We start from the raw sequence: 68,404 nt of genomic DNA on the forward strand, positions 1-68,404 counted from the left end.
AGTGTTCTCCTATACCCATTTTCTAATTTTCACCAAAGGCGTTTCTCATTTGAAGGCCATGGCCTTGTGAGTATTGGAAAGGTGTTTGCCTGGTAGTGTTTAATGGAAGTGATATTCTGCATGTAGAGAAATGAAAGACTTTGTGGTTCCAGCACCTGTACATCCGTTTCTACCTTAAACACAAAACTGCCTAGGACATTGTTATTTGTATTTAAGTACAAGTCTGAACGCATTACAACAGCTCAAAAATCAAATCTGTGATTTTCCACTTCACTGTCAGTTCCTCATAAAATACCATGTTTTGTTCAGTCCTTTACATTGTATAAGCCAAGTGATTTTGTATGGAAGTTTATTGTCCTGCATTGTAAAGCCGCAGGCACATTTCTCCTGGGAACCTGCTGTCATGATTTGTGTGTTGAAAAGAAAGGGATTTTAGTGTCTCAGATGTACTGATTCATGATCTGACTACTAGGGATTCTTGTTTGCCCTGGTATTGCTCTAGTTTATGTGATGCTGAAATTGTGACGAAATGAGGAGCACTGTGAGAGCAGCCAGTAAAAGAGCATATGTCCAGTAAAAATCATGGACAGAGACGTACTCTAAGTGGGTTTGTATTCAAGGTACAGAGTCATAAGACCTAAAATCAGTATTACCTGACATGTGAACAGGAACAAAAATTCATGTTAAATATACCTGAAAGCTGAGGTACATAAACCTGCCTCCTAGCTGTCAGGTATTCAGGATGAAGAATAAGTGCTGGGAAGCATAAATATGGACTAAACCAGGAATTTTTAAATGCTTAGCTTTCAGAGTGATGCAGAGGTGTGAAGTTGGGCAGGCAGAAGAGGTAGGTTCCCTGGAGAGAGCACGGAGGAGAGAGAAGCAGCAGAATTCCCACTGGAGTCCCTTTGTTTCTGTTGCCAGTAGCTAACATCCACCTGCAGCAGGCATAGAAACTGTGCTGCCTCCCTTAATCCTAACATCTGGAAGTGAGGAAGATCGAGTTCAACTGCTATACAAACAAAACAGTAAGAAGGGCCCACCTGGGTCGGGCAATAAGATGGTCAGAATCCCTCCTCTCGTGTCTGTTCTTATCCTCTGGGCAGCCATGCAGCGTGGAAAGGGGAATGAAGTCACAGGTGAGTGATGCAAAGCTGCGCAGAGAACCACAGCCTTTATTAGGACAGCGTGTGTTAGGTGTGGGATATGTCTTTGTGTGAAATAAATAAAACTGTCTGGAGAATGGGGAAGGTCACAGTGAACAGTTAAGAAAATGCTGTTGACAATTAACCGAATGAAACCTCAGCAAGCCAAAATAGAGCTTTGTCTCCAGCTCCTGGTCCCCAGGCCTTGTGCTTCCTCTGTGCCATAGATGAAGGAGTAGGGTTGTTGCCTTATGTGCAGAAATGTGTGAATTTTTATGAAAATTGTCATTAAAGGAAATCTTTGTAGGAAATTATATATGGAAATGTCCCTGGCAAGCTCTGAGAGATGCCTAAAATGAGATGGTAGATGACATGCTTAACTTTCACATATGTTGTAGGCTGCAATTTGGAAGAACCAAGTCCAATTGCTAGGCTTTAAGTGCTAAATTAAATCCTAATGTGTTCTTAATTTCTAGTTTGATTTATTTCAATGAGAAATACTGTGATTTTTGGCTGGGTTTTGTTACATATTTTTTAATTAAGTGGTTTCGTAAGTCTCAGTTAAAATCTAAGCCATATTTTTAATTCCTTGCTGGCTTTTCTGCTATTCTGCCAAAGCCACTTTTAAAAAAGCTGTTGCAAGAGATCAGGGGTTAGCAAAACCCTGTTTGCTGCTGTTAAAAGTCAGTGGCACAGACTTAAAAAAACTACAGTTTGGAATACCCGGAAAAATTGAGTTCTCAACCCATTTTTTCCCTGTGTCTTGGAGCCTTTGCTTCTTAACAATGCTGCGTTTGGCTCTGCCCCCTGTGAACCTGTTCCAACAGATTACTTCTGAGGTTACGTCAAGGCAGGAGAGAGACTTGTCCCTGGCTCTTGCTGTCCTCCAGCTAGAGGTTTGGCAGATTCCAGGTCATGGTGGCATTTCTGGCCCTGGAGCAGCTCTTGTGAGGCTTCTAGAACTGTGACTAAGTCCGTGGCACAAATGTTATCAAACTTCATTTGTTTTGTTTTGTTTTGTTTTTTGCTGATTTTTTTTATCAGGCTTTCAGGTACTGACTCTGTTCTGGATTTGGCTTCCAGTTCTGAGCAGCCTGCTCCTAACGTTGACTTTCCTTTCAGCTTCTAAATGTTGGTTTCTAATAAAAAAGAAATTGCTTTAATGTTTTTTCCTCTTGTTTAACATAATAACATTAATACTTTCTCTGCCAGTGCAGAAAACTAGTGATTGCTAAAATAAAAACTTGAAACCCAAAGATGACGAGTCTAAGGTAGCATTGCCAATGCCAGCTGATTCCTTTCCGCTTTGCTGTTGACTTCGTCTCTGTACTGCTGGAAAAAAAACAGCCAGTGCTACTTGATTCTGCTTGATAGTGCTTTTATCCCATAGATGGGGGGTAATAACAACTGACAGCCAATTCGCTAAGGAGTACAAATTGATCTAAGTCACATTGCTCAGCTGGAAACCGCTGTCAGCAAATAACTGAACTCTATGAGTGCCAAAATTACTTTAAACTGGATCAAAATGATGGTAAGGTTAGTGGTGCTGCCTTCTAGTCTAGTCTGTACCACCATAGCCATGTCTCAGACCTTCTCTCTTGGCTTTAGCAGCCTCATTCCATACCTAGGATCAGTGTTTAAGTATGAAATATGATTTCATATCTGCACTGACAGCTGTAGCTTCTAATTATAGACTGTGTCTAATTCTATACCATTTTGTTCTCAGTTTCATACCTGTATTTATGTTGCACATTGCTGTGAAGCCTAAGCCAGCTCAGCTGACTCTGGAATTTCTAGCTTTCTAGTGCTATGTCCTTGCTGCAGCCTCAGCTCTGCTCTGAAAACACTGATCTCCAGCGTTCTCCTTACTTGATTGTTTGCTTTGTGTTCCTGCATTGCTCTAACCATGGTAATACATCCACAACCAGTATTTTTTTCTCTTTTCCCCTCACCCTGATTGATATCCTAATTTTAACCAAGTAGAGAGTCCATGGATGGACATGGGCTTTCATGATCTCTCCGTCCTCTTCCTGGAGGAAAACCTGCTAAGTCACTTGGTGGAGTAAGCCAGCTTGAGAGACATATTGTGACCTATGGTGTCTACCCCATGCATTATTCTAAACTGTTCTTGCATGACAAATGGATCATCTTCTTTTACCGTTGCTATTCAGATTGTACATGTATCATCTGTTTAGCTGGAAAGCTAGATGTGATAAAAGCAGAGGAGTCCTCTTTAGTTTCTTCTTTTTACATTTTTCATCTTCTCTGGAAAAAGGTAAGCTGTACAAATAAGATAATATTTTAATTTATACATATTTTAATTTTATGCTTATTCACACTGTGTTAACTTCAGTCTGTTGTCTGGCTCTGGTCCCCTAAGAGTTCTCAGAAACAATCCTACCATACTCTTCAGCTAAATCATGTTTATCCTTATTAAAGCTTCTTTTGCTTTGACTGAAGGATGATACAGGCCTTTTTAATTCTATCCGATCTCTTTCCCAAATGGGACACAGGGTGAGTCAGCCCTAAGTATAAGGCTTGTATAATATCTCATTAAAATACAGCCTGGTGTCTGTAATATGGCTGTAGGTTGCTCACTGCTAATTCAGCTCTGTTTTTTTTTTTTTCCTTTTACTGCTCCCGATCAAGTACTTGAGTTTTAAGCAGAACGCACCCTGGTTTCAGAACCTCAAAAATGGAGTTCCATTCTCAGACCTTTGTGACATTATGTAGCTAATGAACTTAGCACAATTTTCATTTATGCTGAAGTCAGTGAATCGCAACATCTCTCAAAGGACCTGATCTAATATTATTTACAACAAATGCAGAGAGGCAGCAAAGAAGCTCCAGGAATACCTTTTGTGCCAGATACCTGAAAGTTCTTCCCGCTGATGTATGAGTACCCAGTTTTAGCCTAGGGCAGTGTCTGAAGGATGTCTTTTCCAGACATCTCCTGTGACTCGTCTGCCAATGAGTTGCTCATGCTTCCTTCCATTAATAGTCAGCAGAGCTAGATGAACACTTGGGCAGCGTGAGCCTCAAGTGGACATCTGAAGTACTTGGATGACTCTGCTCTGGAATTGCCTATTCTGTTTCACAATTCATTTCTATTAATGGATATTAATTGACACTTATTTGAGTTAAATTGCCCTTTTTCTGTGTTGTTCCTGAAAGCACTGAGAACTCTTTGAATTCTTTGCCAATATGCATCCTTTTATGACTGAAGCGATTGCTGTGACAAGCAGTCACTACTAATTCTTTCTTCTGTCCATTTTCTGAGGTGACGTTCTTCCTAACATCAGCCTATCTGGAAATCATTCATCTATATTGATTCTTTTAATGTTTTCTCATAATTTTTGATATTTTAAACTTATTTTTAAGTATTTAACTAATTTTTAACCATTTTAAAATTTAATTGCAGAGAACACGTGCTGCTATGTGAAAAGTTAGGTCTGATCCCTCTCTTTCCTTTTTTGTTTTCCCCTAGAAAGAGGCCTCTCTTTGCTAGGCTATCATCTGTGCAACTATAGCCTGACCAGAAACATTTTTAAAATGGTTGCCTACCAAACATCCTTTGAGAAAAACACTTCCTGTGGTGGATGGATACCATGGATGGTGTGTCCCCGAATGTACTACAAAACACAGTATCGTACAGTTGAAGTCCCTGAGACCATCAACTTTACATACTGCTGTGAAGGATATGAGCAAGTTGGGTTCTACTGCTCTCTAGGTAAGTTTTACTCAGATTAATTGTTAAAATAAATGCTTTTTCCGAAAGAGAATTCACTTGAAACATGTAAATACTTAAGTCAGTTCTTGGAAATAAATTCACTAAAAGAAGTAAGTCTGCAAAAATTCACAGTAAACTTAGTCCAACATGATAAGGAGTAGAGCTGAAACACTAATGCTCATGGTTCTTCCTAAATGCCACACTTATTCACAAATTCACCAAAATTCCAGGTGGGCAAGAAGAAGGTACTTTCTTGTTATCATTCACAGGGCTCATTATTTGTCCTAGTTCAGGCCAGCCGAGTGGGGCAGCTCATATATGCTTGCAATGTGCTGTATCTGCTCTCAATGTGCTTGCATTTACTGTAGGAACTTTTTTTCTTAGAAGTAATTTAGGTTGCAATTAAGATAGCATTTCCTTTGATTTGGAGCACTATCAGTTTCCTGCCTGCTAACCCAATTTTGGTGTTAATTTAAAACAACCTGAGGCTTTGGACAAGATGTTACCACCTGCTTTCCTACCAGAAGCATATTAGGATCCATTCTCTCAGGTACTGCCTTGGTTACTTAGGACTGTTGTTGAAAACAGTGACCATTTTAGTAGCTCTGATCTAACTTCTGAGTTACAGTAAGACTCTACTCTAGTGGACTTAAACATCTTTGACCGAAGATGGAAGCTTTTCCCACTTCCCACATGAGTATTACCACATTTCAACAGGCAATTCTTTACTTTTAACAAGAATTGACTCAGAATTGGAAGGCATTTTTTGAGTAAAATGGGTTTCTAGAGAATCTCCAACGGGTTCCTCTAACAAAATCCCAGTATTTGTTGGTCTACTAAAGTAAGTTTGTGTAACATGATGCGTTTCCAATAGCATTAAAATGGAGCAAAATGTTTTGTTAATCCTTTTTGGTAAAGCAGGGATTTACTTTGATTTATATTAAGTTCTTTAAGAACTTCTCTTATGCAGCTGAAGTTATGCTTGTAAAAAATTTGTTCAGGTAGCATTTTGCACTGGATTGTAGGTATTTGTTTGAGAAGACTCAAATTACACTCATATATATATATATATATTTAATTAAATGCAGCTTTTTCTTAAAAGTTGTATTGTATGATTTTAACCTGGACAGGCATCTCAGATTAGATAGGATAGAACTAGACTGTTCCAGCACCCAGAAAACTTCTACAAAACTTAATGTTGTCCCTGATATTGCTTTTTCTTTGTTTCCTCTTTTCATGGGAATTTGCATAATGTCATCACTATGACAAAAGATCAAAAAGGAAAGGTCCTATTGCAGCCTTGGATCTCCTTTTGGGTCACAAATTTAAGTGATTGAGTTCTATGGGAATGCCCCTGAACTCGTCCCTGCATTGAATCATATAATGACACATGCGAGGCTATGAGCCGTATGTCTTGTCATGGGATGTGTCAAGAAGAACATGTTCATCCTACCTTAAAATTACTTCAGATCATTAGAAAATGAACCTCCGAACATTTTTTTTACAAGATTCTCTCAACAGTTGGTAGAAGAATATTGTATCTAGCAGGAAAATGCTTTCAACAGAAAGACCGGACCCTTCTGACCCAGAAGACAGAAGTGGTCATTGTGTTTTATTCTTTAAACAGTTTGCTAAAGAAGAAGAAAATCATAATAAGGCATACATCACCCCTCACTATTGTATCCTGCAGTTTTTTTTGTCTCAGTGACTGTGGTGGAGTGTCAGCCAGGGCAAAATGTGACCTGCGGGTTATGGTATTTCCAGGCAGTCTTGCTTGACAAGCGAAGGACTCACCCAAAATAACGCGTATTTTCCAAACAGCAGTTCCAGGATTGGGGAAGTCTCTAGTATGTCTAATTAGTATTGAATAATCACTTCAGTAAGGCCCTTTCTATATACAAACGTGCACGCGTGTGTGCACATGTGTAGAGTAAATAAATTAACCCAATGACAAGGTTGAGAAGCAATTGGAGAAAACTGCTTTCTAATTCCCAAGTGCAAGGAAATAACAGTGTCAGCCAGATGTTGGAGAGTGACTGGCTAGTTCTGGTTGTCTCTATTCACACAAGAAACCCCTTGAGGAACTGTGATTTTCAAAGTGTTTCAGAACCTCTGGAAATCTTCCTGGTTGGATAAAAAGTCATCTTGGTTAACACTTTAAATATTTTCCCCCCAATAATTTCATGCCTTTTAAAAGCATCTCCTCAGAAACTGTAGGCCTGAGAGGTGTCAGTGAGTTTATTTCCTGTAACTTTAACAAATCTGTAAATTTCCTGTAAAGTTTAGCTGCAAGATTTCCAATCTGCCACACTGTGGATAAACGCTGTGGGCAGGTTTGCCTGTGAAGCACTGTGGTCACCTTGACTCTTTTCCTGTCAAAGTTAATTTTGGAATATTTTAGAACATAAAAGGATTTGTCTGGCCTCTAGGTGATTTCTCTGTTCAAATTATTCCAGTATCTTTGCTTTACAGGGCATTAGTCATATATATATTCAGTGAATGGTAATGCACTGTCTAGACATAGTCTTAAATAAATGATGAAAAGAGAAACTATGACTGCTGAAATTACTGCACAGCATTCTGCTGAACTTCTGTCACTTTCTTCTTGATGTTATCCACACTGGCATGCTCCCCATCCTAGCAGGAGCTGAAGAGGCTGCACCACCTTTCACAGTCATCTGGTTCTGGCTGTCCCCAGCATTTTCTTTCCAGAAGGAAACATTTACTCCTGCCTCGGATATGGCAGGCTTTGCTTTCTTGTTTTTTTACTTTTGGGGCAAAAATAACTTAATCATTACTCAAGTCGGTCTGGTAATTCTCTTCAATTGCCCATCAGTCTGTTAGGATAGTATTAGACATTGGCATGCATACAAAGAAACTGCTTCATTTATTTCTAAAACCAAGTCTCTAAAAGCGAGGAAGTGCTAGAATTCTAAAATTAGAATTAGATGAAAACAGCCATTGTTTCCTCTCCTTTTGCCTGTGCATGCAGACAAATAACCCTCTTCGTTCCCTGACCTGCTGCCTTGCCCCGAGGACCATATTTCCAAGGGCAGCAGAATCCCCCTAAAGAGTATCCCAGCAGTGCTCTTGGTTCATTGTGTGGTTCAGTGCTTTGCTAAGCCTCTTTCTGAGCAGAGAATTATTTATCACCTCCTGAGGTGAATCCCAGGGTGATGCCCAGACAGCACTTTATTTTCACACTGCAGTAGGAAGGGAAGGATGTTATCTGCCTTTTGCAGATGCAGCAAGGCTTGGATCTCATCATTTTGTGCCCACTCTGAGACACTCAGTATGTGATTCCTCTTTTTCACTTAATTATTTTTATCCCCAGAGCACTTGGTGCTGCCTTCAGCACAGTATGGAGTGTGAAGCCTGCTGCCCTTGATGGTGACAGTGAGCTTCTTCTGGAACATCATATATCTGTCTCCCCCCTTTGATGCCTGAGAGGAATGCAGTGTTTTGGTGCCCAGCCCTCTGTGTGACACCTGTGTGGAAAGAGGACTAGATGGAGGCTATGGCTGAGCCAGCAGTGTCACTCAGCTCCCACACTGCCTGGGACATACTTGCAGCTCTCCTGGGCACAGACTGGTGATTTCAGTTGCTGAACCTTGGATGCTCTGTCTCTTTCTCTGCATGTTTATGGAGAAAATGAGGGAGGAAAGACTATCTGTTTTCTGACTGGTGGGCCATTGGCCAGCTTGCTCCCTAGCTTAGTGGATTGCATAGCTCTGGGTGACCAGCCCTGAGCTGATTGAAGGGAAAGTGTAAATCAAATTTGCAAAGTGAGTTAGTTGCAATTAGGTGGAAATGTGAAGTGAATCCGTCCTTGTTTTCACTGATGCGAAAATGATGGCCTTTAGATTTTAGATAAATGGCTTGAGTGGCACCCAGCCAGAACTCAGCAGTGATTTCTGAAATTGCATGTGACCCACTAGGTTGCTTGCACCATACATGTCCAACCTGTTAGTTTTATGTGTTTATTGCCTTTTTTTAAATGTTTTAAGAAATATATAGAATATATATATTTAAAAATAACTATTGTTACTATTTACATTAACTATATTATATATTTTACATGTGGCCCAAGATAATTCCCTTTCACTCAGTGTAGCCCAAGCAAGCCAAGCTGTTGGACACCCATGGTTTATACCGTGATTCAATATTGCAGAAGAGGACCTGGGTGGAAGAAGCTGCTTTGAACCTCAAACCTGTTCAAACTACAGCTGAAATCAAGAGGCTTTCTAGCAGTAGGATCCTCTTGGGGGAAAAGCATGTGAAATCAGTCCCAGAGTCAGCAGAAGGTCCTGGTCCATTCTGGGAAGTAGAATAGGACTACTAAACTTGCTGGACACAGAAGAATCTTGGGTCAGATTGCACAGGATAGGATTTCCTTAACTGCTACCTGATGATGTTGGGAGTCAAACACTAGCTCTACTTAAATGCTACTCACAGCCCCAGTAAATCTGTGTTCCCTGATGGTGTGCATGCAAAGTATACACATGCAATATAAAGGTGTGGAAAGGTGCTTTCCCATATATGCTGCATACAAATCTTTAAAATACACATTCACTTAGCCTCTGAACTTCCAAAGGATCTCTGCTCAGTGCCTACACTCTTCTCAGCTTGTGGGCTTTGGCGGGTTTTTCCTCAGAAGTGTGGATTCTTGTCATTAAATGATGTTTGTTTTTCTTAATTATCCTTGAGAAGCATATTATGGGACCCCCAAAAAGCACAGATTAAAATCATTGGTTATAATGGACTATTTATGCAAATACAACTAGAAGCCCTATTGCAGAAATGGCTGAAAATTATACATGCTGAATTTTGTTTGTGGTGTGTTTTGAGCTTTATCCCCTGACTGGAGATTGAACTGGGCATTTGGAGTGCTAAAAATGAGATGTGTTCTGGAGTGGACTACAAAGTCAAAGCTCTCCGTATGCAATAAGCTTTAGTCTACCACGGATTTGCTGAGAAGGGAACCTGGCATGTGCACATAGCAGCAAGTGTCAGAGATTTAGTCTAAAACTTGACTAATCAACATCATTTGCTTATTTAAGAAGCTTACTTTGCTGAGGCTGTAAGACATAGATTCAGTATTCCCTTCTACTTCTTGGAAACCTCAGATTTACCTTTATTCAGAGCCTTCAGATGACAAATTGAAAACCCACAGAAATGGCATCCATGATGGGTCTGTAATTTGCTATAGACCTTTCGTGTACTGTGGACTTTGCTATTTCAAAAATGGTTTTCCTGAACTGCAGCCTTCTCCTACAGTGAGAATAGTTCTCATTTTTCTCCAAGCTGACTTTAATTACCTGATAAATTAATCAAGAGTTTGTAGGATCACAAATTTGTTAGAGCCAAACGAACGGAAATGGTTAAATGAAAACTCCAGATTTCTAGCATAGACACTACCTGTTCACTTTGATCATTATGTATTATTTGGATTAGTCATAGCTGGCATTGAGTATGTTTCCTGTCATGTAGTGCTCCAATTTCTCCACAATTAGAATCTATCTTTCTGTCTGTCTGTCTATACATTATCATTAATGGAAAATTATCAGTTCAAAAATTCTGAATATTTTTACATCCTTTAAAGGAAATAATGGCATTTAGACTGCTGTTTTTTCCTCATGAAAATCTCTTAACAGACGGACACATTTCTAAAATGTGAAAGGACATTTGCTGTAATTTAAACAGCAGTTTTATGGAAATAATTTTCTATATTTTTGTCCTCAGAAGTGTTTTTGTTCCTCAGCACTCAACAGGTCCAGTGTATTTGCCTCAAGACCTGGTATTTGTCCAATGGAGAATATGGAAACATCTGATTATTCTTGCACGTTCGATGCTGAATGTCCAGGGCTGAAAAAATGCTGCAGCTCATCCAAGGGAGCAGTCTGTGTGAATCCAAAGCCAGAGGGTATGTTACTGATAAATTCAAGGCTGCTTCTAATAGAAATGTGCTTAATTTTTCCTTCTGAGGGTGGGAGTGGGCAGAACAACTGTTACCATAGTTCTTTATAAAGCAAACATGGGAATCTGCCTTGGGTCAACTCCAGGAAATTTGGTTTCTGTGCTTGTGCCTGTGGGGCTGAACAGGGTGTGCTATGAGTCCATTGGACCTTGCATGGCTTCTCCTCCTCAGCTGGCACTGTTGCCTGCAGCGTACTGGAGCAGAAGCCAATGGCTGCATGCGGACCCTTGGTAATCTCCAAGTTAAAGCTTGCTTTGGTTTCTCAGAGCCTTCCTACAGCTCTGTAGCTTTCTATGGCATCACACCTCGGATGACTTGGCTCTTTTGTTTTGTACACTTCAGAAAGGATGTTCTGGTACAACGTGACAGTCCTGGTGAAAATGGATTTTAATGAATTAATTAGAGTGGATTCCCACCTTCTGAATCATTCACGTCTTTTGCATTCCATGGTACGTATGAATACAAGCGATCTCATGTGTTGCTCATCATGTCCACACATTTGTTACTCACTGATTACCACTTACTTCAGTCTAGGAGGGAACCCATGGTCCCACGAGCTGGACACCGCCTGGCCAGCTGCTCCTCATGTAGTTTGGGCCAAATGTATTCCTAATTGGTGAATGTCAGCCTCATCCTCATGGAGCTTAAATAAAATTGATCTAGTAGCTCCTTAAGTAAATTTTTCTGGTCTTTGCCAAGGAGCAGAGAAAGCTTTCATGTTCTGAAACAGAGTTTTCTTCCTGTCTAAGCAGTGTGTGCTGCAGTTCCAGCTCAGCTTAGCTTTGGGCTTATGACAGACTGGTTCTGGATTTCATGATCTGCAGGGGCAAGATACTTTTGTAAAATGTGATAATAAGAAGAGCTCATGTTGCTCAAATACAGACCTAAATATTGCTGCTTTCCTGAATTTACTGAACTGGTGCTTTTTACACTCAGTTTCTGATGATGATCATTGCATAGGTTATGCCTTATTGGCATACATCTGTACTGATGAAGATTTGTTCACCTATTTTCCAGATTACTGGTGCATTACAGCCCTTGAATACCTCTGTGCACCATATCCAGAGTAACTATGCAGAAATGTATGCTGGGACAGTGGCCTCTCAAGTTCTGATTGGACTGCATCAACCAGCTCCACTAGCAGAGGTTTCTTCTTCCTTGAAGAACATGGTTAAGCGCGTATATGAAGTGATTGACACAGATGTGAAAGGTTATTTATTATAATCCTGGCCCTGGGGGAAGCCTTTTCAAGGAGTTCCATTTCACTTGGGATTTTATCTGTATGACTATCAGTTATAGAATCACAGAATTATTAAGGTTGGAAAAAATCACTAAGATCACCCAGTCCAACCATCAGCCCATCCTTACCGTGCCCACTGCTCATGTCCCTCAGTGCCACATCCACATGGCTCTTGAGCACATCCAGGGACAGTGATTCCACCAGCTCCCTGGGCAGCCTGTGCCACTGCATCACCACTCTTTCCGAGAAGACATTTTCCTAATACCCAACCTGAATCCATGGGTTTATAGTCATACTGAATCTTGTAAATTTTGCAAAGATTACTGAAACCACATATTATAGGGTGAAGATAGACTTGTAGTTAATTTTGGAGTGAATAGTTTGGAAGGCATGATCATGCTTCCTCAGTTGTTGTTTTTTTTCCCCTCTTACTAGGTATTCAAGTAGTCATGTTTGTAGCACAAACATTAGTTGTATTAAGCAGTCTCTTAAGTGTTTGCATTGTTCTTGGGAGGCAGATATACTCTATTAAATAAGGAGTATTTGTAGTCTGCTAATTACTGCTGTTTATTAATCTACTTCTTTGAGCATTATGTAAGTATTTAAATGTGTTTTATTATTGCATAATTATCTGAACATCTTCACCCCTGACACGCATCCATAAATACTGTTTGTCATTAGTTCTTATTCTGTATTTGCTGACTCAGTCAGCATTCAGTCTGATCTCCGGGCAGATTTTCTTCCTCCATCACTGACTTCACTCCGGTTTGAATGACACCCTGGAACTATGAGAAAGAACTGCTAACTGTCATCTTAATCCAAACATGCTGAGTAAAAAGTGGTGGGCTTATAAGTGAATGGGGGCTGGTTTCAGGAAAAGGCAGCATTCTGCTTTCATAGAATCATTAAGGTTGGAAAAGACCATGAAGATCATCTAATCCAATCATCAGCCCATCTCCAACATGCCCACTGACCATGTCCCTCAAATTCATATTTAATTGCAGATATAAATCAGAATTTGTATCAGCAGTTACTACAGATTTACACTGAATTTGTCCTAGTCAGAGCAGATCAGCCTTGATGCTGCTATCAGTATCTGTATGAGCTGTATTCTTCTTCCTAGATGTTGATGAATGTTCCTATGCAGAATTCAATGCTTGCCCTGAGCAAAATTCCTGTGTAAATATGGAGGGTTATTACAGCTGCAGCCCTGAGCACCAAGAAGCATATGTCAGCCCTCTCCAGCTGAGCACAAGAAAAGATGGTAAGAAAAGTAGGTCTCACCTTGGGAAATACTGAGAATGCTTCTGCAGGAACCACCTGCTTCTGGATCTCACAGGACCATTTCTTGTTGGCAGGAGGTGCTGCGTGAGCCATCTTGCTGGCTATGTCTGATGAAATGCAGTGTACTTATTTCCAAGATCCAGGCTGTTTGTCATGCCTCACCCTCAGCTGTCCTTTCTCACCTGACAAAGTGTCTGGCTTCAGGCCCTGACAATGTGTCATTCATTGTCAGTACACCTCCCCAGCGCCATGGGCAGCTATGATTAGTGACTTTACCTGCACTTGAAGTCTCCTTCCCATTCTATGTGACTGCAGCCTGGACTCTGGCATGGTACAACCCCATCTTCAGCTGCTGCTCTGTTGCTGAGTCCTTTGCTGGAAGCAGCTGGAGTTGGGCAACATGAGAAATAATTCTTTCCAGAAAAATACATAGGCATGCTCAGACACCAATAGGCCTGCTAACAGGCTTAAAGATAATGTAATAAGTAAGCATTTGCAGATTCAACGATTTTGTTAGAAAATAAATTTGCAATCCTTTCAAAAATTAAGATAATGTATTGATTTATCCTTATGTGATATGAAAATATGTTTATTTTAATTTCTATTTATAATACTTCTATTGCTGCTTTTCAGCTGCTGGAAGTGCAAATGATATTACTTTAGATTTGCTTTGTTAGGAATACATTAACCCTTTGATAATGCTGTTTCCCCCTTAGGCATGGCAGCATCCACTCCAAACTCAGAGTTGGATCCCATTAACATCAGCAGTAGCTCTCCATCCATAAGTAATTCAAGTCTCTTGTCCACAACTAACCAATCTACCGATGCTGGATGCTGTAAGTGACTTTGGATTTGAATGAACGTTGCCTTTCTTTAACTCAGGCACTCTGTGATCCCTTTTTTTCTGGAGCTGGTTGAGTTACAGGAGGGCGTTCACAAAAATGGTGGTAGTTTTGGAAGAGGAGGTGATCATGCTGAGCTCACTGAGCCACTGATGCTTGGCAAGCTGTCCAATGGCAGGACCCATCATGGGACTTGGTCTGGGTAATTCAAATCCTGCAGCGTGAGGAAGCATACCAGCAAAGGCAGTGGAAGGCTGGCACCACTTATCGCTGGGCCCTACTGAATGCATGTCCTGAGCTTATACTGTATAGAGGAGCATGATGGAGGCACTTGTCCTGCTACCAGTGCAGAAGTTCCTCCTGGCCAAAGACTCTGGGACACAGTCCATGGAGATGGGTCAGGGAAGCTCTTCACATCCACACTATGTTGGAATTAGCCTTTGTGAATACTCCCCGCCATGCATTACAGCTGTATGGGGGACTGTGATAGAAACAAAGCCTGAAAGATTTATCTTTATATCAGTGACATGGGTCCTTTCAAATGAGAGTGGTCACAATCTTTTTTTAACAACATCCTGTTCTTCTTGCGGGAGGAAATAGCTGTCAGTAGTTCTTTGCCTAGCTCACAGAGACAGGCCACGTTTTCTTGATCTTCATCTCTGCAGCTTCTGATCTGAGATGTAGCTAAAGAAGTTTGACTGAAGTCCCTCTAGAGGAGGGAGGCATCACCTTGTGGGTTTTTGGCAGCCCCCTTACTCAGGGACCTGACAACAGTGATGTCCCATTATAATAGCTGAGGAAAACAACCCATTTTCCTTAAGGCAACCATTAGCACAAAGGAACAGATGCTGTGGAAGCAGCGTACTGTGGTCTCCAGTTTAGCATGTGGGCTGATATTTGACCAACCTGACCCTGTCTGTTTATGGGAAATGTGTCCAGTCTAACACTGTCATCTCAGCTCTCCCTCTAGTTAGTGGAGGTAGAAGGGCTCTGCTAGAGGGCAGTTCACCCTGCCCCATTTAGATACCTCCTACTACTTCAAGGAGAGGAATCACCTCTGAAGGGCAGTCTTTTCCCCTTGACATGACGGTGATAGCATTGGACTAGCATGACATAAACAGGTAAAATACATGCCCCCACTTCACTCCCAGCTTGTAAAAGTTGCAGACAGTGGTGTTTTTCCAGGCATAAATCAAGAGAGCCTTTGCCTGAGGGGGTGCAATTTGATGATATAAGTAACAAGCAAAGCAGATGTAAACTCACGTAGAGTACACAGATTCACTCTTACAAACTTGTTTCTTCTGCCGGAACCTGCAGCAGTCTGCCTGATTATTAGTGTTACTATTGATTCAACAGATGTATGTATGGTGAAGGGAAATAAAAACAACAAACATCCAGCAATTATTCACTCTAGTGAGATGGCTCATGGATGAGCGAACTTTGTACTGTAAAAGGGACAAATCTGTCTTGACGTGATGTAAAGAGGAGCTTCCCCTATTGACTGTAAAAGTGCTTGTGTATAATGGATTTAGGATAGCGGTGTTTTAACGATTAAATGTCATTTTTGAATGTGTTGACTCTTCCTGAGATAGATCCCTCTGCAATTACAAACCATCGAATCTTCAGCGTTACCAGCAACAGCTTTGAAATGTCCTGGCATGTCACATCTACTCTAAACCATACTTTCCAAGTCCAAGTGTTCAGGGACAAGGAGATTGTAAAAAACATGAGAACAGATGAAGTGAAAATGAGTGTATCTGGACTGGAAGCAGGTGTGATGTATTCAATAGAGATCAGCTACAAACGTTGTGGAAAATCCATCCTCTCCCATCAAAATGTTAAAACAGGTAAATAGATCCTTAAATATATCTTTATGGGCCTGATGTAAGTGCATGGGAGGCTATAGCAGAATACTGGCTTTATTTTCTTGGTTCAATCCCAAACTCTCACTTGCCAACAAAGCAAACAAAATATAAGGAGGTGAATGAACTTCTTTTGAATACTGTTATTTTTCATCCAGCTATATTTCTCTTAATATATACCTGCACATTCAGGTATATATTTGGGACTAAAAAATGCCTGAAATTCACTTCCAGATTTAATCATTTTACCCAGTCCATGCCAGAATCAGGTGTGCTGACTGACACCATGTTCTTGTGGACTCTCTACATTTCGTATTTTGGTTTGGGTGCATCCATTTTGACTGAATCATCTTCTCTGATTTGTCGTTATGCGTTTTGATGTTGCGTACCACAGAGGCTAAGATATTTGTTGCTACTGTGAGGATTCTCAACTACAACATCACCGAAGATCTCCATGATCCCAGCAGCTCAGCATATGAAGAATTTTCAAGGCTGCTGCTTACAGAGGTAATGTTAAAATGTCTCTAGGTAAAATATTTTTCTTCAATTTAGAATTTATTTAAGGTAATGAAGGATTTTGTGCCCAGCTGAAATAACCCTTAGAAACCATAATATTGTTTCCTATGATCTTTCTTTGTAATTAACACAAAATCCAACTGACGAAAGAGATCAAATCCTTGGTCTTATTAGCAATGGAGACAAGAATTTTCCCTTACAGAAGAGTAAAGGAATTAAAAATCCAGGTGTGTCACAAGGACTCCTTTTCTTGGATCTTTAGCAGTAAACTCTCACTAAATTGACTTGAGGCATTCTAATGGATTATTGAAATGACAGCGCTGGCATTTGTTTCAGTGCTGTCTTCTCAGTAAGTGTTGGGCTGCTTGCAAAGTTTTCTTTAAGGAAAAGTGACCGAGTCAGGCTTTCTTCTCCAGCCCCATTCACTGTATGTGCTCATGCAGCCAATATCAACTCTCAGGTATAGTCAGCCACCAAGGAGGCCTCAGTCATCAGCTCTGTTTCCAGTGCTCAGCTTCCCAAGCCATAAACATATGTCAATATAAATCTGGGGGGAAAAAAAGAGCATCAACAGTGGAGCTGTATTTCCAAAGACAGTCCAGAAGAGGTGTTTACTCATTAGAAATTTCAAGTCTAATCTCTTGATGTAGTTTTATTTTCCATAGTGCTTGTTTTTGTTGCACAGGAGCATTTTTTTTTAGTGCATCTCTTCTGAGGCTGACTCAGACATAATCACATAATCAGAATTGCACAGTTGGGAAGGAAAGGCAATAATGTCTGTCTGTGTTGTTTTTCCTGCACTGGGAGCACGGTATCCCCTTCCCTCTTTCCTCTCTCCTCTTTTTTTTTTTTTTTTTTTTTCCTTCTTTTTTTTGTATCCTTGCCCAGATTTGAATGTGGACCACTTAAATAGCTTGTTTGTAGGATTTTTTTTGAGCAAACTGGCTGAATGAGACCGAAGCTGGTTTGATTTATAGTGCTACTTTGCACACTCAAAGTCATGCTTTCAGCTGGAGATGGGAATGAAAAGCTCAAACACACACTCAGCCTGCATCTTGCAGTTGGGTCTTCTAGTGGTGGTCACATTCAGATTGCCTACTGGGGACAGCCCCTGGCCTGCACTAAGTGCCAAAGTCTACCTGAATATTGCCTGAGGGACTGTAGCTGTCAGATGCCAAAATCACCGAATTCCAGCTCCTGGGAGCTCTCCCTCATTTCCTATGTAGCCGAATATAGGAGAGTCTTGGGACATGAGAGCTTGTGTGACCTGCAGAGCTAACTTGAAGGGTGTAATGAGTGCAAGCTTATCTTGTAAAGCATGATTAGTTGGGGCAGAAGGAATTGTGCTTATTTGAACCAGAAAAGAGTTTGGTTTGTAAGATAAGAGGTAAGATGTATATCATTTTCAAGAGTGCATCAAGGAGCTACACACTCCTATGTACCTAAATAATAACTGAAACACTTTGAAAATTTTTCTTTTTACCACATTTCCTACTAATGTTTAGGAATGTAAGTCTTTAGAAATGGTACCACCATAGCTCAGTTTTAAAAAGCAGCTATTGCTGCTGAGTTCCTAATTGCCAATGCTTCTCTAACTCAACTCAGATTGGGAATTCCTTTCCACCCAACATTTCTGCTTTATACGAATCTGGGAAACTGAAAGTGCAGATTGAATCCCTGCGAGCTGGGAGCGTCATTGTGAGACTCAGAATTGCAGTGCAGGATCCTGGGTTTCCAGTGAATGCCTCCTCCTTTGCTCCAATGCTTTCATACTTGTACAACGACTCCGTACTTTTGGTGGATCAGCAGAACTCTACAGTAGAAGGTAATTTTAAAATTATTATTATTTTAATAACAGAACAGTATTTGATATTTTCATTGTATGCAGCATCACCAGCATTCTACCTGAAAATAGGGAGACAAAGTGTGCAGAGCTAATCATGGTTTGTTGGAGGGGAAGACAAGAAGGAGCATCGGCTGTCCTCAGGTATCTGCAGGCAACACTACCCTCCACAATGCTCAAGGAGCAGAGGATTCCATTGTTTCCCCATTGATTTTCCTCTCTTCTCTCTGTCATCTGGGGGAATTTTGCTGTATTTTCCTTGCCCTGAAGTGAGGACAGTGTTACTTTGGAGTATTTGTAGCCTTTAGATACTCATGCCTCCTAGGCAGTTTCGTACTTCAAGGCTGCGGAGCTGAGCTTGGGCCAGGGTTTAGGAAATCTAGCTGAAGAAATTCCCAAATGTCCTCTCAGTGAATAGGACTGAAGAAACACGTATGGAATTTAGTTAAATTGGGCCTTTGTTTGATCTTCAGTAATCACCATTTTTATCTACAAAGGACTCGTTTCTGGCTTCAGGTTTCCCAGCTGGCAGAGCCAGCCAGAGCTTAGAGAGTTGCCAAAGTCAACAGAATGGGCTATTCTTCTCTCTTGGTGCACTGAGCACTTAAAAGCTTATTTGCTGTGATCAGGGAAAACTCCCTTTGGAGTTGCAGAGCATATGGATGACAGGAAAAAACAGAAGAGAAATTGCACCTGAAGCCTACAAATATCACAGCACCAGCAGGAACTGAATTGCAAGATGCAGATGTGAGCCAACATCCCTTACAAATATTGATATTCTCCTGGCTGCACATGAAGTCTGAGTGTGGAGTGTGCAGGAGTGGAGAAGAAGGCAATATTTTGGGGATGTTTTTTAATTGCAGAAAGCCAGATGGCTTCCAGTAGCAGCATTCTAATCCATGAGTGCAGCCAAATTCTTCAATCTCCTTTATCCTCCCTAGGGCTACAGTAAAGGTATCTATTTCCTAGCTATGCCCAAAGAAGCACTTGTTTGACATGAGTTTCTTAAAGTCAAATGTGGAAAATAAGACCAAGGAGTGCAGTGCTTGAGGAAAACATAGAATCACACAATGGCTGAGGTTGGAAAAGACCTCTGGGTCTACCTAGCCCATCCCCTGTTCCAACAGGGATACCCAGAGCACGGTGCCCTGGGCCATGTCCAAGCGGCTGCTGAAGATCTCCAAAGAGATATTGGAAGATCTCAAGGCTTTCTCATTTCCTTACTTCTGAGAATCCTGGAGTGTGCCCTCTAGTAGTAAGACCACACAGTGTTCCTCTTACATATGTAGAGCAATGCCACCTGGACCTCTGTGGAGCCTGGCCACCAGTAGGCTGGTGTGCTTGGCTTAGTGACAGTGGCAGAGCAGGGAGTTTGCTTTGGAACCGCAAAGATGAAAAGTCAGAAGGGACAGAACAACTTCAGGGAGTGGCGTAGTTTTGCATCCCTCTTTCTAGTCTCATACAATTATGAAACTTTCTGCCAAGATTAATTGAGACACTGAAGAGGCTGTCTGTTGTATGAGGCATGACAAGGAAAGAGAAGGGGACGTGTGGAGTCATGCCCAAGGTCAATATAGCAATATCATGTCCTGGGTAGCACCAGGAGCCAATTCCCGGAGAAGTGAAACAATATGGCAGGTGCAGGAAGTCTGTGTGTGTCTGTGCATGTGTGTGTGTGCACGTATACAAGTGCATGTGCTAGCACTATGGAGGACAGAGAAGACAATATCAGTGTTTGGCCTGATGTGTAGTTGAATGTGGTTTCAGAAGTGAAGTCTGCTTTAAAAGCCCTGCTAGGTAATGGGAAAGAAAACCCTCTGAGCCAATGGATCCAGTGAATGTAACTTACTTGGCATTAGCATTTGAGCATCTCTCTGATGGTGTCTGAAGCCATCAGGAGTCACATTTACCTCATGGCACAATAAGTCATGAGGGAGAGCACTTCCACTGCTGGTGTTGGAGTCAGTCCTGTGTGCTCTTGCATTCCCCTGCGTGGCTCAGGCTGTAAATTAATACCCAGATGCTGGCCACAGTCACATGGAATTACCTAATGGAAACAATCATGGATACACCAATTATCTAATGAGGAAGAAGGAGAAAAGAACTGAAATATGAACTGGGAGGAAAGGGGAAGCCTGTGTGCAAGCAAAGAGATGCACGCCTGTATGTGCATGCACACATGCTCTGTGCTTTCTCTTTCTAGACTGGGGCTTTCCTTTGTTTCTGAGAATTAATCTCTGTGACTAATCTCTGCATATTTGCAGAACAAGTACTTGCAACAACACATTGTTCAGAACAATTTTCGAGCCTCTGATCAAAATTATTTAACCCAAGAGATGGCACTCAGACTAGTTTTCTGCTCTCTGCTCAGAGGCAGTGAATGTATATGCTCAAGTGAGTGCACACAGGGAGTGGTCACATGGAATTCAGTGGGATTGTTCATATGCAAAGCGTTAACTCATCCTTTGCCTGTGTACTGGAACAGTGTGCAAGTGGTGGTATGAGACTCCAGAGCAAAATTCTTCAGGAGTGAAGGCACTCAGCCATAAAACTGATCTGTGACCCTATGGGACAAGCATCTCTAATGCATTCACAGTGGTGGAAATCAGACTTAAGAAACACCCTTATAGCATATTGATGCCTTGATGAGCTAGGGTGTTTTTTTATGAGACTGTCCCAGAGGGAATCATGCCTGTTTAGTGTTATCTGTGAAAATAAATTATTTATAAAAAGAGTTTTTTTTCCCCTAGCACTTCCTCTGTTAAGAGATGAAGAGTGCTTACTATTTGCATTTACCTTTTATTTGAAGCAGAAAATGATTTGGATTCAGTTCCTATTTACTATTCTAGCTCATGATAGCTAGTGGTAACAGAACTATCCATTACTAATGGAGGTATGCTATGCAGAACTGTGTATTTATGAGGTAGCCCTGGTACAGACACACAGAATTTTTCTCACTACAAGTAAGCGTTTAATTCTAGAACAACAAAAAAAGTCTGAAAAAAATCAGTACCTGGAGAAGATATTTTTAAGTGTACAAGGACAAAGGTTGATTTTTATGTGACAGGACAACAACGCCGTTAGCGTTCTGCATCACTTAGAGCTTGTCTGTCAGGCAAATGACTGATCACATTCTTAAATTCAAATACTGAATAAAGGACTTCTTGTGATGATTTCTAGCTCAACGCAGATAGGGGGCTGTCTCACTGATCTCCTCATTTTTATCTTACAGACTGGGATGAATGTGCTTCTCCCACCGACAATGACTGCTCCATGTTTGCACATTGTATCAATCTGATGGGCTCATATCTCTGCAGATGCAAGACAACCGTGGACACCAATCCATCCCGGCCTGGAAGAAACTGTGAGGGTGAGCAGAAGACTACCATGTCATTTCCCTTTGCCATCGAAAGTTGAAATAAGTTATAATTTTCTACCTGTGCTTTTATTGCAACTTTTTATATAGCTCACAAAATATGTAGAGATGCACCTTTGGAGTCTCTGGCCAAAGAAGAACCTCTCTATACGTGAAAGTAGGACTCACACATTGGTTGTTCTGAAAGTAATGCCTCCTATTTATTTCCAAGAAATTACAACATACACAAACAGTACAATAGCACTATTTGATAGAGCAAATTCTCAGCTACAGAACAGTATTTGTCAACACAGTCATTGACATTAGCTCTCATTTTTGCCAGCAATTAACAAGAGCCCACATGTTGCACTCAGTATGAACCAGCAGAGATGACACACTGTCACTGTCACTACTGCTGAAACTCGCCACCGACACTCACTGTGCTCACATTCACTGTTTGGTCAGCAAGCATCAATGAATGTCAGTGGGTGCCATTTTTTCTGCATAGAGGAATTCAGTGACACACCTTTGCTTCATATGGCCTTCCATGTCAGACCCTTACTGCCATCTGTCACATGGCAACAACATGTAATGGGATATTGGCAGGAAGATTCAGCCTCTACTGCCTTTTCCACAACATCCTCCTCTGAAGTCATGGGCCACCATAATAAAATATGAGACATTTGTTTTGGAGCTGCCTTTGTATCTTTGCATGTAGTCTCTCTGAACTTCTCCTTGATTAGCCTAAAGACCGACTGCAGATAAATATTATTTTTGTCTCTTTGTGGCTAATTTCTTCCCCTGCATTTACCCATGGCCTGCTAACCAGAAGAGATTCAGGACTCAAATCTGCTTTTTTGTGTATGCAGGTAAACAGGTTCAATGCCACAAAAATCACATGGGCTACAATGCATTTATGAAATATTGAATGTTTCTGTAAAGCTATTGCATGCGGCTGTGTGGTTTCAGCCCAATTTCCAGGTCAGACACAGCATGCTCTGATGCCTCCTTGTCTGGTTTGAGGTTCCAATGCTACATCTATTGTGTTGCAGGTGAGATCGTGAGCCCTCTGACTGAAAGAACAGCCCTTGAAGTAGCAAGCAGCACACAGCTTGCTCCTGAAGCAAGCTCTGCAGCCTCTGCCTTCCCCACCATCACTGCAGGCTCTGAGATGAGCACCATCACACACCACCTTGCTGTACTGCCGCTGAGTGAGGGGCAAACACACCCCCACCACTCCACCACCAGCACTCCTCCAGCCACTTGGAATAAAAGCCTGACTCCACACATGGCCAGAGACAATAGCCCCACAGCTGTGACTGCAGAGCAGCAGACCACCACTAATCCATCACAGCAGAGCTCATTGGCTGAGTCTTCTCCTTGTACATTGCAGCAAGTGGCCACTCTCACAAATGCATCCACTGGCATAGACAAGCAAGAGCAACATAGTTCTCCATTGCCAAGGTTATCAAACCAGACAGTCTTCGATATCTCTGGAAGTCATGCAGCTTTTGAAGAGCCACAAGTCCACTCTCAAGATGGCCCCGTCACAGCTCTGTCAGCCACAGGAGATGCAGGAGCTTCCATTCTCGGTGCCACTCTCAACACACACACACAGACACGAAGAGAGAGCAGCTCTTGGGCTGCGAATCACACCACAGCCCTGGGGTCACCAGCTCTGCCAGGCTTCTCCTTGCCTCCCAGATCAATTCCAAGCCCAGCCATGGACCACAGTGAGTATGCATTCAGCTGGGCATGCATGCATGGCAGTATGACTGCATGAGAAGGAAAACTTCACCAGAGTCCAGAAAGATGCACAATTTTCTCAGTGATCTGGGTTGAAGGTGGCTGAAATTAGCCTGTCTATGTCAGAATTATTTCCCTGCAGGAACTGGTACTCTTTTCTAAATTGATATGTCATAATAATTTCACTTTCAGGTGATAGCTTTATCAATGTTACATTTCCTCTTCCCAAAGCAGATGAAGCAAATCATACAGTGTTCTAAGTGTTCTAAGTGTGGCTCATGGAAATATATACTACTTGCTCTGCCACTACTTGCTCTATAGCAGCAGCCCACAGTTATCTCTTTTTTTTTTTTTTTTTCTTTTTTTTTTTTTTTTTTGCTATAGGAATGCTACCATGTCTGCTCATCACTGAAAATATTTTTTCTTTAGTGCATTAGCTACTGGTATCTATTTATGTTTTGTTTCAGCTTATCCTTGCTCTTTCCATCATGCCTTCCACATCTCCCTGACCCCAAACCATACTCCTCTGTTCTTTTCCCTTCCCTACAATCTCCTGTTCCTGAAGGCCTCCATTGCCCCAGCCCCACTTCTGATTTCTGTGTTCTTTTCTCCTTGGAAACTCTGTTTTTTGGCCATGCGGATCCAGATCTGTTACTTCTCCAACTTCTCTTATGCCACCAGCACATCACCAGGCCTGATCACTGGTGCCACAGAGTCCACATATCCCATCCTGCTGTCCTGGACAGCAGCTATGCCAGTTTCTCTTTTCTTCTCTTGCCTTCTCTCTTGTTGCATCCTTTGTTGCCCAGCATTGGCAAGACCGAGGAACAGAGGCAGGCATGTAACCTGTTTGGGAGCTTGCTGACCAAATGGGAGAAAGAATAATTTTGAATTCAACATATTGAATTGAAAAGCTCCATTTACTGCTTAAGTTTTTTAGCTTTTCTTTTTTTCTTGTTCCTGAGGATCAAGAGGAGCACCACAGGAGTGTCTCACCAGCTGGAGGCAGGAAATTGAGAGGGCAAAGCCCCACATTTGGTGAAATTTAACATAGAGCTCCTCCTTGTGGCAACATCTCTGACCTGGAAGATTAACAGCCAACCCTTCGTAGTCTGTTCATGTCTTTTAAACACCTATATATATATATGTATTTATATACGTATATATCTGTATATAGCCATTTGAAAATTGTTCAGAACATTTTCCCTTCTCTCTATCAGATAAAAGTGGTTTATATCCTAAATACCTATGAAATACCTATGCTTACAGTGCAGCACAATCCACAGCACAAAGCAAACCCCAAGTCTTTGATCTTTCTTGTGGTGATGGTGGTGGTTGTTGTTAGGGTTCCTTTGGGGTTAAGAAGTATACTGGGACAAAGGAAGCCTTTTTTTGTGGCTTCTTTAAGGAGGCATGACTTTCCTCTCCTCTGCAATGCTTCTCTTGATGCTTCACTTGCTTCTTCCAGCACTTGTCCCAGCTCAAAAGATTGTATCCAGTATGACTAGGACAGACTTTGATGCAGTGTGATCTATACAGTCTATGCAGAGCCCTGCTTTTCCATTATTGTTCCATCAGAAAACGCAGTTAATATGGAGAGTAAAGCTCAGTGTAGGAGTCTGACAGTATCAGGGCTGGAAATTAATGTCTTATGCACTCTTGAAATCAGGACAGAAATATATAGGGAGGAAAGTAAGATGGTACAAAAGAAAGCAAAACTGGTAACTTGATTCAGAAATAATTTTAAGGTGAAACCTTAGGTGGTTGCATTCTTGGAGTCTTTGGTAAAAACTATCCCATATTCATAAATGACATTATTGTGTTAGAATTTGCTAAATCTAAGAGTGATTTGTTAGCAGATGTGAAGGTAATTGGGTGACGATGGTTATGGGATTGGGTGATATCAGTCAGCTTGTCTGGTCAGCCAATAAAAAGATGCTAGAGGTATGAATCATGTCTTCAGAAATGCTTTCTGTTCTGCCTGTGATCACCTTCAGTGCCTGTGGTAATAATGCCAAAAACAGTGATATCAAAAAATGACCTAAAATATTTGAGATCATGTTAATGTGATTCAGCACACACAGCTTCAGAGAGTAGATGTTTACTCTCTTGGATTAATCTTATTTTACACTGTCTAAAATGTTGAAGTGTAATCCCAGGCAGCTGGCAAGCCTTCCTGTGAGGCTGGAGGGAAGGACTTGGAAAGGTTTGCCCTCCAGAGGGGCTGGTGTGTTCCCAATACAAATAGAGTTGAGATAGGAGCTGAGGTTGGAAGAGAAGTTCAGTGCCCTAGCACTGCCATAGAGAAACATTCCAGAAGTCCCAGAGCATGTGAGGTAGAGCTGACAGCTCCAAGTCATATGGGAAGTCTGTCCTTCTTGAGAGGCATCCAGAAGCCAGAAAAAGTAGACTCTGCTACTGGACACCTGTGCTGAAGCTATGTTTTAGATAGCTAGTCTTTGGCAGTTGTGTGTACTCATGTGGCCAGGCATGCTTGGGACTGTCAACAAACCATGGAATATGTAATACAATTGACTTCTTTTTTACTCTGCAGCTTTCCAGAAACTTAATGGAATGGTGCGGATAACAAATGTGAAATACTCACCAGGCTTTAGCAATGCAAGCAGTGAGGAATATCAAAACTTTGCACAGCTCTTTATTGATGAGGTAAGTGGCTAAAAAGGATGTGACCACGTGCGTAATCTTTTTTCCATGAAGGGTATATGCCACATAAGCATCCCTCAATGCACCTATGAGATCTGACTCCCATTGAGTGAGCCTGCAGCAGTGTTTTAGGCTGAGACAAGGATCTGGGATTCTCTGGAGCCTCTGTTTCCTCTGCTTCCTGTGTCTAGTTATACAGGTTTATTTATTTCCTCCAGGGATACACTGAAATGTTAATGAATATTTGCACAGTGCTGCATTAACCTTGCCCTGTGCATCACTGTATTAATGAACGTTGTGATCATTATTACCCTTTGTCACAGGCTGACATTGCTTCCAATCATCCTTTGTTGTAACCCTGTATCTGCAAAGGGTGTGGTTTCTTGTGAAGTCACCTCTGCCCTCGCCTCTAATTAGAGCACAGGACATCAAAGCACACAGCCATGTCAGTTCCTCCTTCAGCACACTCTTAATGCCCAGATATTGCCTCTGACAGCATTGCTCTTATCATTTCTTGGTTAATTTTATCAGAAGTGTGTTCCTGCTGATGTTTGCTCAAACACATCTGTGCTTGGAAAACCTCTGGTTATGCTGGGCTGCTTTATTGCTTTCTTGGATGATAGATCCAATACTGACCATTGTTTGCCTCTTCAAACACTGCAGAGGTCTCCTCAGCCTCTCACTGTGGTCAGACCTACAGTCTGACAGCAAACACACCTTCTGCAGGACACTTACTGGCAACTCTTGGTAGTCAGGCAGAGGTCAGGCCAACACGAAATTGGAGAACACCCTAAGAAGGAAACTGTGTGCTCTGTTTAGCTGTGCATGGTGTTTTCTCAGATGTCATATAGGTTTCCCACTGGTTGTTACTGGTTTGCATCTTTCTAGATGTGTTAGCACACCACAGCTTTCTCTGTGTTGTTTCAGTCCCAAGCTGTCACATCAGAAAAGCAGCCACAGAGTGAAAGGGATGTGATTAGCAAAGTGAAGAGGGAGCAGCTCTCCTCTGACCTCACTTCCATTTAGCATCACTTGCTGCCTGAGGCTATTTTGCAATAGCACGTTATTAAAAAGGGCTAAAATGAATGTATTTTCTTTGTGAGCTGCTCATTGGGATGCCTTAATTCAGCAAGTCATGGATCCAAGTTGGTATGGAGAATCTGTAACATGATTATATAAAAGAACCAGATTAGGTTTTGTGTGGGTTTTACCCAGTTCTCAAAGTTTCAGTTGGAAAAAGAATACTTGTGATTATAAGGCACACTCTCCTTTTTCTAGCACTCCAATTCTGTGGACCAACTACAGGTGAGCTGTGTTAATGATTCCATCTACCCCTGTGCCACTGCCTATAGCTCTAACAATCTCAGAGGAGATTCAGGTTGGATATTAGGAAGGATTTCTTCTCAGAAGGAGTGGTAAGATACTGGAAAGGCTGCCCAGGGAACTGTGTGGATGTGGCACTGAGGGACAAGGTTAGTGGGCATAGTGGAGATGGGCTGATGATTGAACTAGGTGATTTTAGTGGTCTTTTCCAACCTTAGTGATGCTATGATTCTATAAACTTCATCAAAATGTGCCATGAGTGTTTTATTACAAATGTTGTTTGACACCAAAGTAAGGGAAGTTCAGGAAAAAAAAGGTCAGCATATTCCTTGTCCAGATTGCAAGGGCCAGAAATTGATTCTTTTAAAGTATGAAGGGAAAGTTTCAGAGATTTTAAAAGCATTCTCAAATTCCAGTTAAATAAATTTTGCTGAAGATTTTGCTTAAACTTCTTTGGAGTTACCATCTACAATTGAGAGGATTTATAAGCCTTAATGTGTATAATGGTCTTCTGTGTAGAGCTGCCCTAGCACTTAAATGCCACGTGGTGAAACTGGCAGCGCAGCAAAAAGAAATGCTGTCCCTTAAATAATGTGTAGATGAAAGCAAGGTAATAACTTGATGTGACAATTTGCACTGTCATTGTCCAGACTAGCTCCATCATCCTACTTGTACTGCACCTGAAGAACAATGTAGCTAAGGGTAAGAAAGTCTTTTAGTCTTCTTTGCTACAGCCAAGAAGAAAATCATGACAGCTAGGGCTTGCCCTCAAGAAAATGAGTGAGGAATACGAAAAGTGTGAATTGAGAATGTGCTCACTGATATGTATTAAATTCCAGAATGCAAAAGGTTGGTTTGAATTCTAGTGTCTTAAATACTGTCTGACACACAGTGGGAAACTAATAACTGGCAATGCCTTGTCAAGGTGACCTCTCATTTGAAACTGACACAGCCTTCATTTTATATAGCTTAATGTACTTAAAATAATTGCATTCAAAGCTATCTGAGTGTGCAGTGAAATTTGATACAGGGATTAAGGCATCTACACAATTAGAGTGTAGTTGTCTTATTTTATTAGGGTCATTCCCTTCGCTTGGTACTGGCATTTGTTCTACTGGTGTTGCCTTGCTCTCCTGGGGTTCTCTTCTGGCACACCTATTTCTCCTGGTTTGGTTCTGCTGTGTTTTGTGTGTGCTGCAGAAATAGTAGCAACAACAGATACAAGATATTTCATTTTTCTAGTGAGAAAAATGGAAGTTTCTTTTAAAAATTTCTCTTCTCAGTCTTTTTAAGCCCTGCTTCATCAACAATTATGTTGGTAGCCCAGGGTGTGGTGCATATAGTGAAGTCCGGCAGTCTTCTGAATAAAGGGTTTTGCAGTGTCACCTAGTGGCTAAATACAAGTACAGATGAATATCACAGTGATGCTTTTTGAGCTCTGAGTCCTCTGTAACGAAAAATGTGTATAAGGGCAGAAACAAACAAACAAAAAGCAAGCGACCAACCAAGCATCCCAAAACTAAGTCACAGGGAAGCACCAATAAAACAAAACAAAAAAACTTCAGGAGAAAGCTGAGAAGGAAATAGAGTTGAGATTGGGAATGAACTGAGCTCTCTCTGAAATCAGTGAGTGTCCAGAAGTTCAGGAAAAAAAAAAAAAAAAAAAAGAAAAAAGATTAAAATACAAAATCTTAGAGCCTACCACTAACAATTCAGTATGGATATTGGCAGAAATTTCTTCTCAGGAAAAGGTGAGGCAGTAGCACAGGCTGCCCAAGGAGGTGGTGGAGTCACCGTCTCTGTGGAGGTGCTCAAGAAACGTGTGGATGTGGCACTGAGGGACGTGGGCAGTGGGCATGGTGGGAGTAAGCTGGTAGTTGGGTTGGGAGATCGTAGAGGTCTTTCCAACCTTAATGATTCTATGAAATTGTTGTGAAAGGGCAGAAAGGGAGAAGGGACTGTGTCCTGAAGCCCTGTGGCTTAGGGGAACAGGGATTTTGGGGCTGCCCAGGCTTTCCCAGTGAGGTTGCCTGTTGCATTCTCCCAGCTCTGCCTGCACACCCGCATGGGGCACTGCAAGCTTTGTTGCATAGGGCTTATTGGTATGTGGGAGCCCTTTTGTGGGTGCAAGCAGAAGGTTTGCTCCATACAATGCAGTTAATTCCAGCAACTCAAAAAAGGGCTACAGCATGCCTGCAGAGCTTGTTCTGCTTGGCTGGATAATACACAGTGGACAGATGCATCTGCTTTGACACATAGAGTTGTAGTCACCTGAGACAATCCAGGAAAAACGAACAAACAAACAAAAAACCCCCAAAACCTGCACATGGGCTATGTGCACAGGTGTGAGAGAAATGAGGATTCTGACAGTTGTCTTGTCAGCTCCCACAGCTGCCCTATTGACTCTTCCTAGGCTTTCTCTGGCAGCAGCCACGGCCTATGCCCTGAGCATTGCTCCACTGACACCAGCTCTGTCTGACCTCGTGGCTGAGCTCCAGCCCTTCTGCTGCAGATATTTCCTGCAGGAGATGTATAGAGGAAGAAGGGGTTGGAGGTGATCACAGCACAGTCCCCACCCACCCCCTTAATGCTCTAGGAAGCTGAGCAAGGGAAGGAAGTGCCTGTTGTATCCTGAAGAGATGGTCTTAGAGTAGAGCAGGGATGTGAGCTGCCAATTTACTGTTGCATTTCTGTTGGCAGTTTCTAAGCATGATTATAAAACTGACAGCTCAGGACCACCTGATTCAGGCTTGGAAGTGATGATCCACTCTTTCTTTTGCTGCACCTTTTAGTTGTAAGTGTGAAAGAATGCAGTAAGACCTCCCCGACGTGTGGGGAAAAGATGTTATGAAACAGAGGGGATCTGTGAGCATCCCCAAGACCTAGTGGAAAAAGTCACAGTGTTGATGGGTGGTATCACACAGTCTGTGCCTACACTGGCACCTGGCCTTCGGATGTGCACTGCACTCCGTGTGCAATGTGGTTGGATGCTGGTGCCAGACAGGTGTACAAGCCTGTGTGTGTGTGTGTTCTCTGTGTCCCCTTGGGGGACCTCTGCAGGTAGGAAGGGAATCCTGTTCAGTCCTGTGTGGGCAATTAGATTAAAACAATTAAGGGAAGACTTGTGGATGTTTTCCAGTTTCTCTGAGACAAGTCTGTCCTTCTGTGTAAAATGATTTCTCAACATACTCTTTACAGCTGTACTCTAATTATCAGCCTTCTGTCTCATCTTAGGTTGGTCCTGCTAGACAATGCCATCTGGCCTGTGTCTGTTCTTCCTCTGACTGGTGCTGAGCCTGGAGATGGAGGGCAATGGTACTGCAAATGCCAAAATTGATGTTTGTCCCTGGGCTCTTATGTGTGCCTGACAGACTTGTCCCATTGCCACTCTAATACAGGAGAAGTTCCTATGGATGGCTGCCCTGCATAGGTACCGAAAGGGGCAGTTCAGGTTGGATATTAGGAAGAATTTCTTTTCAGAAAAATGATGAGGCACTGAAATGCGTTGCCCAGGGAGGTGGTGGAAGTATTCAAGGATCACGTGGATCTGTCACTGAGGGACATGAGTGGGCACGGTGGAGACATTGGTAGGTGGATGAGATGATTTAGAAGCTTTTTCCAACCTCAATGATTCTGTGATTCTGTGAAAACTGGAAGAGAAGGTCAAATCTACATCTCCAGTCTCTTCAGCTCTCTAATTTCTATTCTCTGAATGAGAGATGAAGAAGCTGAGTAGCCCAACAGATGCAAAACCTCAAGCAGAGCTATGTGGTACTGTCCTGTATAAAGCTGACTGTCCTGCTCTCTAGTGTACTGTCAAGGCTGTTTCTAGGCTGCCCAAAGCTAAGGCCCAGTGTGTTTTGGCACAGGTGATGTTTTCTCTCTTTGGCTGCTAGTGAGTTGCAAGGTGACTGTATACAACACCGTAAACTTTACTGACTTCTCCAGGATGCCCTCAGCTCAGTCAAGGCTTAACACTGCATTGCTTTGAGGGAGACTGTCCCCATTCAAAGTGTTGTGGAGCCATTCCTTAGCCTGGCTCTTGGATGCTCAGGGAGGATTTGTGATCCACCTTGTATGGTGTTCAAGAAGGCTAAATGTTGTGTGCTACACTTGGGTCATGACAACTCTTTGAAGCGTGGCTTTGGGGAAGAGTGGCTGGGAAGCTGTCTGACAGAAAAGGTCCCAGGGTCACTGGTCAACATGAGTCAGCAGTGAGCCTAGGTGGCCAAGAAAGCCAATGGCATCCTGGCCTGCATCAGAAATCACATGGCCAGCAGGACTAGGGAAATGATTGTCCTCTTGTGCAGCACCACTGACACTGTATCTCAAGCAGTGTGCTAAGTTTTGGACCCATCACTACAAGAAGGCCACTTGACTTATTGGAACATGTTCAGAGAAGAGCAGTGAATCTGGTAAAGGGATGAGAAAATGACATATGAGAAATGGCTGAGGGAACTGTGGCTTTTCAGTCTGGAGGATTTTGAGCGCAGACCTCATCACTCTCTACAATCATCTGCAAGGAGATGGTAGCGAGCTGGCTGCCAGTTTCTATTCTTGCATCCTATCACCTGTCACCTGAGTAAATGGCCTCAAATTGTATCGGGAGAGGCTTAAATTGGATGTCAGGAAGAATGTCTTCACAGAAGGACTGGTGAGGCATTGGGAAGGGCTGCCCAGTGAAGTGATGGTGTTCCCATTCCTGAAGGTACTTAAGATATATGTAGATATGTTGCTTAGGGATGTGGTTTAGTGGTGGGGTAGATATAGTGTTATGTGATGATTGGACTTGATCTTACAGGTTTTTCCAACCTAAGTGATTTTACGATTCTGCATTCCTGCAATTTTTTCTCTCCCCTGCTGTTATCAGAGGCCTTTGCAAGGAGTTGTGCCAAATGACAGATGAAGTACCTTAATCACTTCTTTAATGCTCACAGTTAAATATATGCCCTATCCTTCAGCTACTATAGAGTGAAAATATTATAAAGCAAAGAGTAATTTTTAATGTTGTTTCCCTCCAGAGTATGAAGCACAATCGTAATGTGTAATATTCTTTTCTGGGCAATGTACAATGCCTGAAGTATAATTGCTTCTATCTACTCATTAAAATTCTATCTACACATTAAAATTGTGTACTTTGTTTTCATTCCAGGTACATAAATCTCTGCCCCTTGACGTCCTTCAGCAGATGGATGCTGGTCTGATTAAAGTGTTGATAACTGATATTACTAATGGGAGCACTGTGGTAAGTTTCCATTTACTGATTGCAGAAGATGTGGATATCTACTACATCATCACCACTTTTCGTGATGCAATTGAACACAGCTCCTATTTCACAGTTGACAAGAACAGTCTCTCCATAAATGGTAAGGAGCTGCTTACAGCCCAATTGTTCTTCAGAGCTAGAAAGATCATAAAGCCTATTATTATTGTGGTTTCTTTTTACGTGAAAATATCTGTGAAACAAATGGATGAGAAACCATTCTCTGTTTTATATTGCTTCTAATTATCCATCCAATAAGCTTTTTCAGAAAACATCAAAAGATAAGAAGAGAGGTTTCACCTGATCAGAACAAACTCATCTCTTTGTCTCTAGCTAGCAATAATTTTATAGAGAAGGAAGATATGGAGTTATTAGAAACTGTAACAAACTGATGGTTTTATTAGCCACGAGTGGAAACGTGTCATTGTACACAGACATAGTTAACTTCATTTAAAATTATTCTGAGACACATTACTCTCTGCATTGCACTGATAATTTTGAATAAGATAGAAATGCAAGGCTCAAATAAATGAAAATTCCTGCACTGGGAGTATGCGTTTCCTTTGCTCACCTCCGGGCCAGGAGTTCGGATGAAAGTAAACAGTTTGTCAAGATGAGCACAATGGCTTATTGTTGAATCTCTTTTTCCTTATGAGATCTAAGTCAGTAACAATAAACAGTAGTCTCCTGACTAACTACTGTTGAATCCTGTTCCACAAACTGATGTGTCATCTCTGAAAGCAATATCAAGTTATATATCCTGAATGTGATAAGTTTGCCCAAATGTTATTGTTACAAGCTGCCAATTAAAATCTCAGGCAAAATGACATCAAAAGCAAGTACGTGGCCTGCTCTGTACATTCCTGTTGCCTGTTATCCTTGCAACGGTGAATCTGGGAAGTTGCACCTCAGGTTAATTTCTAAGATCGTGGCTAACTCATGGTAGTGCTTTGTGGGGTGCCTACCCCTTGAACCTGCTTCAGAAATACCATGTTTCCATTTATACACTCTTCATCTTTGCCTTTTGCTTAAATATACCCAACAGATTATGATGAGTGCAAGAACAAAGAAGATGATTGCTCCCCAGATGCATCATGTTATAACACACTTGGATTTTACCACTGTAGTTGCAATGATGGATTTGCCGATGTGCATCCAGAAAGACCTGGAAGAAACTGTGCAGGCAATTTTTTCTTACTATCTAATAGCTAAATGAACTCTGAGCACTGTTGGATCAAGGTCATTCTTGCCACAGGCCCTGAAATTTTGCCAAGGTTGAATTTGATTTGTTGTATGCATGCTAACGGAGAAAGACTTGCAGTGGAGTTTATGTATTTCTGACTGCAATAATCTCTTGTTTGATTATATTAATGTTTAATGCTATCTTTGTAAGAGTCTTCCATTAGTTCTGTTTTCTCATTTTTGCCATTAGAAGTATGTTATTTTCATTGGCAGTAAGGTAGTAGAAAGCAGTTGCATGGTATGATCTCTGTATTGCCTGAGGGATGAAAAGTTAGTACAGTATGATAAATGACTGTTTTGAATTAGTTGATTCATCTAGCTTCTTCTGTCTTTCCTTGAATCATTTGTAAGCTGACATATAATCAGTTTTTGAGCTTCTAAATCCTTTTAGGCTTCTTCCATAATTTGTGCTTGTTTTTGCAGCCATAGTGATAAGCTACTCATTGGCTGAAGAAATCACAAGGATCTGTGAGCTGATACCAACTTTTGCTCTGTTTTGTTGAACTATCACATTTATTATGATAATGAGCTTTTGGGAAATTCTGTTTGGAAAGAGCACAAACTTCAAATTCTGCTTACATTCAAATCCACAACTTTTCAATTTGGGGCACTCCTGAAAACTGGAAAGCTCCAGAGGATGTGTGCATATATATACATCTACGTTGCTTGGGAAAAAAAAATGTCATTTGCATTTGCAGTCAATTAAAAACTGCTTAAGAGAATTTTTGTGCCATGAGAGACATCCTGTTCCACTGCAAACTAAGTTTATTATATAGGTGCTCTCTAAGTCTTTTGGTGAAGTACTGGCACAGGTTGACCTGAGAGGTGGTGGATGCCTCATCCCTGAAGACATCCAAGGACAGGCTGGACAGGGCTCTGAGCAACTTGATGTACTGTAGGTGTCCCTGTTCACTGCAGGGGAGTTGGACCAGATAGTCTATTAGGGTCCCTTCCAACTCATACCATTCTCTGATTCTGAGTCAGACACAAAGGTTATTTCTAGTACCAAAGTGCCATGGGGTAACCCTAGAGTCTGTGCTGAAAGCAGTGTGTTTGACATACATGCTGATCTCAATCTCTGCTTTTCCTTTTCCCCTGCTTGCCTTCTTCCTAGAATCATAACAGATTCCAACCAGTGTCTTCGTTAACTGCCAACTGTATCTCTCCAGGCAAATGTGTGCAAGATGGACCTGCTGCATAAAGTTTGTCCTGCATGTCCCTCATAAGTGGTGTTTCCAAAGCACTCAGTATAATATTTTCTGGATAAAATTGCCCAAAAGGGGACCAGAATTTTAAACAAATTCTGCTCCTGTTTATATCCCACAGCCAGAGGTGTGCCATGGAACTAGGCAAAAAGTTTTGAACACTTGCTCAGACGCTTGCAATTGAGGATCTCCTGCAAGTCCTGATCATCCAAAAGCTGTGTATATGTGCTTTGCTCAAGCATACTAGTTATTGCAGCTCTCATGAGATAAAACACTTTGGCCTTTCTCACAAGTGCTTTATGGGTTATTTCTTAAAAAACATAAAAAATTAAAAAAAAAGCCAAAAATAAAAAAAAAAAAAGAAAGCTGTGGCAGTACGTATAGCTGGTTAAAAAGGCTACTTCTGTATTTCCTATCTTTCTGCCAGTAACTGTGAGTTTCCTCAGATAGGTTTGCTTTTATGTTATCAAATCAATCTGAATCTGTAAATTACTTGAGTACCTTTATTTTTGTTACTCTTCAGCATTTCCTACGAGCCAGGAGGGAACTGTGGTGGACAGGAAGCCTGTACCCAGCCCAGTTTTACCTGTGGCATCTTTGGAGACTTCAACTTATATTTCCTCCATTGCTTCATTGAACTTATCTGCTACTCAAAACAAAGCTCTGGAAGACACCCCATTCTCCAGTGTGACACTACCTGTTCTTACCATGGGTTCTGAGTCAGCCTACAATGTTCCTCCTCAAGCATCTCCTGCCCCCCTCATTAAGTCTGCCCAGGAGGTTTCCATCAAAGATGCAGTGACAGTGTTCTGTGAAATTGAGAAGACCATTCTTGCCATCCAAAAGGGATTTTTACTTCAGGAATCCATCCCTGAATCCTCTCTGTACCTGGGGGAGCCTCTTTGCAACGTGAGCATCAGCAATGGCACTCATGCTGTGCTGCAGGCTGGCTGGAGCGAGTGTGGCACGGAAGTTGAGACTGTAAGTACCCTGAGCTAGGGAAAGCCAAGAAGACCCAGAGCACTCACTTTCCCTCTCTGAAAGGGGCAATGGCAGTTGCCCATCTAGGGGTACAGTCTGTTCATTGCTGAAGTGTTGGGCAAATAAATGTCTTTGGAAAAAGAAAACCCTTTAATGTGAGTAGAAAGTTGCCCATGTGTTTGGGGCAGAGGGCAAGCAAGAAAGAGCATCTCTGGTGTTCAGCAGGAAAGCTCAAGAGCCTCTCCAAGCCAAAATCCCCTTTTTCTACCTCTCTGGGCTTTCTCTGCAGCTGCCAGAATCTTCTTTTTTCTTAAGAGAAATTTCAGTATCATACTTAGAAAACACCTCAGTTCCTCCCAATAATTAGAAGCTGTAGATGCCTCTATGGATCCCAAAACAAATTTTTCACTCAGACCACGCCAAATTGCATGTACAGAAATTGCCTTGTGGAGCAGTGATCAAGTTATGCTTTCTCTTTTTCTGTGTTCCAGAATGTGACTAACACCATAGTGAAAACCGTGCTACGGAATGATGATTCTGCTTTCCACCACTTAAAAGTTGCCAGTCCTATTCATTGTGTGTTTCAAAACAATCTCTTGACTTCCTCTGGATACACTGCAGAAGGGTAAGGAGTATCTGTGCTTTGAAATGCTGGCGTACTGCATGACCATTATCTGGACAAGCCATAGCTGAAAATAAAATTTTGGGAGCTACTGGTGCATCTCTGGGAGACAGGATTCCTGCCCTTTGCCTTCCTGGGCAATCACATGTAGCCATAAGTAGTAGCAGCATACTAACACGGAATCAAATCTACTGTTTATGCTCTCAGAAAAGGCAGAAGTTCAAGCTTTGCTCTGCTGGTCAATGTTCTCCGTCTGTACAAATCCTTCTCCAGTCCCTTCTCTCTAAGCTGTCTAATTTTCTAATGTCTTTCACACACTGTTCAAATGTGTTTCTTTTCCTCTCTTACCTTCTGTGCTATGCTTTTATTGACCTTATTTGGGCCTTTAAGACAGATCATAGTCTTGTAGCCCTTCAAGACTACTCAAATATCTATCTGCTCTATTTGTATTGCCATGACATTCTACACTTGAGTTCTTCCTCTTGCATTTCCATGCTTCCTAACACTCCAGCAGAAAACTTGATGCATCTTCCCCCTTTTCTCTTAAACATTTCCCTACTATCCTAGATTGCAGATAACTTTTCACTACTTAAATGCACAAGAGTTTGAGGCACCATTTTATGACTTACTGAAGCAGTTGAACCTGTGGTCTTTAAAAAAAAAAAAAAATCAAATTGTTGTTTCAGAATTTACACTATTTTTGAGGATTTACATGGATCTGGACGCTTCAGAACAGAAATGCAGTTATTTATTGGAAACTCCCCAATACCAAAAAATTTCAGTATCTCTGCCAGTGATGATGTCCTGATTGAAGTGGGGATTCAGAGAGATGACAGCAAGCTGAAAGTGGTCCTCACTGACTGCTGGGCAACTCCGACCAACAATTCAGTGGATCCCCTCTCGTTTGCTTTTATCAAGAACAGGTAAAGCAAATGTCACTTGGAAATAATATGTGCCCTATCTTGAATCTTCCAATGGCATGAACTGTAAATGTGTTTTATTTAAAATATCTTTTCTGTGTGTTTTCTGCATTTATATACACTATCCCTTAATGTTCAACTGGTCAAACATTAGAACAAAGTATGAAGAGAAGTTTTTTTTAAAGTGCAAAGTGGTCATTTTTAGAGTTTGGTTATCTTCCCCATTGTTTCGTAAAGGCATTGTACCTATGACTGGAAGGAATAGATGATTTTCACGGACACCAGTGAAGGAATATTTGAAATGTGTGCTTTACCCATATCTCTATGATTGAGATATTAACAAGATCTTATGTAACTCTCATCACGAAAGGTGTAGGTTGATTGACACAGACAATATCAATGCAGCCTCTGGTAAAGGAGAATGCTTGTTCCTGTCTGGATCCCCAAATTCACCTTGACATCATGTTCCCTATGTTCACTTTCCATCTGAAAACTCAGGATGGTCATTTTTCTTAGCAACAAAAAGTATTCCCACTAATAAGTTGTTGGTTTCACTTTGTGTTTGGTGAAGCCAACTTAAGTGCTCTCTGGCACTCTTTCTCTTCTTTTCCATCCCCACAACTACCTCTTGTATCTCCTATTCTATTTGCTGTCTGTGATAGTAAAGCAGCAATAGTTCCTTATCCTTCCTATGCTATATCCACAACATGACTCAAGTTCTTTACAGAGAGAGTGGTGAGGTGCTGGCACAGGCTGCCCAGAGAGGTTGTGGATGTCCCATCTCTGGAGATGTTCAAGGCCAGGTTGGATGGGGCCCTGGGCAGCCTGGTCTAGTATTAAATGTGAAGGTTGGTAGCCCTTGCATGTGGCAGGGGGGTTGGAGATTCATGATCCTTGAGGTCCCTTCCAACCCTGGCCATTCTGTGACTTCTATAGCTGCTATGTGTAATTTTCTCCTCCTTTTCAGCTGTCCTATTCCAAATGCATACACCACGCTTCTAGAGAATGGAAATTCAAGCAAAGCACAGTTTAAGATGAAGATTTTTTCCTTTGTCAACAACTCTGTAGTTTATCTACACTGCAAAATTCGTATCTGCATGGAGACACGGGGAAGCACCTGCAGGACAGTAAGGGTTTTGCTGTGTGCTGTTAGTCTCTGATGTGCCTTGTGCGGTCCTTCTGTGTAACTGAAGGAATCGTGTTTCCAAACTGGGTTTAAAATATCTCCTTCATCCTCTACTGAGAGCAGGGGGGAATGGGGAAGAACTACAGCCATATGGAAGTGTCTCCCCTTTCTTCCTATTTCAAATCCTTGTAGGTAGAAGCGTGGATTGTGCACAGCAATGGGTGCTAAAAGGCTGTGGGACTTGGAGACTGAACCTTTCACCTCATCCTAGGGGTGGCTGGAAGGCAATGTGTCAGATCACATAGGCATGTCACAAACAGTTACCACCCATATTGGCAGTTTCAGTGTGAATGTCTAAGCAAATGGATTTGGAATGCCTTTCTGTCCTTTCTTCTTCCCCTTGAGATTTGTTCCTCCAGGTCAGGGTTCAGGTGCTAGGAGAGGAAGCACCACGACATTAAGTTTCTAGGGCTGTGAATCTAATAGATTTTAACAGGGCTTTTAAAAACTCTGCTGCTTTTATGAGTAGTAAATCAAACAATGTTTTCATAAAAAGTTCACTTCCTAACTGTCTTCCTCCAGTGCTTCAAAGCATCATTTCCTTTTAATTCTGCATGAAGATTACACACTGCTTAATCTAAAAATGTGTTGCTACCATGGAAATGAAATAATAATAATAATAATCAGGCTTTGCTGATAACTTTTTTTCCTCTTTTTTTATTTTTTCTTCCCCTTTATGCCCTTTATACAGGAGTTCTCCCTCCTGTCTGCCAACTTTCCTGCTTCTTTTTTTTTTATTTTTCTCCCACTGAGGATGTTTTCATTAAGAGTTTGGTACTCCTCCATTGTTTAACACCTTCCTCTATTCTAAATAACTCAGCTTAAGCTCATTATAAAGTAAATGATCTCTTCCTAAAAGATTAAAAACAGCAAGCTGAAGATACTAGTTTCCTTCCTCAAGCTATAAAGCTTCCCCCAGATTTAAAAAAAAAAAAAAAAAAGATAAAAATAAAATAAGTAGGGTTGAGAAATTTGACAGATGGAAAGATGGTTTCACAGCTGATTTAGAGCATCAGGTATCAGTGTATGAGCAACCCCCAGGCTATGCCCCACTGGGGGGGCTGGATCCTTCCCCAGGTTCGTGGAACGGTTGCACAAGCAGCGTCCTGCAGAGCTGAGAAAGGATGTGGAAGGAGGTGAGAGGCAAGGGAAGAAGAGGGATGGGCAGGACAGGATCTGAACGGGCTGGTATTGCTTCTGTGAGGAATCAAACAGTTGCATTTCTGGTAGGTTTGCTGATAGAGCAGTTTAGCTGCTTGGGATTGAGTTGAGTAACAGACTTACTTGCTCTGTGTTATCTTCTTATTCACTCTTTATTCCTTGTTTTCTTGGAGAAGAGAGTAAGATGCTCTAAAAAATTAGGGAGTATGGTGGTAAGAAATGAGTAGGAAACATGACTTTGGATGGGAAGAAGAAAGCTGTGCTGCCACCACCCATGCACTTGGTGGAACAAGGCTGCTTCACCACCAGCAGGAGCCACGGAACCACTGACCAGGGAACAGCTGTGTGAGCGTATTGTCTAGCTGTGGATCTGTCTGAATGGGAAAGCTGTTCAAGAATAGACCAAAGTTACACCTACAGGGGTATTTTTTGGTGGGCTGGCCTGCCTATGGACACTTACTGGCAGTGGATTATAGAGGTGCCTCAGTGTAACTAGGCTGGTAACACTGGTGAGACATTCTTGTGCAGTCAAGCTTGGTGAGACACCCTTGCACTTCCTTGTTTTCTTATGTTTCTCCGTATTTATATGCATTTCTGGGAAAGCCACAGTATCTTCTGAATAACCTCAGCAGTCTGCTGTTCCCAGTACAGACCTTTAGATTGTGCCTTACAGGACAGCAAACAAACTGAAGGGCACTGCCAAGGAGATGTGCAGAAGAGGAATGTGCTGTGTGTTGCACACATAGACAGAGTGAGAAGCTTTATTCCCCTGTAAGGTTTCTCCAAAACAGAGAGTTAACAGAAAGAAAGAGACTGTCTATGAGCAATCTGTTCACAGCCATGTCTTCCAATCTATCTAACTGCAGATTTTAAACCAGTATTTCCCTAATGCCATTTCCTTTGAACTTTGATTTACTGGCTTCAGTGAAACAAAGCGTAACACTAAGAAACACAAAATTCTGTGGGTCAGAATAGCACTGAGCTTTCACAGACTCTCCAAAAGGTTTTGTGTTATCCGTTAGTCACGACTTGCTGAATTGATTGTTGCAGAGATGCCATGCAGCTCGATCCCTGAAAATCGGTGAAATCGTCGCTACCCACAGAACATCCTGGGGTCCTCTGTGTAAATCTGCCGGTGAGTTACGAATAGATGTTTGCAGAAGGGAGTACAGAGAGTAACCACCATCTTAAGACTCTTTTTCATTGCAAAGGAACCTGAAAACCTATGAAACAAAATCCTCGACATATTTTTCTGAGGAACAGTTCTCGCTGAAGCCGTGTGGCAGCATGAAAAAGTGTGTGCCTTCTGGCAAAGAGACTATCAAATTGTCAAGGGAATGAAAAGGAGAGGAAAAACGTGTAGCTATTTCACAGGGCAGCAAGTACAACAGCCATGAAATCAAGCAGCAATTAAACTAGCAGAGTGCGAAAGTGGTTTGTGACTTAGATTGCAATCAGTTTTTCTAGTGTTTACATTGTACTTAGGTCACAATTATACTGAGCTCTGAATTTCTAAATCAAAGGATGTCAGAGATTGCGTTGCTGTGTTTCCTTAAACTTCCTGATGTTGACTTCGTTATTACTGCGAGGGAAGGTGGAGAGCCTTGCCGACGCATGGCACTTTAGTCAACCTGGAAGAGTGGTGCAGCATAGGTTAACAGACGGTCAACGCCAGTTCTGCATACAAGCAATCTGTTATGCTTTTTCTGCATTTATCCTGAGTTGTGTTAAAGGGCAACCGCTGCTGTTAACATTTGCAATTATTTGGCCTCCTCCAGCCATTTGTATTCATAATGTATTGGCACAAAGCACTCACTGAGAATATTTGTACACACCAACACCATAGTTTTAACACATGGCTACTGGGAATAGACAGAGGTCATCCTCCTTTCTCACTGATTGCCTGTTTTGCAATTGCTTCATGCTCTTCTGACTGTGGGCTGGTAATGGATTTGGGGTATTTTTTTCTCCTATACTGTGATGGTCACAATATTTGTTTGGAATTTGAAACAGACTCTGATTCAGCACATTTAATTTTTCTTCCTCTATGTATAGGTAGGAGTCTGTTAGAGTAGACCTTCAGTGTTCATTTCTCAATAGTTCTTTTTTAAAAACTTATCAATGAATACAGCTTTCTTTGTACAGCATTTGCATCATGTAAGGCTCACTCCCGTTTGCACTGGAGACACTGAAACACTTCTAATACAGCAAAGCAGCCATTGCACAAAAGGACCTGTGGAGATGGGAGCTTTGTTTGGCTTGCATGTTATCAGTTCCTAGACAAAGCTGTTGCAGCCTGGTGCTACAAGATATTGTCTTATATTTCCATACTGGATATTCACATTGCATTTTAAATATGAGGCCAGACATACAGGCTGAAAGAGCTGGGGCTGTTCAGCCTGGAGAAGGCTCTGAAGTGACCTCATAGCGGCCTTTCAGCATCTAAAGGGGAGCTAAAGGAAAGAAGAGGACAGAGTCTTTAGCATGGTCTGTTGTGATGGATCAAGGGAAAATGTTTTCAAGCTCGAAGAGGGTAGATTTAGGTTAGATATTAGCAAAAGTATTTTACAATGAGGTATGATGAGGCACTGGAACAGAATGCCCAGAGATACAGTGGATGCCTTGACCCCTTGGGACTTTCAAGGCAAGGCTGTATCAAGTCCCTGAGCAACCTGATTTAGCTGTGGATGTCCCTGTTCACTGCAGAGGAGTTGGACTAGATGGCCTTTAAAGGTTCCTTCCAACTCTAGAGATTCCATGATTCTACAGACAATGATTTCCTGCTCTGTGTTGAAGTGGAATATGAGCTATTGTGGCAGGTAATCCGCTGCAGTGAAACATGAAATAATTTATCTGTACATCTACCTATATTACTTCCACATAGAAAAGGCCACTGATGCAGGAAGTCCTGTTTTGTCTGTGTTGGGCTACAAGGTACCATTTCCACTGCCCTTTTTTTTTTTTTTACGTACCAACATTCTAACTAAAAATAAATGTATTGTGCAATACTGCCTTGGTCTGTCTTAGAATGATGTCCTGGATGTTGTGTCACTTGGACTGTTATCCTCTGCCTTAGATCCTATTTCTAATTACTGACACGTATGTATCACTCCTTGTTTTCTGCACACCCTGTGTACTATGCAGGAGCATGGGTAGATGAGAATTATCCTGGAAGCATATGAAAACAGAAATGTTTTTGTACATACATCAAACACTTACAAGAATGAATCAGAAGTTTAAAAGAGCATAGACACAAACATAAATATAGTGTTATAGGAGAGGGGAATCTGCTTGCAAATTTGAACAATGATGAGGAAGTGCCTATATGTGAATCAGGTAAATGTGTGCAGATATTGTAGAGACCCTTGGGCTTTTCAGGTGTCACTAAATGTCTAGGCTACAGAGTTGGGTGACTCCTTCAGTGTGGCTCCATTGACTGCAGTGGCCAGATCTCTGCTGCCTAGAAACCATGCACACATGGATAATCTTTCCTTAAACGTTTTGTGTTTAAAGAAGGATTACATAGGTAGGTAAAAGCAAATCAACATTTTTAATAACTACAGATGGACAGAGGCAGGATTAAGATGGAAGAAGACTTCATCTCTGGGGGCATTACAAAAGTAAGATAGCATTTCAAAGTCACCAATCCTCATCCTTTAACTCTTATTTTTTCATAATATTGTAGAGTCAAATTCCCAAGGTATACCATACTAATAATGTCTGTAGGGACACTGCACTTTACATAAAAAAGAGAACTTGGACTTCTCCATGAGAATCACCTTCTTTAAAATGTTGTATCAATGTGATATCACAGTTCTATTGGCTAATCTGTAGGCAAGGTTATACTGCTTGACAAGCTTTGTACCCAAGAAAAAGATTTAGGAATTTCAAAGCTTTTGTCTTTCACCTCTTTTTTTTTTTTTTTTCTTTTAGCATCTGATTCAAAGAGAGAGAAGGAGCCTGGTGTGGGAGTTGGATATATCATCCTCATTGTTATTGCTGTATTTGGCTTTGTGGTGGCAGTTGTGAGCCTTGTCATTTTCCAGTGCAAGCGAAAGATGGGAAGATACAACTTCAGAATCAAGTCTGACAACTTCAGCTACCAAGTGTTCTATGATTAATGACTTCCACATTACCAGATGTAAGTACTGAATCGTGGTAAGTTATTTTCTTTAACTATTCAGCTCTTCATGAAATGGTTAAATAATTGCAGATGAACATCCTCTATGTAAGGGTATTAAACCTCCTAGCCTGTTTGCTGTTGGTGAAGATAATAGAAATATGAAATTCTTATGATTCTTGCCTTTTTTCAGATGCTGCAGAATGTGGAGGAGGATGATAGCCTCCTTTTCCTCATCTTCCTTCATCTCTTTAGTCTCAGTCACCTTTAAAGTGCACCAATGACCACTTCCACAGAAAGTATACCTTTTTCAGTTCTAGACCACAGATTAGTAAAATAAAAGAGGGAAACTGCCCCTCTAACTCATAGAATCACAGAACCATAGAATGGCTTGGGTTGGAAGGGACCTCAAGGATCATCAAGTTCCAACCCCCCTGCCACAGGCAGGGCTACTGCACAAGTTAGTTTGATTCAGAAGTTGTCCCTTTTTGAATATGCTTGGGTTTCACTTTATTTCTCAGCGGGGGCTATTTAAAAAAAAAAATAAAAATGGTGGAATATTAGACATAAAAAACTGAAATGTTGATAATGCTAAAGTAGTTCTTGCAAGAGTCCTCAGAGAGTCCGTATAGACTGCTGTGAAGAGTGTTCATCACTGTAACAAGTGCAGCTTCTGCAATTTTGAAATTTAATGCTTTTCCAGATTCAGGAACAGATTCAGTATAGGATTCAGCACTTTTTTATCTGTAAAATCTAGATGCTCACACCCCTTTTTATGTTTGTGCCTTTAAGAACAGAAAAGAGAGGTGTTGTGAAATAATGCCCGACATTGCTTCATAATTCATGGCTGTTTACTGTGGATCTGATTGCATTTTGTTCTTGGGCAGGGGCTTATCTGTCATTGTTACCACAGTTAAGAACTCCTTCCTGATGGAGGCTTCATACACAAGAATGCAGCTGCTATGACCACAGCAAATTTGCTAGATTCATCATGATGGTATTTGCAGATAATGTAATTTGCTTCACTGAGTGCAGAGTTTCTCACCTAGAAGACAAAGAAAGAAAAGGGAACACTGTACCCAAGCTATCTGCTTATAGAACCTTGAACATTCACTATAAGCTCAATTTCCCCTAAACTTATGTTACAAAGTCCACCTTCCATAGTCAGACACGGCAGCATCTGTGAGGCCTCTGTAGGTGATGGCAATATTCTGATTGCTTCCCAAAGTCTGGGTAGTCTGTCCAGTCTGGAGCTCACTGGGAAGGTAATTTTTCTTCCAGCAGCTGCACAGTTCCATCAAAGACACATGTCCCATAACCCAGCATAAAAACATATCTAGGCCTGTTAAATTAAAAGGTGCATTTAAAGACTCTGAGCCTTTACTCGTTCTGCTCTCTTGAATGGTTGTGAATGATTGCAACACTTGATACACTTGGCACTTGGCAGTTACAGAGTTGTACAATGACATTGTAGCATGAAGGATATTTTCAGGACCACAAATTTATATATAATAAGCATGTTGGAATTTCAGGCAGTGCCTCCTTTTAGATGCTGAAACAACTCATCTCTTCTTCCCTTTACATTTCCCTTTCATTGCATTTCTTATGATTTTTTCTTTTTCTTTTCTAGTTGGACTGTGCCTCATCACAGAGTACTACAGGCTTTCATTACGCTTCATGATGGTGTCCACCAATGATTCCAACACTGGTTCTTAACATCACAAGTAAAGGACTTCTATATCCCTTGTTTTGTTTTGGTAGCAATTTGGCTTTTTCCTAATGTTCAAAGAGCAATTTGTGTCTGCAGCTCCAAGTTAAAGTCAACTTCTTCAGCAGTTTTACATGGCAAAAAGTACAAGAGAAAAAGGAAAGACTTCATGGTTCATGGTTCTCTGTTCAGGTTTCGAGACTGGGTTGTCCCACTGTGCCACACTGCAGTTTTCCCCTCTTAGCATAATTTGTACCATTACACAAGTTACATGTTTCTCTACATATTTCAGGAAGTAAATCGGGAAAACATTAGAGCATTAGAGATTTCATTTTCATTTTGTTATTCACTGTATACTTAAGGTGAGGTTGAAACCTTGAGATGCAGCAACACTGAAGACCTAACTGTGCTACGCCTTAAGTATACAGAAGCTGGAGAACAAGTACTTGATTTATCACCAAATAAAGAAAATGCACAATGAGTCTGTGACTCAACCTGCATGGCGTATTCTTTGACGTGAGTCTTGAGGTTCAACTGTAAATTCTTTAATTGAGAAGGGCTTGGTGAAAAAATAAAAGAAGTAAGTTTTGCTACTAATCCATAAATTTCCATACAGTTCCATTGCTACCTACCTGCTCTGTTTAATTAGACCAGAGTGATTTTGCAGTTGAGGTACAGTGTGCTGCCCAACAAAGTGAGTGCTCCAACTGCGCACAGTAGGTATAAATTTGACCCATATTTTGGCTGCGCTGCAAGACCCTACCATTACTACAGCAGCAGAGGTTTAGTTTTAGTGCTTCAGTGAATACCACAACAATCTGTTCAGCTGGATAAACTGGAACAAAAACATTTTTGACACATGAAGTAGCCCTTGCAGGACTTTTCAGTGAGTGTTTTGGAAGATGGAGAGTATGGTAACTCATCTCTACCACTGCCAGGTTCCAATTGCTGCACACCTCCTGGCCAGTGGTGGAGACTGTTGGGTTGACATCGCAGTAATGCAGACATTTGCACTGAACAAGATAATTCCTTATTAAGTGAAATGAACACTATTATACACAGCTCTCTAGTGGAAATTGGCCATTAGTTTGAACTCACAACTACTCACAACTGCTCATACCAGCCATAGCATTTAGGTGCTGGTACAGAATAGCATTGAAAATCTGCTTTTCTAGTCCCTCTATCCAAATACTGTTAGGTACTAAGACTGCCGGGTAAAAGATTTGGCTTGTGTTTTGTGAAAGGTCAGACTGGTTGATCTTAGAGGTTACACACAGCTTAAAGATCCATAAAGTAATTTTAGGTATATCTTATATATATTCTGTTTTAATTCAAGTGGATCTGTAAGAAGTAAAAATCTTGGACTTGTCTTTTTGTTGCTGAAATATCAGTTCTCAGATCCTGATTAAAAAAAAATCAATTTGATTACAATTCATTAATGAAACTGCAACTTACCTTTGTAATTTTAAAGTCTGATAAACACAGTTGTTAACTTTTTATGATGTAGGTGTCTCCTCACTTTTGCTGTTTGCTGTCAAATATAGGTTTGTTTTCTGTACACAGTGAAAGTTCAATCTATTTTATTAAAAATATTTTTACAGTTTGTGGTGTGTACAATCCTAAACCTCTTCTTGTGGCAGGGCTAGAGATTTGCCTATTGATTTCAGCAGAGCTATACCTTTGATGGAAGCTGAGCAGTTGCTTCTGTTTGATACCATGCAGGCCCAGCAGAAACTGATATTGTGACTATCTGAATAACTGTGTTGTAGTGTCTTAATAAAAGCACTCTCATACCTTATTGTTGGGTTTTGTACTGTTATTTTTTCCTCTAATGCACTAGTTGCAGGTATTAAGGTACATACTGTGTGGATGCAGCATCTTCTGAAGAGCTACTCAAGTGTCAGTACAATATTGAGACCACTCAAAACACAACACGTGTCCTTATCCATTGGTCTGCAACTACCAAGAAGAACCAAATGCATACACCTTGCATATGCTTATTAAGGGTCTATTTCTTGAAGGTTGCAAAGAAGAAACATATTTTCAGTTCCATGCTTTGCAATGAAGATGACCAGGAGTATTCATCACTCACAGCCCTATGACAGAAATCTAGTAATGTGCTGATCCAGTTTGAATCTACTTCTCTGAGGGTTCTAGAAAAGCAGGGAAGAGCACAGCACTTCCTCTCTCATCTGTGCATAGGTGTTGTACAGCTGCTGCTTTTCTTTATTCATCATTTTTTTCTGTCTGCTTTCTTCCAGCAGTCATTATTTTCTTGTTGCTGTGTCCCCTTGTGTCTCCTTCTCATTCTGAGGCACAGAACAGGTTGTTTGATGGAGGTAGTACATACAAGGTGCAGTGTGGTCCCTCCGTACCTACTTATTTCATGTTGTCTGCTGCTTAGAAAAGGCCTGAGTGCTTTGGAAGGATCATTTTAGACACTGTGGTCAGTCCTTCATAGCAGTGATCGGGTGGTTTTACCATTTAAGCAGCTCTGCAACCAAAAAGAACTCTTGTGGTAGAGTAGCACTGACTCCCCCCTTTCCAGTCTCCTGCTGCCCACCTTTTCTGTTAATATCTCTCTAGATAATTATTTGAGACAGAGGTTAAAAAAATGTATGAAAGTAAAATCTGAAGATTTAACTTTGACCTCTAACATTGTTTCCTAAGAGCCACTTTAGATCAGTGGTATGTGTGTTTGTTGTCCCCATTATTCCCTGAGAACACCATAATGCTGACACCTGGTGCAAAACACGTATCATTATTCTTTTCTCTGATATTATGAAGTTGCCAAACTTTGGTCCCTCTGGGTTTGGGAAATAGCTGAGGTAACTGGAAAATTTCCTTGTCCATTAAAACATAAAAGAGAGGACTTTTTAATGCTTGTTCGGAAAGTTTTCTTGTAGGCTGAGGAAGGAAACAAGTTAGAGGAGCTGACAATCTTTAATTGCAATTGAACTAAAAATACAATGTTGCTACAGTCTAATGGAAAAGCCTAGAGCACAGAGCCTCCTAATGGCTGCTTTGGTTTGCTCTGCACTGTCTTGGGGCCTGAACTGCGGGGCTTGTAGCAAATATACAGCTGAGTAGCATCCTCATTATAGAGGTGCTACCTTTCAAAGCTGCTCAGTTTTTTGGCAGACTCTTCCTCTCTTTGCTCTCTCCCAGTGCCGGCAGATGACTTCAGCCTAGGGCTTTCAGGGCTTTTTTTTTTTAATTTGTTTTTTCCCCAATAAAAGGGATTTTTTTCCTCTGAAACTCACAGAAAGAAAAGTTTTAGAGACTTAATACAAATGGAGTCACAGTGATATGTATGCTGTAAGCAATCACAAATGCAAGTATAAAAGGCGAAATGAGAAAAAACTTGAACATTTGGAGATGGCATGGAGAAAAGCAGTAATGGGCCAAAACGATGAAATTCCAATATAGTTCCTGTAACAAAGTGTCAGTAATAAATCACTGGTGTAGTGCTTGTAGTGGATCCAGAAATACCCACTCATACTTTAAAACCTCTGGTGCTCAGCCCTTCCTGTAACCAAAGCTATAAAAGCATTGGGACAGTTAGGGTAAATGTGCACTGCTGCCTAGTAACTGGTTTTGTTAACTACAAGGAATGAAAACAGGTAGTAAACGTACCAACCCAGCTTTATTCTTGTTTGGGTTTGTGACGGACTGGATTTTGACTGTTCAGGAATAGTGCGATTGCACAGAGAATATACATTCAAAGTACCAAAAAATCTTGCTCCTTTCACAATTCTGATGGTGCCCTCTACATGCCAAGAAAAAAAAAATGCCTTTCTAACAGAGACAGGTAAAAATTTTCCCTTGGGTCGAACTTTTCCAGTATCACCATATCCTTGGGAATGTGCTGGCAGCTCACAGCAATACTGGCAGTGTGAGTTCTTCACAGCTTATGCTCACTAGAGTTTAAACTCTTCTAATCCACTCAGGGAGTGTCTGGCTTTGCCCTTCACGCTGCCTAGAGTTTTGATATGAAATGCTCACATCAATGGGAGGCCAAATGGTGCTTGCATTTATTAGTTGCTTTAGCATCTGGCAATTTGAAAGGATGAAGGAGGTGCTTCACCACAGTGAATTTCAGTGTATTTCACAGTGAATTCCACAGTGTATTTCAACAAATACAGCTATTACCAGCACATATAGATAGAAGGGTCTTGTGTTTGTTCTAGTGCCAACCCTGAGAGGCTCTCTCACTACTGAGTGCTACATATGAACAGCCTTGTCCAACTTTTACAATTTTTACAGAACAGCTTTTGCACAGCACAAAGCCAAACCAAACCCCACAGCTCTCATCTTTTTCAATAAGGCAAAAGTCAGGAGTAACAGTTGAGCAAGACGTGATTGCCTTCTTAAGCTGTTTCGCTTATGTCCTAAAAGATGCTCAGCTAATATAGTTCAAGGCTGCACAACACAGCCCATTTAAAAATCACTTTTTCTCATGAGATTATAGATAGCACTGCCTGTTTCATGAGTTTGCCAGCATCTATTTGACTCCGCTCTCCGCTGTGACATCTTATTCCTAAACGGAAGAAACATTTGTTGTCTTACAACAACAGGTGTATGGGAAGAACCACATTGTAAAGTTCTGTCTTTTCCCTGAAAATAACATCTAACTCTCTTTTGACTTCTATGGAAGCCAAAGCCGGTGTGACAACTTGTCCAGGTTGTGATCATGGTCCAATATTCTGCTTGAGCAGGGGGCTGGACTTGATAATCCCCAAAGGTCCCTTCTAACCCCTATGATTCTGTGATTCTATGATTCTTTGATTTCTTTTATGAGACAGTACTACTGAAGATAATATAATATACCTCTTTTACAATTCCTTAATACTGACCACTGGAGGCTACATGGCCTCTTTGGGAGGATTTCTATTTAGTAATTTCTAGGTTTTTTTTTTTTAGTATCTGTTCCAAAATTTGTTTCTTCAACTGCTGTTAGCATTTTGATGGAGTAAAGCCAGATATGGTATCAGGAGCTGGTTTCCCTGCTGAGTCCTAACCTTGGGCAGTTTATGCACAGCCAGCCTGCTCCACCATGGAGCCTGCTGCAGGGGAGTGAAGGGCAAGGATGGGAAGATGCCCAGGCCTGTAGGCATGGTGGGGGCTGTTTCAGAGCTCAGTAGTGATCCTGCTTGACAGAAGGGTTTCTTCTTTTAATCCTCTGCTCCACCACGAGCCCCGCAGGCTGTTAGGGCTGTGCCTGCCCATATGAGAGAGTTATAATGTGGGATAAGTCCCTTCCTACCACTCTGATGGGTCTTAAGCCCCTCTGTAGCCCTTCTGGAGGAGACTGAAAGAAGCTGATCTGGTGAGTGGGGCCTTCAGCCCACAAACAGTTTGAGGAAACTGATGTGAATGCTACAGCTTGACTGGGTTACTGCTTTGTATGAGGATCCTCTGTCCATGCAGCATGCAGACTCCGGAGTCTTTATGTGAGGTTAGCACCTCATCTGGCCATTTTGTTTTTAGCAGAAAGTAGCCAAAAGAAGAGGAGATAGTGATGATGGTTCTCATCACCGTGTCTTATCCCACTTGCAAGGTACTCTACTGAAGGACTTTAAGGCCATACTGAGCTGTAGATGTCCTTGTTTGCTGCAGGGGAATTGGACTAGATGGCCTTCAAGGATCCCTTCCAACTCAAGCGATTCTATGATTGGCCCAAATCTGCAGTTAAAGCTTGGTGGGGCTGTTAGAGCATTAGCAGGATAAATGCTTTCAGATGAGATAGGTGGGTATGGAAGACATCTAAACTTCTGCTTCATATCACCATGAACAAGCTCTAAACTTTGTTTGTTACACCTAATTCCTATCTGACTATGTAATACTTCTATTTTCTGGGTTCTGTAATTATGAAGCCACGTGCAATAAGATAAGCCAGCTATGTGTTATGTGTGGGGAAAGGGCTGTTACGCTATTGCCCTTCCATGTAATTTTGTCCTGTTTTTTTTTTCCCCCCAGCAGGAGCTGAAAATTGCTCAGAATCAAAAATAAATGTATTGTGTTCTGATGTGAGAGTTTTCTACTGGCTTGGCACATTATTCCTGTTATCTGCTACACTGAAAATGCCAAACCATTAATAATCTAAAGTACTTTGAAACTTTGATATTTACTACTGAAAACCAAACCTTTGTAGGAAGAGTTAATCTTTGCATTTCTAACACTGTCTAAGCATCACACTGGAGCTGAGTACGGAAGAATCCTCATACTGCTAAGTATGGGGCTGTTGTGTCTTTGTATGGCTTGGAAAAATGGGCCCACTCCTAATGAGAAATTTGCTAATCAGTCCTAAAGGATACAGAAGAAGGTTGTCAATACTAGCATCAATTGCCTTCAACACTGTTGCTGACAAGGATGTTGTGAGCATTCTCAAAAGCTTTGTATTAACTCAGACCCCAGGAAATGCTCAGCCCCTGAATACAAATTCCTGTATAGCTCATATGAGCTTTGTACAGCACTCAATGGATGCTAGATATAGATACTAAGAAATGGGTTATCATCACATTCTTTACCAGTGAACAAAAATTGTTTTTTGTACTGTGAACATATTAAATATTTCTAATATAAACTACTCCAAGGAGTATCTTTTTTGCAGATAAAGCTTAATGACTTGAAATATCTTGGCAGCATGTGTTTATTGCTGCAATGCATATGCCATATTCTCTTGTGTCATGGATATATGTGTATTCTAGATATATGTGCCGTTAGCTGTCAAAGGGATTTATGGAACCATGCACAGAAACCATATCACCAATAGACTATCCACGTGCAATACAGGAGTTGCACACAAATCAAATAAAGAGCTTCCTCCCCAGCTGCCTCTTCTTCCTCATCTTTAAGGTCTGTGGTTTAGACCTCAGAAAGGAATTCATTCCTTCCCAGCTTTCCATACTTCTTCATGTAGCAACAGATATCATAGTTTAGTTGTTTGCTATTTGTTGCTCTTGTGTGCTTTTTGTCTTATAAATACCCAATGCCTATTTTATCTTTCTATCTATCTGTCTATCTATCTATTTATTTATTTTGCCTTTGGCCAGCAGCAGGTTCTATATAATACCATACAGATCCAAGCCTTCTTTACAGAGCTGGGTACTGAGTCATTTCTATGCTGCTTCTTACATAAATAGTTTCTGTAAAACAGACCCTGTTCTACATCTTTAAGCCACCCAAATAACTCTTCCCTTTCTGCAGCCAGTAGCACAATTTGAGCATCTGTGGTCATATGGGATGGTGTTGGAGAGGGAATGCATTACTGTTGCACACAGTATGACCTCCAGTGGAAACAAAGGGCCACATTTTGGTGGGCATGGGCAGTGTGGGACTTCCTTCAGATAGGTTTGCATCTGCTGCGCTGTCAGGTGTATCTCCTGCTCATCTGCCTGTGCTCTCTCTGTGCCCTGTGTTAAAGAGGGTTTGAGGTCTGATGCATCTGATATTTTATTTCTCTGGATTTTGGTATCCACATATGTATATGAGCATGTATTATAATTTATACACAATAAAACATTTATTTGTCACTGACCTTTAGACATGACGGAACGAGTCAATTTTATAGTTCCACTTATCCACTGATAAATAAATAAGCAGCAAAGCTGTTAACTGTCTCTGTTTTCACAAGAAATTGCTCTGGTTAAGAGAACAAGTGAAGCAGAAGTATTAGTCAGCCAGCATCAAGATTAGCTGAGCTGTTAGCTCTGTCCTACACCTGCTGTTTTTGTCCAGTTTTGTTCAGCTAGAAGGTAAGGGGGAAACTATCACTCGATTAAAACTTGCATTTCTCTCTCTCAGGTATCCTGCAGGGTGGTTGCATCATTACTGATTTTTTTTTTTTTTAATTCCTGGTTCAAAGATCTTCCAACAACAGTTTGGCTGAAAATATCTTGGAAAAACTACACTAGTGAACTTACGGCAGGACTGGAGTTTTTGAGGTAAATTTGCTGCACCTGCCAAATGGACCCACCCATGGTGGCAAATGACCACAGTCTGGGTGGTAAATTCCACAAGAAATGCCCAGTGGTATTGTTCTTTCACAGAAAGAAGTTTGGAGAAGTAAAGGCTTTCCTTACTTGGAGGAAGGAGCAGCAACTTTGGGGACTTTAAGATGTTTGGGCAGCCAACCAAAATGAGCCAAATCTTAGTCTCTGTGGCAGAAGAGTGGATCCTTTATAGGACCCTGGGACAGCATGTGACTGAATTAATAATTTATCAGAGAGAAAACTACCCTAAGAAAGAAAGCATGCTTTTCAAAACAGAAAATAAGCTTTTATGCCCCTCTCTGAACTTCTGGAGTACCAGCAGGATTAGTAAGTGCTAATTCCAAGCAGCATGAGTCAAATATGGCTTGGGAAATTGTTGCTTCCTGGTGCTAGTACAGAGGAAACAAGTTAAAATGAGAAGCCTGTCTATAGTTATGGGCAGATAATCATCCTGTGAAGGAAAAATTTGTAAGTAGAAATACAAATAGTCGTGAGCAAAGCAGTGCCAGTGTGGATTAATCTGTCTGTTTTAAAATACCAAATCAAATAGACAGTTTCAGAACAAATGAAGAAATATGAGCACATATTTATAAGTTCAACCCATGCATGTACTGACTAATCCAGAAAAATAGACCACTTTTTTTTTCTTTTTTTTCTGGGTCATACCTAATCTTTGTGCTCTTGATAGCTCTTCTTATTTGCTCTCTGTGGGAATAGGCATGGCTTCCAGTCTCCTGTTGGTCACAGAGTAAACATGGGGGAAGAGGGAAAGAGGAAGGACATGAGTGCAAATCTCATAACAAACTTGTTTTTAGGGAGTGATGGTGCCCGGAAAACAGTAGAGATCTGATAGTCATTTCTGAGTAGCAATCACACATCTCCCAAAACTTTTGACAGTGAATACACCTCCTAGGGCTCCCTGCTGTCTCAAAATGAAAATGTCCTTTTTTATAGACTGGCGCTGTTACATTTGTTTATTTTAAAATGGTGATAATAGACATCCCCCATAGAGGATGCATTCATACCAGAATTAGTGAGCTGCATGGTAAAGGACAGTAGCTTTTCCAACTTCAGACACCTTCATATTGATCTAACCACACTTGCATTGTAGACTATCCAAGAATATATCTCTCTTTGTTAAAAAAGGAATACACTGAGCTGACTTCATTTGCCAGTACAAGCACAAAGCACAGATAAGGCCAACATCTTTAGCAGCACAGAAGGACATGGTTTCCATCTTTCCTTACCTATAGCACCCAAGCCAAAGCAGTGCCTGCAGAGCTATGGGGAAAGTAACCTGGAATCATGTGTGAATGTGTTATTCCTGGACAACTTTAATCCAGGGGATTTTCTCCATTAATCATAGAATTACAGAATAGCTCAGGTTGGAAAAGACCTTAAAGATCATCAAGTCCAACCACAACCTAACCAAACTACCCTAACAACCCTCCGCTAAATCATGTCCAACATCCAAACACTTTTTAAATACATCCAGGGATGGTGACTCAACCACCTCCCAGGGGAGCCTATTCCAGAGCTTAGCAACCCTTTCTGTAAAGAAATGTTTCCTGATATCCAACCTAAACCTCCCCGACACAACTTGAGGCCATTTCCCCTTATCCTGTCACCATGAGAAGAAACCAACCCCACTCACTGCAATCACCTTTCAGGTATTTGAAGAGAACAATAAGGTCTCCCCTCAGCCTCCTTTTCTCCAGACTAAACAGTCCCAGTTCCCCTTTACAAGCCTTGTTACCCTTCTTTGGAACTTCTCCAACACCTTGATGTCCTTTCTGTACTGAGATGCCCCAAACTGAACTGTACTCGAGGTGAGGCCCCATGTCCCAAGGACTAAGGTGCATCTGATCTTGGACTCTTATTTCTTGCTGTTTTTGAAGAGGAGCCTTACACATATGTTTTGGAGTTTTGGCAGCTCAAAGGTGTTTATCCGGGGCAGCCCAGACTCCCTTTTTACCTGCCTTCTGTATGTAATTCATTGAGGTAGAGCGGTAACAATAGCATACTACAACCCACTGCTCTCAAAAGCAATATTTATAGAAGGTGGAGGTGTAGTCTAGGCACAAAGTATCAGGTGACTCTTCTAGAGAATCCACATTTGAAAGATCAGTGAAACGTGAGGGTGATGGGGATAAAATATTGATCAAGTTGCTCCAGAACACTGAAGCTAGATGAGTGTTCAGCAAAGGTATCTGCAAACCTGTAGTGCATTGTAGTGGAAGTTTTGCTCTTTCTCTGTTTCCAGTGGGGCTTTTGCTCAATACAAGAGGTTGCTACACAGGTCTGAGACTTATAAGGCAAGTGCTGAAGCTTGTGTACGATTGTGTCAGCTCAGGTCACTTTATTTCTGGCTTACAGACTTCCATTTCAGAGGGTTGCAGAGCTCACTCCTAAATGCTCAGACCACTGAGCGCCTTTTTTAGCCTTGCCTTGTGAAAGCTGGCTGTGCTGCTTACTTAAGCCAATGGTTTTTCCCAGCTTTCCATGAGACCTGCTGGTTCTGCGAGTTGATCTGGTTACCTGACTCCTGCAACCAACTGTGACAGTGACTCAGAGCACAGTTTCCTACCTACATGTGTAGCAATGAGAAGTGGCTTTGCAGAGCAAGCTTTTTGGGAGAGGAAGGATGTGTTTAAATGTCTGAACATCAGAGTACAAAACCAAGTGTTTATAATATAACTAGAGCTAAGACATTTAGCACTTGACATAGCTTTGGGATGTTTTTCCTATCATAGTGCTTTTACCCTATTGACTTGTTTCTCGTAGTGCTTAGGAAGGGATGGAGGCAGACTTTTGGTTTTTCTCTTCCACTCACTAGAGAGCACAGGTCATCCTGAACATGGTTTGACCCTACTGAAGATCTACCCCCTTGTGCTTGAAGGAGCTGGGATGTGAGTGAGCCTTGGTTTCTTCCCAAACTTCCTCTTAGGCAGTGTAGTCTCAGGCCTCATATGTCTGGTGCCAGCAGAGTGCAGTTTGCTGCAGCATGCCACCATAGTAATGATGGATGATAGAAAAAGCCCTTAACAATTCTGGTGTCACACTGTGCTACTAGGCACTTACACCTCAGCTCCAGGAGCAAACACAAAAGAATGTTCTGGAGAAAAAAAAAAACAGAGCCACAATGATAAGATGAGAACTTGCACTTCTTTTTTTTCCTTATTGAACAAATGCTGATTCTAACAACTGTAAGTTGATTTTATAGAGTTGCATAGGTGGAGTTAGGTTTATAAAAATATTCTCACTAAACCAACAAAGTTAAACAAGAAACCCATAAGGCTGTGTGTTTCAAGGTTACTTGTATTATTGTATTTGTTCGAGCATTCTGGCTGTGTACTTTTCTTTACGCTTGTATATAAATCTTTCCCCATAAATCTTACTCACGCGCTGTTTAAGTCACCAACAGGATGACTGGAGGCTGGAAGGCACTTCTTATCTCACTATTAGCACCACAGCGTGCATTCTGGATTACACAACAGAGGAAAGGTCCCTTCCTTGGCCTGCTTCCCATTCCGTTCTCCTCACCCACCAGTGTGCCTTTACTTCCTCTTGTTTCCCAGCAGAGCTGAACAGAGAGCTCTCAGCCAGCAGCCAGAGGCAAGGCTGATTCGGAATCATCTGGTTTGTTCAGCCTGGTTTCGATTCTTGAGGCTGAGTTCACACTTCCTTTCATCTCTTCAACTGTAACTAGAAGAAAGGGTTGATGGAAATGCTAAACAAACATTTTTATTAATTTGTCTTAATCAAGACCAGTGAGGCTGGGTTTGCTGTAGAGTCACTGTGCTTGATGCTGACCCTCTGTAGGATGTGACTGTCCCTTCCCTGACAAGGTTTCAGTGTAAAAATTGATAGTGGAAGAAGTAAGCATTATAGTCACAGTGATTTGAAATGACTTGCTACAGGGCAAGGTGAGCTGAGGTGTCTGCAATGCACTTCACTGAAAACTTGTACAGTAAGGCCAGAGCAGTATCCTGAGCCTTCTGCAATATGCTGTCATTGCTGCTTACAGGTACAATTTAGTGGATTCATAGCAAGGGAGTATGTTGTCCAGACTGACAGTTTGAATATAGAGATAAATGTCACCATGTAGGCAAACAGCCATGAAGATCCTCATGCGAGTTTCTGTTTTGTGACCAAAGGACAGTGCTCCTCAAACATCCAGGGCCTGTGGCATTGCCCTGGCTCAGGATGCAGAAACCAGTGAAGTGATTCTCAATTACCACTTTTGGAACTTCAAGTGGTTCTTCAAGGAAAGCTTGTCAGGAAAGACGATTTCCAAGCTTTATTTCCAGACAAAATCAGGAAAGAAGTAAGAGGGGTCTGCCATCAATATCTGTATATATTTTTTTCTGCTTTCCTTGGTGGAGAGTGCCAGAAAGTTGCTAAATGAAGAGAAAGATAACAGCAATCCAAGATTGAGTAAGTGTTTTCTGAGGGCCAGGAGATCTCATTTTAATCCCATGTTATCATTACCTTTCAGAAGACAGCTGAAAGTGAGCTGATGGCAGACATGTAGGTAAATGGGCTCTCTGTGCAGGGGCAGAGCATGTATGGCGGCTGCTGGCTTTGTTTTGATGTCATCTGGCATAATCTGATAATCACATCAGTAAGAAATGGTGGGGTCCTGACTGAAATGTCCATCGAAGAATTCTTGTCTGCTACTAGTATAGCCAGATGCCTGCAGAGCCAAGGTTCATACCAGTTCTAGAAGAAATGCCAGCCTGATCTTACATAAAGTGCCGGAGAGGAAAGATTCTTGTAATAGAATGTTTATGCTGGCAGTCATGTAAAGAAATGCACAAAACTTTAAGTCATTCAGCCATTTCGCACTATGAGTGTAATATAGACATCACAAGGAAGTGGCAAGGCTTTCTTCTCAAAACCTAGCAAGAGACTTAAAATGTTATTCCTAAAGTTTCTCTGACTCTGTTCACTTACCCACAGTGAGATTTCTACATACACTTCTCACCAACTTACCCTGTTTGCACACATGTCGATGAAATAAACCAGGGGATATATATCTGTACTTTGTTTAAACACATATATTTAAGTGATTTAAGTTTTCTTGAGGGGCACAGAAAGTGTCCCAAGTGTTTGAAACTCCAGCATACCAGTCCTCCACCTCTGACCAGTTGCTTTGCTGCACCCATTCACTTGAACAGTATTTCTAGACTTTGAGCAGCGATATTCATAGTCCTCAGGGACTTTGTGTAAGTACTTTGAACAAGGCACATAAGTACACCGTTTCTCTATTAATAAAATCAGGGAAATGATGCTCAGTAAAACCCTTGAGGCAGATAAGCTGTAAAGTAAACAATCATGTATAAATCATAAATCATAAAATGTTTTGAAAATCCCTAATGGCAGTTACTATGGAGATCCTTAGGCAAAGATTGAAGTCAAGCAACTTTGCCCGTGTCAGTAAAGGGTTAGAAGGCTTGGAGTTTGCTCTGCTTATTTTGAATGTTTTTAATGATTGTAATATTGTTTTATTTGCCGAGAGTACTCTTGTTCTGTGCTTGCTACCCTTGAGTTGTTTTCAGTTTTGTGCTGTGAAACTGTAATCCAGCCATCCCTTACGTACCTGCTTGGTTGTAACTGTGTGCATGTGGCCTTTCCTCCTTGCTTAAACACTTCAGTGATCCTCACTATCAACAGCGCATCACCATGCAGGATGTCTGGGTCCTTAAAGGATTGGCATTGTCAACAAACTGGTAGGACTTTTCGAAGTCACAGTGACTGCAGTGAGCACTGGGTATTCAGTATTTCTATTAAATGACCACCAATTCCAAAAGTAGCAAAATGCATAGATGCATCTGCTCAAAATAAACCACTTTACTATGTCTATAGTTTCTGGGAAAATCCTTGCTTGATAAAGATGTTAGCTTATTCTTTATGTATTTTGAAGGTTTGGGCCAGGTAAGGTTGGTGGAGGAGGTCTCCAAAATTAAGAAGGAAGGCTAAACATGTAGTCAATTAACAACACTCCAAAAGGCAAAGCAGACTCTGTTAAAGAAATTGAGGAAAGAAAACAGTGTTCTCAGAAGTACTGAAATGCAAAGAAATAACATCAGGAGACAAATCTGAGCTCTTGTTTTCACACTGGAGACTATAGAGGAAGACAGTAACAAGGAAACAAAATCTTTGATTACATTAAATCATGAAACTGAACAAAAAGCAAGAATACCTGTGCCATCTTTCTCCTATTAACTTGGGTATGTCCCCAAAGAGTGATTTGTATTCCAGCTCAGCCCTTGGTGTTGCTCTATCTGATGTGCAGAAGGGCTCACAAATAATGTTGGAACAGGCAGGGCTAGCAGCAACCAAGCTGCCCTTGCCCTAATGTTATATTAATGTAGAAACGAGACTGAAGTCTTTCTCATTTTTCCATATCCATACTACTTTGAGGATGATCATTATGTTGTCACTTACCTGATCTGCACCCTTATTTACTGCCTGTATGCATGGAGGAATTCTGATCTTCTCTTTCTGGTGCTGACATCTAGATCTTGCATGTGTCAGTGAGACAATGGAAAAGGCATGATTGGAGCCTTTCACTGCAAAAATAAGATAAAAACTTTCACAAATATCTTCTCTGTACAAAAGGAGGTAACGTTCTCAACTTTTAATTTTATGCCTCTAAACAAAGTTGAACCAGGGAGAGATCATCAGTTGGAATTTTCATCTTTCACAGTACTCACCTGTTATTTCACTCCTCGATTCTCTCTAAGGCAAGGATGTGTGAGAAGGGTGAGGTCCAAGCAGCATAATTTTGAACCATCTAATTTCCCTGGCCTTGGTGTTTAGGAGCAGTCTGTAACTTTTCTGTTTAGGAATATATGAGTTAATGATTATCTTTTACCATCTTCTTTTTCATTTCCCATTATCTCAGGAAAGAAAAGACTTTTCTTTAAAACCTTAACCTAGTGTGTTTTCATGAAGCTAATTAACAGCTCTTTAAGAAGAGGGCTATGGAAGACTGGAATCCTCATTTTGGCTGTGGAGGCATTCTTTGTGTTGTTTTGTAACAGAGCTAGTTCTTTATATGGAAAAGTATATCAGTACGAAAAAGGTGTGTAGGCAGGTAGCATAAAAATGGAGCAAGGCTTTCATGCATAGTTATTGTCCATGTCATGTAAAAGAAGATGATAATTTAGAAGTGTCCCTGGCAAAAAGTGCTACGTCACTGAAAAGTCTTTAACGTCTTTTGCTGACTTGAGAATAGAACTTTTGAGAAAAAAATAGTTTCTGTGGGATTACCTTGGAGAAGTTATCACAACACTTCTCTTGAAAATAATGTTAAGCAGGTTTTATTTAGCCTTCACCACGTCACATTTTAGGTCACGTTGCAATTTAATACAGTTGGAAAATCAGAGTGTTTAAATTCAGACAAGAGTAGAAACAAGGCCATTCAGTCTTATTGCAATTGAAAGTTTAATTAAGACTGAAAATATTTTCACAAATTCTCTGGGGAATAGTAACATTTCTGTTCTGAGTCAATATGAAGTAAAAGTTCAAAGCCTGAGCTCAAAGAAGTTAAAAAAATTGTGTGGCTGATTTCTGAGTACTAAGGCTGGTAAGAGGAGAAATTGAGTTATAAAATACCTTTCTCTTAAAATTCATGAAATGTTATCTGTAGCAAAAAGATGCTTATCAAATGAGTTCTTGGTTCCAATATGCAGTAGGTGAGATAAAAGTATTGATCACTTATGTAGATGAAGAGTATGGCAGTGCTGGTTTGGGGCCAGATGGAACAATCATAATGAGCTCAAAAGTTTTTGGACATATATTGCCAGTTTTGCACCAGGAACTGTTTCGCAGAAGATGCTGAAGCGGTGATATGGCAGTGCAGTCATGTCAATTTAGTACCTGGGAGCTGCCAAGAAGGGTGGTCACACTCTCTTGATCCACTGTGTCTTACACTGTGCCCATCTCTTGTTTCAAATCCCGTGATTCTCTGGCCTCATGTAGAGTCAGCTCGTGTGTAGGTCCTGTTAAAATGAATCCTTAAAAAAAGATAAAAAGTTTTGAAAAGAACTTTCTGATACATCAACCAACTCAGCCAACTCTCTTTTATGGCTGTATTCTTCAAACGGTGCAAAACCAGACAGCAAAGGAGCAGGACAGCACTTTTCAGCAGCAGTTCAGCAGCTCAGCTATAATAACAAACCGTATGTTGAACATAAGAAGTCTCCTATATGCTAATGTTAGCAGTATAAAACAACTGCCCCTCAGTGAGTGGACACCTGTAAGCTTAGGACGTCTATGTGCTCCTACATGGAAGTGCAGCAGTCTTTTCTTCTAAGAATAGCAATATGAATAGCTCACATTATGAAAGTGAATTTTGATTTTGCAGTGAATAGATGATTGTGATGGAGCTGAGAAATGAATTAATTGCACAGAGCTTCAGTCAGGTTCTCCTTCAGTTCTCCCTGGCATCAGCTATATATCTGCATATAAAGGAGGTTTAACATACTCTATAAAATCATGTGTGTTATATACTACAGAATGTACATTTCCTACACATAGGGAACTTCTTGGTGTTCCTAGGATGTTCTGTTTAGAAAAAAAAAAAAAAAAAAAAAAAAAAAGAAAAGAAAATGTCTCATTCTCCTAATCCTGAAATATGTAGAGAGAAACAGACATCAAAATGTTGAGTATTAGTAGTCATGTTGACAGCAGCCTGCTCTCTCTCTCTCTCTAACATAATCCTGTTAGTTTCTGAGAACAGAACTAGATATCCTGCAGAGAGCCTCAAAGGCAGTATGATCTTCCTTGGAAAGTTGCTGTTTTAGTTTTGCATGCCAGCTCTATGTAATGAACTTACATTGTTTTTGTTGGCAATAATCCCTGGCTGAGCAACGTCTTTTGAATTCAACCCTGGAAACCACAGCTAATTTCTTAATTCTCATCTGTGGTTTATGATTAACACGGATATTTGCTCTCTGGCAGTAGGCTATTGGATATATTTCTGAAGCAGATGCTGTGTGAGTGATGCTGCGTGGTGAAGAACTGGACTTTCTTGTTTAGAGTCATTTTCTTTTCTTCCTTTTCCTGGTCAAACTGAAAGACGCAATTTTTCTACACAGCATTATGCAGTACCATGTTACAGCTACGTTATATCCTTTGATATAGCTATGATCAAGTGTTTTGCTTTTTAAAGCCTCAAAATCCCACAGAAACAAAAATCTTCAGTATTCATATTTCTCCAATTTTAAATTTCTGATCACTAGAATGACAGTAAAAATTATCTTGACACGAAAACATCAGTTTTGCAAATCCAGGAGGCAAATAAAATACGTATCATGCCTTTGTTTGTTACCTTTTTGTTCCTATCTTGATTTTTTCTTTCAAGCCAAGACTGTGATTTTTCTTAGCCTGATGGTGCTGCATTTCGGATAGCTGAGTATGGAAAAATGGAAGTCAAAAGAGTTCAGGACTCCTGGGAACTGTTTCTCTGACGTAGATCTTCTGGGTTTTTGTTGTGATTTTACAGTCAGGAGCCAGAAACATGCTTTTGCATAAGGCCCACTGTGTTTCCTTCTTCCGAGCATTTCAGAAATGGTAGCATAGTTTGACGTAATCAGGCCTGAGAACTCATAAATAGCTTTTGTAAGCACTAGAAAATATGTTTCATATCACAAAAGATTCTGGGCACGTTAATGAGGGGTATATTTTGCTCTTCCTTCAGTAGGGACAGAGGACTCTAGTTGGCAAGGGAACTGACGCTCAAACATTGTTAGTAGATGAGTAGGACCTGCAAATGCCGTGGGAGAAGATTAGCTCTAAATTAGTGATTGCTTAGAAAACATCTGACTGTGTCAGGAGTTCCTACAACAAACAAAGTATGAAGCAGAAATCTGCTACTCTACCTCACATGAAAGAACAACAGCACCATTTACTTGGTTCATTTCAAGGACTGTTTGCCTTGGTCTCACTTCCTTGTCAAAGGAAAACCAAAACAAAATGATGTTAAGTAAACACACAGGCTTAGCAAAATCTAAAAATCTAAGACTTGTGTTGTTACAGATGTGCTAGAACTTGAAAACTTGAGAAGACCTCAAATGGGTAATGGTCCCGTTTCATCGGTTCTGTGACACTAACTTTATAACATCGGGTATTCTTGATGGAAAGCTAGAGTGACCGTCCCAGTAACAGTGAAACAGATTCTTCTGTCAATTATATCATTCATTTCCTCATTCTTTCCTTAAAAAAAATATATATTTATATATGTATATATGCTATATATATATATATATATATAAAAAGGTGAATATATTGCAGAATTAGTGTCCTAACTTGTGTGACTAGGAAAACAGGACCCATTTAGTTTTAAGGAAGCAAAAGAAAGAAACAGAATGAAAATCACCCAGGGAGATGTAGGAGAAAAGGAAGACACAGAATAATACTGTTTACAATGGAGGCAGAGGAGATGGCAGATTAAAGGCCAACTAATGTGAATACATGTAATACAAGTATTAGGCAGATAGTGCAGAACTTCAGTTTCACAGCTCTGACTGTTCCAGCAGTGGCAGCATCCCCCAGAGACACACATCCCTCTGAGCTGCAGAGTAAGAGGGAACCCTTCCACACTGCGAAGAGCCACAAGTGCTCTGAGTGTTTAGCAGCATTCCTCTAAGTACTTTGAGGCTGAAAACAAACATGATCCAGGAAAGGGTATTAAAAATACTAGATAACGTAAATGTTTGAGTCTTTGGTGAGTCTCTAGGCATGGAAAAGTGGAGGATTTCTATCACTAATAGTCACTGAAGTGAAGGGAGATGGGTATAGTCTCATCAGGATGAACATGGAGCTCAGGGCAGGTGACCAGCAATATCACCTGTTTATCATTAGGAGGAAAACTTGGACAAACAGCTAAGAATGAGTGGGTAGGTTATTTGGTATTTTCCACCTAGCTCAACAAGGTGAACTGGCAGAGATGCACATCTGGTCCAGCCTGTCTAGAGTGTTGAAGAACAAAAGGCTGGTGCATTTGTAGTAATTTGGTATCCAATAAAAATCCAAGTTATTACCTCAATAACTACTGCTACGATATTCCAAAATATGGAAAATATTTGTAGAGTGAAGTTGTGTCTCCTGATTAGAGTTAGGCTTTTGGGCTCAAGGCAACACAGGACTGTATCTTAGTCATTCATGACCCACGCTCAAGGTTGTTAAAGTGCCCTGCTAATCAAATATCAAACAGTGTTTGGGTGTGATGCCCATGAATTCCTTAAGTCTTTCCTTTAGATGCACTGGACTTTGAATCACATTCCGACTGTGTTCTACTATAGAAACACAAGCATACTTCAACTGAAAACTTTGGAATTTACGATACTAGAAGTCAGGTGTGAGAATTTCATTACATTGGCTGTGATCCCACCTGCGTGAAGGATTAACTGTGGCTGAGACGTAACAATGAAGCCTCACCCTCTTTGAATTACTGACGCCTTCAATCCAAAATGTCAGTTTCACAAATGGAGAGAGTACTGTAAGGAGGTGAAAACTCATCATGGAGATTTGGAATTACCTCTGGCATTTCATTTTCTCTCTTTTTCTGTGTAAGTTAAAATCTACTTCACTATTTGCATTTGCAATATTTTTTAGAGGATGTCCTGGAGGTAGATTTGAAACAAGAATTTGGGAGAGAGCTGGCTAAAAATCAATATAAAATAAATATACATTGTTTATAGTTAAAATGTATTTATCTTAAATGTATATTTCTGTAGGCATTTAAGTAGCATATAAAACTGCAAATGAATAAATGAGTTAGAGAAAACAATGTGGATCTAAAAATGGAATTTGTGGTGTATGAGCAGATTTTATGATGTTTCTTGGCCTTGAATCTTAAATTCTACAGTTAGGAGATCAGTGAATGATCTATTTTGCTAATTATTCTCTCCTGAGAGACTCTGTAGAAAGAGAAAGATAAGAAAATATGGGCTGGGTTATAATACGCTGTTTTCCCAATGTACTGTAAGAGAAGCTTGAAATAATATCTAGAAATTCAAAGGGTTCTCTTATTTATTCTTACTGTCTAGTTCTGTGACAATCAGTGCAGATGACAGTACATTTCTTCCATTTTTTTTCCCCTATTTTCTCTTAAGAGTCCAAAGGATACATATAGAGAATCATACAATTTGAGCTGTGTTGGGATGCAGAAAAATTACTGATCTGCAGGAGGAATTTTGCAGAATTTGTATACATTATGTGCTGTTATGCCTATGCCAAATTATATGATTAATGCAACCTTGATTTTAGAGATACATAGAGCCAAAACAACTTAACTTTTTGGTAGAGCTATTCCACTACACCTGTGTGAGGATACTCGAAGCTTTACACAGCTGAAAATAAAGAGCTAGGAAAACAACAAAGTGTTGTTAAGGAACCGTATTAAAACAAGACAGCAGATCATGTGTTTCTAGAAGGAACACAAACAACACTTGAAACCAAAATAAAATTAGAGGGGCACGTAAATGAAAGGGATTTGAATTAGTCTGTATACAATCAGAACTGAAACAGGACTTGTTTTTTCTTTTAAGGAGTATAAAAACATTATATTTTTCAGATTGCAAACAGTAGTAGTCATTATTGTTTCATAATTAGAGATAGAAGAAAACACAGGAAATAAATGAATTTTCTCTCAAGATAATCAATGATTTAGGTTTTTAAAAAACACTCATCTCCCCTGCCTGAAACGAAGTGTGCAATGAAGATGTACATATCTCACAAAGCAAGGGATTTTAAATAATGACTACAAAGGACTAAAGAAGAGAAAATATTGCAAATATAATTGCAGTCTTTGGAAAACAGCTATAAAAACGCTATAAAATTGCAGTATAAAGACATATGCAAAAAAATGTAGTTAGAGAGATTAAAGAAATTGAAACAAAAAAACAACATAAACAGGAAGCAGATCAATATAAAGTGTCAGTATAAATGTTAAAAAAAAAAAAAAAAAAAAAAAGATGTAGAAGGCTAAAAGGACAACAAAACTAGATACATACAAAGGGAAATAAAAGAGAAATCCAGGTCACGGGGGAGGAATTAATAGAGTTTAAAAAAAAAAAAAGAAAATGAAGGAGAAAAATAGAACAAAACTGAAGAAAAAAATATCTTAAAACATGAGCGTCCAAACTTTTGGTTTGACAGCACTGCATTGAGTGAAGAGGAGCTGGGCTGCATATAAAATACATAAAATAGTTGATGTATCTAAGTATCTAAGTTGATGTATCTTTTATTTTTAACATAAAAAAGTATTAAAACATGGGGGTGAGGGGGAGGGGGTGGGGGGGGGAACAACAAAAAAAAAGGAAGCAACCAGAATTGGAAACTTGTGGGGTATTTGACATTTGTTTGTGAAACTAGAGCATCAGAAGGGATTGATAGAAGCGGTTGTGACCTGAGGCGAATTCCTCAGGTGCTTCTCAGAGATTTTTGATGAAATTTTACACATTAGGTGCTTAATGCATGAAAATAATTGTTAACAAATGTAAGTACAGTGAAAAATATATTATTTGAATAAGGCATGATTGTGAAGAAAGGTAAGCTAGGTAAGCTGGTAAGCTAGGGTTTACAGAAGTCCAGTATGAAAGCATGAGAAAACTTTTGAGTTGAATATCCAATTGATATTCTGTGCATTCAAATTGAAAATTCAAGGCTGATGTATACTGAATGTTGATTGAAAATGGAATCACTGATGTACCATAAAATGGAAGACATTTTTGAAAATATTGAAACATATTCTCAAAATTCTTTATCAAAATGGACAGAAAAACGTAATAATTTTCAATGTTCACAGGAAAGCTTTTAGCCAAAATGCCAAAATAAAAAAATTATTTGCCAAAACTTGAGTTAGAATGGCATTAAGACAGGATCTTTATGGATTTCAGCTCAGAGAGTGTTGAAAAAAAAACAGTTGTTGATTGCTGCTAAGTGATAAGCAAGTGTGAGAGTCTGAGAGACACAGTGTCAAAGAGCCATTGACATAGTGGCGTGAGACACGAGATGGCTCAACAGTGGGCTGTGTTAGAACTCACGTAGCCTGCAAGAATTTGGTGGGACACATGAACCACATAAGAAAAAAAAAAAAAAGGGAGCTTATTCAGAATATTTTAAAAGTAAAACAAAGTACAGAAAAAAAATAGAAAAAAATAGTAATCTAAGAAGAAAATCAAAGAGAATAAAGTGATTTTAGAAATATAAAACAAACAACATAGAAATGATATAAAAGAAATGAAAAAAAATAATTAAACCAAGAAAATATTTTTCTAATTTTAATGTTCTGGTCAGCAGTATCAGTAGCTAAAACAGAAAATATAAAAGAACACAGAACGAAAACCGGAAACAAGGCAAGTGATAATAATGACCGAGGGACAACAATGACATCCAGTTTCCTCTTCACAGCATCTTCCACGGCTGCGTCCCTGGCCACGACGGACGGCAGAGGAGCGCAGA

General features: G+C 40.7%; 1 protein-coding gene across 1 annotated transcript; it reads left to right on the forward strand.

Moving 5' to 3' along the window:
* The first annotated feature begins 4,757 nt into the window (after nt 1-4,757).
* Nucleotides 4,758-44,228, forward strand: UMODL1 (uromodulin like 1). The gene is made up of 20 exons (XM_042809669.1): nt 4,758-4,875; nt 10,637-10,798; nt 11,195-11,301; nt 11,870-12,062; nt 13,216-13,356; nt 14,093-14,212; nt 15,811-16,065; nt 16,475-16,587; nt 18,202-18,421; nt 21,672-21,809; nt 22,847-23,527; nt 26,095-26,207; nt 32,680-32,893; nt 33,836-33,973; nt 35,761-36,218; nt 36,710-36,843; nt 37,527-37,763; nt 38,728-38,887; nt 41,158-41,259; nt 44,064-44,228. The coding sequence occupies exons 1-20, from the start codon at nt 4,758-4,760 to the stop codon at nt 44,226-44,228; spliced, it is 3,969 nt and encodes a 1,322-aa protein (XP_042665603.1).
* Nucleotides 44,229-68,404: the final 24,176 nt, after the last annotated feature.

Source organism: Centrocercus urophasianus, unplaced genomic scaffold (assembly GCF_019232065.1).
Source record: "Centrocercus urophasianus isolate 14NV4802_14NV808 unplaced genomic scaffold, USGS_Curo_1.0 seq_12, whole genome shotgun sequence".
In the NCBI taxonomy this organism is placed as follows: domain Eukaryota; kingdom Metazoa; phylum Chordata; class Aves; order Galliformes; family Phasianidae; genus Centrocercus; species Centrocercus urophasianus.

Coding starts and splice junctions, on each gene's coding strand:
- UMODL1 (XM_042809669.1), top strand. CDS start 4,758: ATGGTGTGTCCCCGAATGTACTACAAAACACAGTATCGTACAGTTGAA. Junction 12,063..13,215: donor GATTGACACAGATGTGAAAG/GTTATTTATTAT, acceptor TCTTCTTCCTAG/ATGTTGATGAATGTTCCTAT. Junction 36,219..36,709: donor GTGGCACGGAAGTTGAGACT/GTAAGTACCCTG, acceptor TCTGTGTTCCAG/AATGTGACTAACACCATAGT.